Consider the following 72,089-nt stretch of genomic DNA (forward strand, 5'->3'; position numbering starts at 1 on the left):
AAGTTACGTTACACACCGCCGTGTTAGGATATGGATGTAGAATGTTAATAATGTTTATTTCGTTTAAAAAGCTTGAAGGGTTTTCACAAATAAAATTCGGGGCAGTGTGAAACAAGACGTATCGGACCAAATGACTTTATTGCACTGCTCATTTGTCCAGATTTCATGGCTTCGATACCACGTTTTTCAGTGTTGGTCATTTGTATCACTGATGAGTGGTTTTGGAATTCCAGCTCGCCATGACATTTCCTGATTCTGGAGCTCCCTTCGGGTTGTTTTGGTGCTGACGGGGTTCGAGAGAGCGACAAGCAGTTCTGTAGTGAAATTTGCAGGTGTCGTCATTTTATTTTTCGTGACAGTCCTCTCAAGTGAACAGCTGTCACGATGCCCTTAACAAACGCTTCCGTCTGAGTTCTGACTTAACGAATGATGTACTTCCTGTTTCCCTGTTGGTTGGCTGGTCTGGGGAGAGGGGACCAAACAGCGAGGTCATCGGTCCCATCGGATTAGGGAAGGAAGTCGGCCGTGCCCTTTCAAAGGAACCATCCCGGCATTTGCCTGGAGCGATTTAGGGAAATCACGGAAAACCTAAATCAGCATGGCCGGACGCGGGTTTGAACCGTCGTCTCCCGAATACGAATCCAGTGCGCTAGCCACTGCGCCACCTCGCTCGGTCCGGGTATAATGTTCGATGCGGTGCCTCTTGAAACACCGAGCACTTCAGCTCCCTTGGATACGGAACCTACCACCGTATGACCCCCAACATGTTGCTCACGTTCGGATTCATTTAACTCGACATAACTCACTCACAACTACACAGGACGCTGTTCTGATCACAACGGACGCTTGGATCGTGTCCAGGACACTGTACAGGTGCAGTTCGTATTCAGATGCAAAAAACGTATCATGCAGCCCTGGCCTGCATCTGATGTTTGCTGAAGCAGTGTTTTCATATTATTGTCCAGTCCTTGCACAAGACCTGCCAAGGATACGGGGACCTTTGTGAACGAGCAAATAGCTGTGGTGATAAAACTTGTTGCAGTAGTGAAATAGAGCCAGGAGTGTGACAAATGGTTAATGGGTCGATAGTAGTTTAATTCTGGCTGGTTTTCATCTTTTCAAAAATGTTTCAAATGGCTCTAACCACTATGGGACTTAACATCTGAGGTCGTCAGTCCCATCGACTTAGAACTACTTAAATCTAACTAACCTAAGTACATAACACGCATCCACGCCCGAGGCAGGACTGAACCTGCGACCGTACCAGCAGCGCGCTTTCGGATTGAAGCGCCTAGAACCGCTCGTCCACTGCGGCCGGCTCATCATTTCCTTTCTTCTTGCATTTTTTTCCCCTAAAAGCAGGTTGGTTTTATTCAGGATGCCAACGAACATCATTACATCCCACACTTCTGATTACGAAGCTCTATTTTTCAACGTAATCTCTGTCCAATTTGACCGCATTACTCCTCCTTGCTGGTACCACTTTTCTGGTTGACGTTGGAGCCAACGTCTTGCTTAATCAATATCCTCCCCATCATCCACATATTGCTTCCCGCGGAGCCCATCCTTCATGAGGACCGAGACAGGCAGCTGAGTGCTTACGAGGGTTGTTTTTTAAGTAAGGGCCGTTTTTATTTTTTAAAAAAGATACAAATACTTTTGTAAAAAAACTTTTATTTTCTGATTCTACACACTTTTACCCATTTTTTACATAGTTGCCTTGTTTATTTAAGCACTTGTCATACCGTAAACTAAGTTTATAATTCCCTCTTCAAAGAATTCGGCCGCCTGCTCCGACAGCCAAGAGTTCACGGCCGCTTCCACTTCATCGTCGTCATTGAAGCGCTGCCCGCCAAGATGGTGTTTCAGGTACCGGAAAAGGCGAAAATCGCTAGGAGCAAGGTCGGGGCTGTGTGGTGCATGGTCCAAAACTTCCCAGCCAAAAGAATCAATCAAATCCCGAGTCTTTTGAGAGGTGTGAGGCCTAGCGTTATCGTGCAGGAGCAAAACTCCATTTGTCAGCATGCCGCGCCTTTTGTTTTGAATCGCTCTCCGGAGCTTCATTAGAGTTGGACAGTAGGCATCTGATTTGATTGTCGTTCCTCGTGGCATAAAGTCCACTAGCAAAACACCGCGCCGGTCCCATAACACAGTTGCCATAATCTTGCGCTTTGACAGCGTCTGTTTGGCTTTGACCTTGACGGGCGAGGTTGTGTGTCGCCATTCCATCGATTGTCGCTTGCTTTCGGGAGTGATATGGGACACCCATGTTTCATCTCCAGTGACAATTTGACTCGTAACGAATCAAAAAGTCCAATGAAGTTGCAAATCTCTTCCCTCTGTGGTCCTCTGTGAGGAGTCTGGGTACCCACCGAGAACACAGTTTCTTAAAGTTTAGGTTTTCAGACACAATTTTGTACAAAACCGATCTTGAAACTTGTGGAAATTCCAAAGAAAGAGTGGAAATTGTGAATCTTCTGTCCTCACGAATCTTTGTTTCGACTGCAGCCACCAAATCATCAGGGATCACAGAGGGCCGGCCTGAGCGTTCTTCGTCATGGACGTTTTGACGGCCATTTTTAAACTCTCTAACCCATTGACGCACTTTACCTTCACTCATTGCATTCAAGCCATAAACTTCTGGTAACTGACGATGAATTTCTGCAGCTGATAGGCTTCTCGCGGTCAAAAAACGTATGACTGACCGTATCTCACACGCGGCGGGCGATTCAATAATCGTAAACATTATAAAGTAGCACAGCGATGCGTACACGTCAGCTTCAGAGCTGCAACTTGCATCAGTGTGAACGGGATGGATGCCGGCAAGTGGCGCGGTGGCTTGTTGCGGCGTCCGCGCGAACTACGGGACTATACGAGCGAACGGCCCTTACTTAAAAAACAACCCTGGTAGCATACTGGACTCACATTCGGGGAGACTGCGGTCCAAACCCGCGTCGAGCCATCCCCATTTACATTTTCCGTGATTTCCCTAAATCGCTTGAGGCGAATGCCGAGATAGCTCCTTTGAAAGGGGACGGCTGATTTCCTTCTTCATCCATCTCTAATCCGAGCTTGTGTCCCATCACTAATGACCACGTTGCCGACGAAACGTAAATGCACGACTCCTCCTACTCGTCCACCTCCTCCTCCTTCTCATTCATTGGGCCAAACAGATGGATGTTAGAAGGAACGAAATCCGGGAAGTAGGGTGGATAAGGAAGAACAGACCAATGACGTTTTGTGAGATCCTCTCGGGTATGCAGACTTATGTGAGGCTTTGGGTTGTCATGGAGAAGGACAAGTTCGTGTGCAGTTTTCTGGTGATGAACACGCTGAAGTCATTTCTTCAATTTCCTGAGGGTAGCGCAGTACACATTTGAGTTGATCGTTGTACTTTGACTGAAGACATCTAAACTGTCACCATCACTTTACTGTATTCTACAAACAAAGATGTGACCGGTATGTGCAGTTCTGATTGAGCTGTGTTTATATTCCAGTGTTTGTACCTCAGTGTATGTGCCTCAGCGTCTGTACCTCAATTATTGTAATCACAGTTATCGAACTTCAGTATATTCTGCCATATTTTTTATAACGTAATGACTCTACCTTAGTACTTGCACCTCAGCGTTTGCACTTCAGCATTTTCTGCGTCATTTTTTGTACCTCAGTGTATTATACTCGTACCTTGTTGTTTGCACTTAATTATTTTACGTCTCACTGTTTATATCTCGGAGTTTCATGAGTCTCTATTTATACCTCAGTGTTAATACCCCAGTATTTATACCCTGGTTTACCATAGCTGTTTGCTTATACCTCACTATTTATTCTTCAGGGTTTATACCTCAGACGTCATTGTCTCTACCTCGCTGATTCTAGTTGTCTACCACACCTCTGTGCTTATAGCTTAGTGTATTGTATCTCAGTGAATGTATTTCGCAGTATTATATCTCTTTGTTCATTCTTCAGTGTTATACGTCAGCGTCTGTCCCTTAGTCTTCTATAGCTGTGTGTTTATATCCCAGTATATTTATCCAGTACTGTTTGTACCTGAGCGTTTGTAACTATTTGTTTTACCTCATCTCAGTATACGGTACTGTGCTTCAGTTCTGAAAAGGTCGCATGTACAGTTATTGGATAAAAGTTGCTCCATTTTGCTATCTACTAATGCACTACGTGAAGCACGTTTCTTATTTTATTTCATTGACGTTTGATGTACAGGGCTTGTACCCAGCGCCATATTACTTAACTAATACAGGTAAAGACTAACACAGATTTTTCTTAAGTCTATAAAGTGGATGTACACTTAAGTCATTGCATAGAAATATGCACAAATATAGATGGCGGTAATATCGCGTACACAAGGTATGCATGGGCAGTGCAAAGGCGAAGCTGTCAGGATATTCATGTGAAGCGCTTTCCGACGTGATCATGGCTGCAAGACTGGAATTAACAGCCTACGAGTGTGGAATGGCAGTTGCAGCTAGACGACGGAATATTGCTTTCGTCATTAGTTACGTAATTAAATATTCCGAGATCCTGAGTGTCAAGAATGCGCTGAGAATGCCGCATTTCAGGCATTACCTCTCACCACGGACAACGAAGTGGCCGATGACCTTCACTTAACGACCGAGGGCAGCGGCATTTTGCGTAGAGTTGTCAGTGCTAACAGACAAGTAACACTGCTTGAAATAACTGCAGAAATAAATGTGCGAGTACGACGAACTTATCCGTTAGGGGAGTGTAGAGAAATTTGGCGTTAATAGGCTGTGAAAAATGAAGTGAGTGTTTCGCGTCATTGACCTGGAGGCCCCTTACGGGGCACGTCCGGCTGCTAGGGTGTAGGTCTTACTACATTCGACGCCACATTGGGCGACCTGCGCACCGGATGGGGATGAAATGATGATAAAGACAGCATGACACCTAGGCACTGAGCGGAGGAAGTCCCCAACCCAGACGGGAATCGAACCCGGGCCTATTAGGACGGCAGTCGGTCACGCTGACTATTCAACTGTCGGGGGGACGTTAATAGGCTGTGATAGCAGACGACCGACTCGAGTGCCTTTGCTAACAGCACGACATAGCCTGGAGCTCCTCTCCTGGGCTCGTGACCCTATCGGTTGGACGTCAGACGACTGGGAAACCGTGGCTGATGATAGGGTTCGAGATTTGGACAGACGCCATGGAGCCATGGACCCAAGTTGTCAACAAGACACTTTCCAAGCTGGTGGTGGGTCCACAATGATGTGGGCTGTGTTCATATGGATTGTGACTGGGTCCTATGCTTCAACTTAACGGGTCATTTTCCGGCTACTTGGAGTCCATTTACAGCCATTCGTGGACTTCATGTTCCCAAACAATGCTAGAATTTCTATGGATGACAATACGCCATGTAACCTAGCCATAGTTGTTCATGACTTGTTTGATGAACATCCTGCCCGACATTTATTGGACATAATCGAGAGATCAGTTCGTGTCCAAAATTCTGCACGTGCAATACTTCCGCAATTACGGACTGCTGTAGAGGCAGCATGACACAGTGTTTCTGCAGGGGGCTTCCAACGACTTGCTGAGTCCACTACCCCACGCAGTAGGAGGTCTGAGATGATATGAGAAGGTATCCCATGACTTGACACCTCAGTGTACTAGTAGATTTTTATTATATTTAATCGTATGGCTAGGGCCCCCCTTCGGGCAGACCGTTCGCCGTATGCCGGTCTTTCAATTGACGTCACTTCGGCGACCTGAAGTCGATGAGCATGATATGATGATGATGAGAACAGCACAACACCCAGTCCCTGGGTGGAGAAAATTCCCAGATCCAGCCGGGACTCGAACCCGGGCCCAGAGGATTGACAATCCGTCACGTGACCATTCAGCTGCCGGGGGCGGACTACTAGTAGATGATAGGTCGTAATACCTAAAAAAGAGGGAAAAAATACTGAGGAAATGTAAAGGTTAAAACGCACAAACGTACCAATCTCTTAAGGAATAATTTCTTCCTTCTGTAGCGTGGGTGGTAGCACGTATGTTCAACTTGGAACCAGCGTTTTCTTGCCAATACGTTTACTCCAAGCGACAATCGCCGCTTGCTGCTGCAGGTATGAGAAAGGCCGCAGCTGCTCCCTGGGTCCGTGTCAAGGAACGGAATAGCTGGGGGTCAGTTGCGGTGAGCGACGCAGCGGCGCTTACAGTAGCCCACGTCTGACAGAAATGTCAGAGGTCGAGCAATGCGCGAGCCCGGCGCGGCCATGTAAACGCGTCTGTGCGCTGTGTGATGAGGTTACCCGCAGCGGCCAGTCCCGACTCACACACACTCGCCAACACACTGACACGTATACGCCCACGCGCAACAGGTAGCTAGCCTCACCAGCTCCGCAATCGCTTCCTCCGTCTGTCAGCTTAACAGTCACTCACGTGCCTAGCCCCTCTCATTTCTTCTATAAATTCTTCTTAGGAGTGCTTTGATGCTGTTGTCTGACTTATACTACCTGATTCTAAATTTTCTCATCTGCCCGAAACTACTGCACTACCATTGATTTGCAACTCTTCCAATTTTGGTCCGCCGTTACCGTTTTTCTCCTCCCTGCGGAAAATTAGCGTACCTACCAATCTCAATTTCTTCTCATTTCTTATATCAATTCTTCATTTTCACTGTGATGTCAAGGTCTTACTACCTCGTGCCAAATCTCTTCATCGGAACGCAGCTACTTCACACACGATGCCCTGTGATTTTATTACTAATATTACAATTGTGGTCTGCGAATACTGCTTCTCTCCATCCTGCGACAAGTTGGGCCCTCCCGGACTCCAAGCAAATGGGCGCCTAAGTTATTAGCTAGGATTCATAAAACATGCAAGCCCGTTTACCTACGACAAGAATACAATGTGGAGCTAGAAGAAGTAATACTTCCAAGTGTACAGGATTCCAGAGACAATGAGAAGGAATGGCCGACAACAGAGAAAGTTTTACTTCCTTTCACTGGTTACTGACGATTCCGGGAAGGTTGTGGTCGAGCATTGGGTGGAAATGATATGCTCACCCTGAAAGTAGACGAATTCCTTAAATGAGTAAAGAATTTATGTAATTTCTTGGCAATTGCTGGTTTGTACCACATTCTGTACAATAGTGGCGAAGTATATACTGTGAGCAGAAAATCAAATACTGACACCCAGTGAGTCGAAAATGATAGGAACTGTAGTTCAACATGCTTTTCAAAAGAAAACCATGAAATAAACTTCAGTAACATCAGCTATTTGACCGAGACGGTGTGTGTTAGTGCATAGAGTCCACTAAAATTTATGAAGAGCGTCATTAAGTTGATAGGAAACAAGAGAAAGTGAAAATGAATAAAAAGAAGGTGCCAAATTTGTACCAAGGTATTAACGAACGATTATTTTCACTCGAGATCACCATCGCCTGCAAAAGATAATCACGCACTTGCTGTCATAGGATGTACGGTGCTTCCCTCTATACAACTTACAAACGTTCTGTAACTTCACTACACAGTGTTAATAAGCAGTTGCACATTTCCTGGCGTGGTCTACAGACGTCTATTAGTGGAGTGCCCCATTTGTTGTTCTTATAGTCGCCAGAATGAGCCCCAATTCGGCTCTGCTCTATTTATATATACTATGTGATCAAAGGTATACGGTCACCCGCCTGAAAATGACATACAAGTTCGTGGTGCCCTCCACCGGTAATGCTGGAATTCAATATGGGATTGGCCCACACTTGGCCTTGATGACACCTTCCACTGTCGCAGGCATACTTTCAATCAGGTGCTGGAAGATTTCTTGTGGAATGGCACGCCATTCTTCACGGACTGCTGCACTGAGGAGAGGCGTCGCTGTCGGTCGGTGAGCCCTGGCCCGAAGTCGGCGTTCCAAAACATCCCAAAGGTGTTCAGTATGATTCAGGTCAGGCCTCTGTGCAGGAGAGTCTATAACAGGGATTTTATCGTCGTGTAACCAGTCCGCCACAGGCTGTGCATTGTGAACAGATGCTCGATCGTGCTGAAAGATGCAATCGCCATCCGCGAATTGCTCTTCAACAGTGGGAAGCAAAAAGGTGCTTAAAACAACAGTGTAGGCCTGTTCTATGATACAACAAGGGGTGCAAGCCCCTTCCATTGAAAACACGACAACACCATAAGACTACCGCCTCCGAATTTCACTGTTGGCACTACGCACACTGGCAGATGTCATTCACCGGGCATTCACCATTCCTACACCCTGCATTCGGATCGCCGCATTGTGCACCGTGATTCGTCGCTCCACACAAAGTTTTGCCCCTGTTCAATCGTTCAATGTTTACGCTCCTTGCACCAAGCGAGGCTTCGTTTGGGATTTACCGGCGTGATGCGTGGCTTATGAGCACCCGTCCACCATGAAATCCAAGTTTTCTCACCTCCCGCCTAACTGTCATAGTACTTGCAGTGGATCCTGATGCAGTTTGAAAATCGTGTGTGATGGTCTGGAGAAATGTCTGCCTATTACGACTCTCTTTAACTGTCGTCTGTCTCTGTAAGTCAACGGACGAGGTCGGCCTGTACGCTTTTGTGCTGTCCCGTGTCCCTTCACGTTCCCTCTTCACTGTCACACCGGAAACTGTTTATCTAGGGATGTTTAGGAAATCTCGTGAACAGACGTATGAAGCAAGTGACGCCCCATCACCTGACCACATTCGAAGCCCGTGAGTTCCGCGGAGCGCCCCATACTGCTCTCTCACGATGTTTAACGACTGCTGAGGTCACTGATATGGAGTACCTGGCGGTAGGTGCAACAATGGCCGGTTATCAAGATTTAAGTGAGTTTCAACGTGGTGTAATAATCGCCGCACGAGCGATGGGAAACAGCATCTCCGAGGTCGGAAAAATGTCCTGCAAGAACGGGACCAACGACGGCTAAAGTAAATCGTTAAAGGTGACAGAACTGCAATCCTGTCGCAGATTGCTACAGATTTCAATACGAGACCATCAACAAGTATCAGCGTGCGAACCATTCACCGAAATATCATCGATATGGGCTTTCGGAGCCGAAGGTTCACTCGTGTAGCCTTGAATGCTGCCCGACTCAAAGCTTTACGCCTCGCCTGAGACCGTCAACACCGACATTGGACTGTTGATGACCGGAAACATGATGCGTTGTCGGACGAGTCTCGTTTCAAACTGTAACCAGCGGATGGAAGTGTACGGGTATGTAGTCAACCTCATGAATCCGTGGACCCTGCGTGTCAGTAGGAGAATGTTGAAGCTGTGCATTTGGAATGGTATGGGACCTCTGATACGTTTAGATACGAGTCTGATAGGTGACACGCACCTAAGCATTCCTGTCTGATCACCTGCATCCATTCATCTCCATTGTGCATTCCGACGGACTTGGGAAATTCCAGCAGACAATGTTACATCCCACACGTCCAGTATTACTATACGCCCTCGTATTCTTACGGCTTTGTGAACAGCCCTGCAGCATTCATGGTGTCCGTTCCCTCCAGCTCTACATCAGACATTTGTCGAGTACATGCCACGTCGTGTTGCGGCACTTCTGCGTGCGCGTGGGGGGGGGGGGGGGGGGCTACACAATATTAGGCAAGTGTAGCTGTTTCTTTGGGTCTTCAGTTTATTACGGCAGGAAGTAGTGGCTAAAGATGTGACATACTTACCACCGGCACGCGGTGTTCCGCTTACTGTAGGAGATGTCCGTTTCGTGATTGTCTTTGTGGTGTCTGGATCGAAGCAGAGACGCAAAAGGACAACCTTTCACATAGTGAATGTGGCGGTGCCCATGTCAGTTTTAACTGTGACGATTTTAATTGTGTCACTGAGACCAAGGGCCAGCACTCACACTTTGTCCCCTGGCTGGCGCTACAAGCGCTAGTCTAGCACTTTGCTCTGCACACGTTGTTGTTGTTTTTGTGGTCTTCCGTCCTGAGAATGGTTTGATACAGCTCTCCAAGCTACTCTATCCTGTGCAAGGTTCTTCATCTCCCAGTACTTACTGCAACCTACATCCTTCTGAATCTGCTTAGTGTATTCACCTCTTGGTCACCCTCTACGATTTTCATCCCCCACGCTGCCCTCCAATGCTAAATTGGTGATCCCTTGATCCCTCAGAAATGGGTCTGAGCACTATGGGACTTAACATCTGTGGTCATCAGTCCCCTAGAACTTAGAACTACTTAAACCTAACTAACCTAAAGACATCACACACATCCATGCCCGAGGCAGGATTCGAACCTGCGACCGTAGCGGTCACGCGGTTCCAGACTGAAGCGCCCAGAACCGCACGGCCACACCGGCCGATGCCTCAGAACATGTCCTACCAACCGGTCCCTTCTTCATGTCAAGTTGCGCCACAAACTCCTCTTCTCCCCAATTCTATTCAATACCTCCTCATTAGTTAGGTCATCTACCCATCTTATCTTCAGCATTCTTCTGTAGCACCACATTTCGAAAGCTTCTATTCTCTTCTTGTCCAAAAAATTTATCGTCCATGTTTCACTTCCATACATGGCTACACTCCATACAAATACTTTCAGAAATAACTTCCTGACAAATCTATACTCGATGTTAACAAATTTCTCTTCTTCAGAAACGCCTTCTTGCCATTGCCAGTCTACATTTTATATCCTCTCTACTTCGACCATCATCAGTTATTTTGCTCCCCTAATAGCAAAACTCCTTTACTACTTTAAGCCTCTCATTTCCTAATCTAAGTCCCTCATCATCACCCGACTTAATTCGACTACATTCCATTCTTCTCGTTTTGCTTTTGTTGCTGTTCATCTTATATCCTCATTTCAAGACACTGTCCATTCCGTTCAACTGCTCTTCCAGGTCCTTTGCTGTCTCTGACAGAATTACAATGTCATCGGCGAACCTCAATGTTTTTTTATTTCTTCTCCATGCATTTTAATACCTACTCCGAATTTTTCCTTTGTTTCCTTTACTGTTTGCTCAATATACGGATTGAATAACATCGGGGAGAGGCTAAAACCCTGTCTCACTCCCTTCCCAACCACTGCTTCCCTTTCATGCCCCTCGACTCTTATAACTGCCATCTGCTTTCTGTACAAATTGTAAATAGCCTTTCGCTCCCTGTATTTTATCCCTGCCAACGTCAGAATTTGAAAGAGAGTATAGTCAACATTGTCAAAAGCTGTCTCTAAGTCTAAAAACGCTACAAACGTAGGTTTGCCTCTCCTTACTGTCTCACGTGTTCCAACATTTCTACGGAATCCAAACTGATCTTCCCCGAGGTCGGCTTCTACCAGTTCTTCCACTTTCCTGTAAAGAATTCGCGTTAGTATTTTGCAGCTGTGACTTATTAAACCGATAGTTCGGTAATTTTCACATCTATCGACACCTGCGTTCTTTGGGATTGGAATTATTATATTCTTCTTGAAGTGTGAGGGTATTTCACCCGTCTCATACATCTTGCTCACCAGATGGTAGAGTTTTGTCAGGACTGGGTCTCCCAAGGCCGTCAGTAGTTCTAATGGAATGTTGTCTACTCCCGGGGCCTTGTTTCGACTCAGGTCTTTCAGTGCTCTGTCAAACTCTTCAGGCAGTATCGTATCTCCCATTTCATCTTCATCTACATCCTCTTCCATTTCCACAATATTGTCCTCTGCCCACATGGGAACTGAAACACGGCTGTCGCCACGTGTACACGTGCATCACGAACCATTTGGCTAGTCAGAGAAAATTTATGTGATTTGGGGGCTGCGTGTGAGAGGCCCTTAATGTCCCACACTTACGGGAGGACAACTGTTCCCGCGAGATTGAAGACGCGTGGCATCAATGTGTACGACGTTAAACAGCGTGCGGTTAACACAAAGGTGGTGGCTCCACGGTGTAAAGCCGGCTTCACTGCGGGCTTTGCTTCGGTATGTCCACCATCTCAGCAGAGTGGTAACGTGCTTTCCCCCATCCAAGCGGCCCCGGCTACGTTTCCCGGCCGACTTGGAGATTTTCCCTGCTCGTGGACTGGTTGTTGTGTTGTCCTAATCATCATTTAATTCTCATCACCGGCGCGCAAGTCGCCCAATGTGGCGTCGAATGAAATAAGACTTGCACTTAGCGGCCGAACTTCTCCGACTAGGGGCATCCCGGCGAACGATGCCATACTCTAATTTCATTTTTCCTTAGATATGGCCGCGAAAAGTCACAATGGAATCGGACGACCACCAGATTTTACTTCTCAGCTCTACGTGAGTTGGCAGTGCAGCCTCCATCCCCCACACGTCGGATAGTTCTTCACTGTATAATGGCTCAACTGATGCGGTTTACGACTATCAAGAGATGTGCGAGACTGCTCAACGGGTTGCCCTGTGAACGATTATCGTTGCACCACATCCTAAGGTGGCAGCGTAGTAGAGCACTGATTAGGGAGACTGAAATGGACGGAAGTGTACAGATCACCTCACAGTTGGACATTTTACGTGCTTTTACAGACCGTTCTCGAAGTTTCTAAATGCAGAGCCAGTTGGACAGTCCGGGAATGGCGGACGTACTCCGCGACATCCTGATCACCGACTTCCCCACTGAAGCGGACGACCTCTTCGCGGAAATGACGTACGATTTGGAGGCTGTGCTGACGTGAGGGGCTTCAAACAATACACCCAGACGAGACGGACTCCCTATTCTACCTAGACTTTAGTTCTCTGATGAAACAGAGGTGGGTACGGATATATAATGAACTCTTGAAACTTACATTCTACACTGAAGAGCCAAAGAAACTGGTACATCTGCCTAATATCGTCTAGGACCCCGGAGAGCACGAAGAAGTGCCGCAACACGACATCGCAACGTGTTTATCACTGGCGTCGTACGATCTACAAAACAGTTGTTGATGTTGAGACTGATTATAATATGAATGTTGATCCTACTAATACAATCGATGTTCTACATATCGTCTAGGACCCCGGAGAGCACGAAGAAGTGCCGCAACACGACATCGCAACGTGTTTATCACTGGCGTCGTACGATCTACAAAACAGTAGTTGATGTTGAGACTGATTATAATATGAATGTTGATCCTACTAATACAATCGATGTTCTACATATCGTCTAGGACCCCGGAGAGCACGAAGAAGTGCCGCAACACGACATCGCAACGTGTTTATCACTGGCGTCGTACGATCTACATAACAGTTGTTGATGTTGAGACTGATTATAATATGAATGTTGATCCGACTAATACAATCGATGTTCTACAAAGACAATCAGTTTTCCGTAGTGGACGTGTCGATTTTGCCGTGACTACCGTCACTGTCGAAGTCGGTTAAAGACTGATGACCACAGCAGTTAAGTCTCATAGTGCTCAGAGCCATTTGAAGTCGGTTATGAGTGACTTACCGTTGTTATTCTCCGCATCGACTCTCGCAGCTATTTCGGAGAACTTTCCACGCATTGACGTAATCACTAATGTCTGAACTAGTGCTGGAGGGAATTGAAACCATGAATCCTACAAGGCTGTACATAAATGAGTGAGAATACGAAGGGGTGAAGTTCTGAACAGCACGTTGCAAGGCATCCCAAATTCGCTCAAGGATGTTAGTATCTGGGGAGTTTGGTGGCCAGCGGAAGCGTTTAAACTGAGAAGAGTGTTCCTGGAGCCCCTATGTAGCGACTCTGGACCGGTGGGTATCGCATTGTCTTGCTGGAATTGCCCAAGACCGTCAGAACGCACAAAGGAGATGAATGGATGCAGGTGGTCAGACAGGATGGTTACGTACGTGTCACCTTGCAGAGTCGTATCTAGACGTATCAGGGGTCCCATATCATTCCAATTGCATACGCCCCACACGATTACAGAGCGTCCAACAGCTTGAACAGCCCCCTACTGACATGCAGAGTCCATAGTTTCGTGAGATTGTCTTTATACCCGTACGCATCCATCCGCTCGATTCAATTTTAAACGAGACTCGTCCGAACCCGAAACATGTTTCCAGTCATCAACAGTCCAGCTGTTGACGGGCCCAGGCGAGGAGTAAAGCTTTGTGTCATGCAGTCATCAAGAGTACACGAGTGGGCCTTCGGCTCCGAAGGCCCATATCAAATGTTTTGTTGGATCGCTCGCACTTGTTGATGGCCCAGCACTTAATTCTGGCAGCAGTTTGCGTAAGGGTTGCACTTCCGTCACGTTGAAGGATTCTCTACAGTCGTCGTAGGTCCCGCTCTTCCGGCTGCAACGATGTCGGAGATTTGATGTTTTACCAGATTCATGATATTGACGATACTCTTCTGAAATGGTCGTACGGGAAAATCCCCACTTCACCGCTACCTCGGAGAAGCCGTGTCCAATCGCTAGTGCGCCGACTATAACACCACGTTCAAACACATCCAACAATTGCGCTAGACACTTGTTGTTTTATGTAGGCGTTACCGACCGCAGTGCCGTATTCTGCCTGTTCACGTGTCTCTGAATTTGAATACGCATACCTATAATGCCTATTCCAGCTTCTTTGGCGCGTCAGTGTAAATCCCCTTCGAGTCCACGGAGGGCTTTAGTACCCCATTTACAAGGCATGTGTCGGACGCGGACCACAACGCTATCGGCCTACGACTCTGTCCAAAGCCGATTGCAAGATATTGAAATGCATACTTGAGGTCGCTTCCACTCGGTGATATCGGACAAGACACACACACGGCGCTGGGAGTGTATAGAGTAGAGACGTCGTAGCGCTGAAGTCAGCTTGCAGACTGCGAGGAAACTTGTTGGCAACAGATTCCGACCACGTCTTTGGCTGGGTGGACCACGTTTTCCTTGGTGCCATCATGAAACTGATGGGAATCTCCCCCCCTCCCCCTCCATTTCATTGATGTGACCTTGAAAGTGATTCATGGCGCAATCCTTGAGTCTTTGCGAATGCTACTAGCTTTTAAAAGTTCCAAATTTGGCATTCTGGGTTGTCCTCTGCCAGTTATTTTGTTTACAATCGCTCTCGAGCCAGCGCTATATGGACTTCGATGACGCTCCGACGACTCCAGTTACCATCGTGTCGTTTCGGTGCTGTGCATTTCAGCAGTATGGAGTGGTGGCTGGAAGCGTTAGTAACCCGTGAAACACGCGTCAGGAAGTGGGTGGAGGGGTACCACCATGGACGCCAGTAACTTTCACCAAGCCGACACATCCAAAATCTTTGGGAGTAGCGCTTCACAGCATGTAGCATACAGTGGCAGACAATTACCGACGGTTGCTCCGACCGGTTCGTGCTTCAGTGTGGTAATTTGTCCTGCGTGCCTCGGATACACTGCAGGGAGTACGTTACGTCAGTTTCTATTTGTCTAAAAAAAGTAGGTCACCCCGCACACTTAGTGCCCCAGTCCACTACGATCACCCGAGGTTACAACTAGCCTCCGAAAATTTTGTGTGTACCATTCGATACATTGACGCTGCCGCCATGGGAATGAGGCATCGGAGTTGTCCAGGTAAGGGGCAGAGCAAGCTCAATGTATCGATTTTGGAGGCGCGGTTGCGTCACTTTAATGGGCACAGTGTTAGACGAAGACGCCCCCTATCGATTCGCCCACCAGTTAACGTCGTCGCTCGCTCGCGTCCGGCCGTTCCCTGTCGATTATAGTTACCTTCGAGGAGCGGCATCTGTGAAGGATTATGAGGAATTTTTCTTTCTTTTCCCTCTCTCCTTTTTTCTGCTGCAATTACTCTGATGGCTTATAATATTTGTTGTTTTCGCCTACAGTATGAAATACAACTATTTCTTTTTAATTAAAATTAAACTATATATAAATGCGACACTGTTGTGTGAACTGCGAAAGCTATATCAAAAATGGTTCAAATGGCTCTGAGCACTATGGGACTTAACATCGGAGGTCATTAGTCCCCTAAAATTAGATCTACTTAAACCAAACTAACCTAAGGACCGTAGCGTCGCGCGGTTCCAGACTGGAGCGCCTAGAACCGCTCGGCCACAACGGCCGGCGCGCAAGCTATATCAATAGCTGGCAGCAGACGATTACAGTGGATTCTACATATCCATGGCGTACGAGCGCGTGTTTTGTGTAATCGTGATAGACACGAAAATCTGCGACCTAGTTCTTATTTATCGGTCACAGTATAAACTAAATTCCGACAAAATGTCAGACTGTGGTCAGTGTTAAGTTTCACCGAGTACGGTAAACAGTAGCGACAATCCTAACGCAAATAGACTGTGAGCGTCATGTTTATAACCGAACTGTTTTACGAGTAACTGAGCTGCATGAACTAATGAAACTGTAAGTGATTATCTTGTGTCAAACTTAATGAGCTGTAGTGTATTTCGACAGAACTCCGATTGCACTGTCGTGATTGCCAGGAAAGCAGACGGACTTCGCGATGGGCGAGTAAGGGTGTATCGTATTTACTTATTTATTTATTTTTGGTCATCAGTCTACTGACTGGTTTAATGCGGCCCGCCACGAATTCCTTTCCTGTGCTAACCTCTTTATCTCAGAGTAGCACTTGCAACCTTCGTCCTCAATTATTTGCTTGACGTATTCCCATCTCTGTCTCCCTCTACAGTTTTTGCCCTCTACAGCTCCCTCTAGTACCATGGAAGTCATTCCCTCATGTCTTAGCAGATGTCCTATCATCCTGTCCCTTCTCCTTATCAGTGTTTTCCACATATTCCTTTCCTCTCCGATTCTGCGTAGAACCTCCTCATTCCTTACCTTATCAGTCCACCTAATTTTCAACATTCGTCTATAGCACCACATCTCAAATGCTTCGATTCTCTTCTGTTCCGGTTTTCCCACCGTCCATGTTTCACTACCATACAATGCTGTACTCCAGACGTACATCCTCAGAAATTTCTTCCTCAAATTAAGGCCGGTATTTGATATTAGTAGACTTCTCTTGGCCAGAAATGCCTTTTTTGCCATAGCGAGTCTGCTTTTGATGTTCTCCTTGCTCCGTCCGTCATTGGTTATTTTACTGCCTAGGTAGCAGAATTCCTTAACTTCATTGACTTTGTGACCATCAATCCTGATGTTGAGTTTTTCGCTGTTCTCATTTCTACTACTTCTCATTACCTTCGTCTTTCTCCGATTTACTCTCAAACCATACTATGTACTCAATAGACTGTTCATTCCGTTCAGCAGATCATTTAATTCTTCTTCACTTTCACTGAGGATAGCAATGTCATCAGCGAATCGTATCATTGATATCCTTTCACCTTGTTTTTTAATTCCACTCCTGAACCTTTCTTTTATTTCCATCATTGCTTCCTCGATGTGCAGATTGAAGAGTGGGGGACTCTTCTTAATACGAGCACATCGTTCTTGATCGTCCACTCTTATTATTCCCTCCTGATTGTTGTACATATTGTATATGACCCGTCTCTCCCTATAGCTTACCCCAACTTTTTTCAGAATCTCGAACAGCTTGCACCATTTTATATTGTCGAACGCTTTTTCCAGGTCGACAAATCCTATGAAAGTGTCTTGATTTTTCTTTAGCCTTGCTTCCATTATTAGCCGTAACGTCAGAATTGCCTCTCTCGTCCCTTTATTTTTCCTAAAGCCAAACTAATAGTCACCTAGCGCATTCTCAATTTTCTTTTCCATTCTTCTGTATATTATTCTTGTAAGCAGCTTCGTTGCATGAGCTGTTAAACTGACTGCGCGATAATTCTCGCACTTGTCACCTCTTGGCGTGTTCGGAATTGTGTGGATGATGCTTTTCCGAAAGTCAGATGGTATGTCGCCAGACTCATATATTCTACACACCAACGTGAATAGTCGTTTTGTTGCCACTTTCCCCAATGATTTTAGAAATTCTAATGGAATGTTATCTATCCCTTCTGCCTTATTTGACTGTAAGTCCTCCAAAGCTCTTTAATATTCCGATTCTAACACTGGATCCCCTAGCTCTTCTAAATCGACCCCTGTTTCTTCTTCTATCACATCAGACAAATCTTCACCCTCATAGAGGCTTTCAATGTATTCTTTCCACCTATCTGCTCTTTCCTCTGCATTTAACAGTGGAATTCCGTTGCGCTCTTAATGTTACCACCGTTGCTTTTAATGTCACCAACGGTTGTTTAGACTTTCCTGTATGCTGAGTCTGTCCTTCCGACAGTCATATCTTTCTCGATGTTTTCACATTTTTCCTGCAGCCATTTCGTCTTAGCTTCCCTGCACTTCCTATTTATTTCATTCCTCAGCGACTTGTATTTCTGTATTCCTGATTTTCCCGGAACATGTTTGTACTTCCTCCTTTCATCAATCAACTGAAGTATTTCTTCTGTTACCCATGGTTTCTTCGCAGCTACCTTCTTTGTACCTATGTTTTCCTTCCCAACTTCTGTGATGGCCCTTTTTAGAGATGTCCATTGCTCTTCAACTGTACTGCCTACTGCGCTATTCCTTATTGCTGTATCTATAGCGTTAGAGAACTTCAAACGTATCTCGTCATTCCTTAGTACTTCCGTATCCCACTTCTTTGCGTATTGATTCTTCCTGACTAATGTCTTGAACTTCAGCCTACTCTTCATCACTACTATATTGTGATCTGAGTCTATATCTGCTCCTGGGTACGCATTACAATCCAGTATATGATTTCGGAATCTCTGTCTGACCATGATGTAATCTAATCGAAATCTTTCCGTATCTCCCGGCCTTTTCCAAGTATACCTCCTCCTCTTGTGATTCTTGAACAGGGTATTCGCTATTACTATCTAAAGCTTATACAGAACTCAGTCTTTCTCCTCTTTCATTCCTCGTCCCTAGCCCATATTCTCCTGTAACCTTTTCTTCTACTCCTTCCCCTACAACTGCATTCCAGTCGCCCATGACTGCATTACCCTTTCAATATCCTCATACACTTTCTGTATCTGTTTTGAAACTGTATCCGGGACGCTGTTACTGAAGACGCGCGCGCGCGCGCGCGCGCGCGCGCGCGCGCGCGCGTGTGTGTGTGTGTGTGTGTGTGTGTGTGTGTGTGTGTGTGTTTCTGATGCAGTAATCGCACATATATGTTACTGGATCTACGCTAAAACGATTACGTCCAACCAGCCAGGGGCTAAAGGAAGTCAACGGAAGATAAAAATACCTCCAGGAGAATAATTTATTAAGCAAGGGAATGTGTCAGTTGCTCTTTCATGACTGGTGGAGATACTTTAATTACGCCGCCAGTACCGACGAGCCACCAATGACGTCACAACGCACAGACCACCCTGAGAGAAGCTGTAATAGCAAACTCCATCCCCTGCTTCCACCCTCCCACCCTGTAAAAATTTGAAGCACCTCATGAAGTTTCAATGTTAATTTCCCTCTCTTTTGGAACAAGCTTTTCTCAGTATTTGCTATTCTTTATGTAAATGGTTTTCGCAATCCGTATTGACATTTTTGAGTCCACCCTTAATAATAGTTATTACTTTCTCTCTCTTATTCATATGTGTTGATGTAGTTGTTATTGGGTATGTTTTACATATTGTTCGTCTACATCTACATTACACTCCGCAAGCCACCTAATGGTCTGTGACGGAGGGTACTTTCGGTATCACTATCTGATCCCTCCAATCCTGTTCCACTTGCGTGGGAAGAATGATTGTCGGCGAGCCTCTGTATTAGCTCCAATTCCTAGAATTTTCTCTTCGTGGTCAATACGCGAGATGTATGTGGCGGGGGGGGGGGGGGGGGGGGAAGTAATATGTTGTCCGACTCCTCCTGAAAAGAGCTGTACTCTCTGCGGGATGCACAACGCCTGTCTTTAACGTCTGCCAGTGGAGTTTGTTTAGCACCTCCGTAACGCTCTCTCACCGGCTAAATGAGCCAGTGACGAAACGTGCCGCTCTTCTTTGGATCTTCTCTGTCTCCTCTATCAGTCCCACCTATAGGGATCCCAGATGGATGAACAATACTCAAGAATCGGGCAAACAAGCGCCTTATAAGCCGCTTCTTTCGTGGATGAGTTAGAATCTTAAGGACTCTTCTGATGAGTCTGAGTCTGGTATCTGATTTATCCACGAGATTCTTCATGTATGCCACATGCAGCGGAAGCCAATCTACACTGAGCTGACAGAAGTCATGGGATAGTGACATACACACACACACATGGCAGTAGAAGGTATAAAAGGGCAGTTCATTGGCAGAGCTGTAATGTGTAGGCAGGTGTCCCAAGAGGTTGTGACCGCACGACGGGAGTTAACTGACTTTGAACGCTGATTGCTAGTTGGAGGTAGACGCACAGTATCTTCCATTTCGGAAATAGTTAAGGAATTCAGTATTCCGAGATACACGCTGCCAAGAGTGTGCCAAGAATAACGCATTTCAGGCATTGCGTCTCACCACAGAGAACGCAGTGACCAACGGCGTTAACGACAGAGAGCAGCGGCATTTGCATAGAGTTGTCAGTGCTAACAGACAAGCAACGATGCGTGAAATAACCGCAGAAATCAATGTGGCACGTTCGACGATCGTATCCGTTAGGACAGTACAGCGAAATTCGGCATTAATGGGCTATGGCTGCAGACGACTGGTTCGAGTGCCTTTGCTGACGGCACGACATCACCTGGTGCTCTTCTCCTAGGCTCGTGAGCATATGGTTGTGCCCTAGAGGATTGCAAAACCGTGGGCGGGCCAGATGACTCCCGATTTCCATTCGATAGAGCTCATGGTAGGGATCCAGTGTAGTGCAGACCCCAAGAACCCATGGACCCGTCAAAAAGCCACAGTGCAAGCTGGTGGTGGCTCCATAATGGTGTGGGCTGTGTTTTCATTGAATGGACTGGGTCCTCTGATCCATCTGAAGAGATCAAGTGTTTTATGTGGTCATTCCACTTATGGTCGCTCTGGATAGTTACGCCTAGATATTCTACGGCGGGCGCTGTCTCCAGCTGTTTGCCATCAATAGTACAGCTACACAGTAGTGGATTTCTTTTGTTATACAAGCGCAATATGTTACATTTATTTACGTTCAGGGTCAACTGCCAAGTCCTGCACCATTCATCAATTCTCTGGAGGTCGTTCTACAAATTCTTACTATCTTCTGGCAATGCTACTTTGGTATAGACAACTTCATCATCTGAGAATAGCCTTAAAGAGCATCCAACGCTTTCTACTATATCACTTACATAGATTGTAAACAGCAAACCATACTTCCCTGTGGTACTCCGGATATTACCTTTACATCTGTCGTTTTTTTTTCGTTAAGAGCAACATGTTGAGTTCTATCTGCAAGTAGGTATTGAGTCTAATCGCAAGTCTGCTCCGATAGTCCATAAGCTCGTATTTTTTCTGTTGTGTACACAGCTTTCCCACTAGAGCGCGCCCTGCTAAGCACAACAGTGCAGGCGCAGCGCTCGTCCTTCTCCACACTACGAGATGGCGCTGCCTTAGAGACGGACCAAATTCTGCTTCCGCCGATCCGCGTATTAATATGTAACGCGGCCAATGAGGTTGCTGCTAACGTAGAACCTTTTCTCCTCACGGATCACACTCGCGCAGTCATACCTGAACGACCGAGGTATTAGAACTAGTGTACAGACCTCCGATTAGTCAGTCTGCATTTGTCTGCATTAGTCTGTATGAGTCTGCATTAGTCGGTCCCAGTCTATAGTCAAGTTTATTCCTGTACCTAGCCATGAAGAGAAATATATAGACACTTTGTAAAGTATCAGAGATATGTGAGAATAAGATTAATGTAACAAGACCAAAGGAACTTCAGATTGTCAATTGTAAATAGCATCCAGAATCAAGTTACGTAAGGCTTATGCATGTTACTATTTTAATACATGTATGTGAAAATTAATCAAGTTCTGTTTAAAGTTGGTCACCGTCAATCTGGTACTCTAAGCGTGCAAGTGGCATTCCTATCGTCTGAGCTAACGGCAGAAGATAAACACGCCACGCTAAGACCACGAGACATATAGCTGACATTCGCCTACTTCGTTAGAGCGACAAGTCAAACAATCTGATGGTGTGTGTACCGAAGGTCTTGCAGTACGCACACCACATTTTCATTAAACGTTAATGCGGTATGGTGTCAAATGGCTTATGGAAATCAATGAACAAGACATCAGCCCGAGCGCCGTAGTCCATTGCGCTGCGTGTTTTCACGCATGTGTGTGGTGTTTTTAACGGCACCATTGCAAATGTGTGTTAAGTCTCAAAGGACCAAACTGCTGAGGTCATCGGTCCCTAGGCCTACACGCTACTTAACCCAACTTAAACTAACTTCCGATAAGGACAACACACACACACACCCATGCCCGAGGGAGGACTCGAACCTCCCACAGGGACAGCTGCCCGCACCGTCGCATGACGCCTAAGGCCGCGCGGCTACCCAGCGTGACAACGGCAGCATCTACGTGTTTTGCCGCGGTATGTGGTATAACGCGTAAGTTGCGGCGTCCGCCATTACGTTCTGAGAGTCGACCAATCACGGTTAGGTGGCTCGGCCGCTATTACTGCTAGACACGCTGTAGGTGATCATTTTCAACCTGACAGTTGTCATCTACGTAAACTATGTTTACGTACAGGTTACGCTCAATTCAGAAGGCTGTTGCATGCTCCGACTGTTATATTGGCTTGTAATTAGTAGATTTCTGCTATCAGCCGTCCGTTTGAAATTCTTTTGGCAGACGTTTATGTTGATCAAGACGTCGTATTACGACATACTCATGACCAAGTCTACTTTATTTGACTCTTACAGTTACAATTGAACAGCATTATAGCCATTAATTATTCATGAATTGATTGACATGAGTTTATGTGATTTTTGTTATTTTCGTGTTTATTGTCAAACACTGAGGTGATAACTCTCGTTAAGTCAGGAAATAAAACAGTTTCTTCTGAGTTTAATTAATCGAAATTTAGTATACAAATTGGCCAAAGTAGATTTCTGACAGACGTTTTCTTCACACAGTCCAGAGCGGAGGACGTTCATCGTTTCTTTCTACGACAACGCCCACGCAGTGTGACTGCGGAGATATCCGGTGATACGGTGTAGGAACGTCTGGCGTGCTATTCAACACTCCTCTCTTCCTACGGCGTTGCGGGCTCTGTGGTGTACCGTGAAGAACGGAAAATTCCCAAACCGCCAACTACTGCAGATCGTTCACTTGGTAGACACGCCATTCTGCCCCACTGTGCGGTCACCGACTCTGACAACATCGTTTGTTTCTGAGCCCTAGCGAATGACAGTTGCCTTTAAAGACGAAAATGTTAGCTCTGTTGTTGCGTACCACGCATAGAGCAATTACTGCCACTGCCCTATTTTTTCCACAAGAGATCTATTACCCCATACCAAGACAAACCCTGTGAACTGGATAAACGGTATGGTGACACATTACCTTTATCGAGACGATGGTAAAGATACCTTAGAATTTTGCTATATACTACACTACAAGGGGGACATACGATTGTACAGCGACACGAAAAATACACAAGTTTCGCCAATTACTTATTCGCAGATCCTCTGGCTAATCGGAGTGTTTCACAGTATGATGATACTGCTCTGTCAGAAAGCTACCTTCGCGCTTGAGGTACTCAGAGGACTACTTATTAGAAAGACAATTTGGTTTCATACACTGGCTCGTTGCAGGACCCTGTGTTTCGTGTGTTTCCTACATAAGGCGCAGAAGGACGCCTTGTTTCGCCCCTATCTACCATTTTCGTTTAGATTAATTGACGGAATGTTTGAAACCATGTAATTATGCACAATAAAGTGATGCAATGAATCTGAAAAACATAAATATTACAGAAGTTGCAGTCGAAATGTTTTTTTGCTTCATATACGTATCTATTTCTTCAAGTAAGAGATACAAAGGTGCAAGAGCGGCGAACATTTTTGGTTATTTTGTTTCTTCCTTGAGAATTCTTACATTTTTCTAAAAGGCTGTTATTAAATCTAGAAGGTATAAGGAATCTAGACTCAAAACCGGCCCACCCACAAAATTTACGGAAAAAATGGTAAACTGCATGCTAGGAAACAGAGAAGACGCGGGATTGAATATCAGTCAGATTACAGACTTCTCACCCCACGTCTTAACCTAGACATCGCCTCTCATCGATGTGAGGAGTCGACAAAAACAATAGGTCGTTCGAATTCCACGTTGAACTATAGGTCCCTTTTCTACGGTTGGATAACTGGAATAGGCATGGGGCACATAAATCTTCGGCCGGCCGAAGTGGCCGTGCGGTTCTAGGCGCTGCAGTTTGGAACTGCGAGACCGCTACGGTCGCAGGTTCGAATCCTGCCTCGGGCATTGATGTGTGTGATGTCCTTAGTTAGGTTTAACTAGTTCTAAGTTCTAGGGGACTAATGACCTCAGAAGTTGAGTCCCATAGTGCTCAGAGCCATTTGAACCATAAATCGTCGAAGCGGCGTCCAATAGAAACACTTGCACTAGGCCACTGAATTATCATTACCACGTGCATACATACTTAAGTTCAGACGTTAAACCTAACCGATATGGCCACGAACGCAGGGCAGGCGCTGCAACAACGTCGTGCTGTTAGCAAAGGCACTCGCATCGGTCGACTGTGCCATAATCCATTATCGACAAATTTCGCCGCACTGTCCTAATGGATACGGTCGTCGTACTTCCCACAGCGATTTCTGCGGCTGTATCACGCATTGTTGCTTTCCTGTTAACACTGAGAGCTCTATGCAACAGCCACTGACCCAGCTCGTTAAGTAAAGGCCGTTGGCCACTGCGTTGTCGGCGGTGAGAGGCTGCAAATGGTTCCAATGGCTCTGAGCACTATGGGACTTAACACCTGAGGTCATCAGTCCCCTAGACGTAGAACTATTTCAACCTAACTAACCTAAGGACAGCACACACATCCATGCCGGAGGCAGGATTCGAACCTGCGACCGTAGCAGCAGCCCGGTTCCGGAACGAAGCGCCAAGAGCCGCTCGGCCACGGCGGCCGACGGTGAGAGGTAATTGAAATTTGGTATTCTCACCACACTCTTGAGACTGTGGATCCTAGAAAATTCACTAACGATTTCCGAAATTTTCTATGTCATGCTCTACCGTACGGGTTTCAAAGTCCGTTAATTACCGTCATTTGGCCATAATCACTTCGGAATAATTTTCACATGAACAGCTAGGTACAAATGCAAACTCTGACAATGTACTGCCCTTTATACCGTGAGTACGCTAAACTAGCACCATATCTACACTATTGGCCATTAAAATCCCTACACCAAGAAGAAATGCAGATGATAAACGGGTCTTAATTGGACAAATATGCTATACTAGAACTGACATGTGACTACATTTTCACGCAATTTGGGTATATAGATCCTGAGAAATCAGTACCCATTACAAACACCTCTGGCCGTAATAACGGCCTTGATACGCCTCAGGATTGACTCAAACAGAGCTTGGATGGCGTGAGCAGCTACAGCTGCCCATGCAGCTTCTAGACGTTAACACAGTTCATCAGGAGTAGTGACTGGCGTATTGTGACGAGCTAGTTGCTCGACCACCATTGACCAGACGTTTTCATTTGGTGAGAGATCTGGAGAATGTGCTGACGAGGGCAGCAGTCGAACATTTTCTGTATCCAGAAAGGCCCGTACAGGACCTGCAGCATGTGGTCGTGCATTACCCTGCTGAAATGTAGGGTTTCGCAGGGATCGAATGAAGGGTAGAGCCACGGGTCGTAACACATCTGAAATGTAACGTCCACTGTTCAAAGTGCCGTCAATGCGAACAAGAGGTGACCGACACGTGTAACCAATGGCAGCCCATACCATCACGCCGGGTGATACTCCAGTATGGCGATGACAAATTCATGTTTCCAATGTGCGTTCACCGCGATGTCGCCAAACACGGATGCGACCATCATGATGCTGTAAACAGAACCTGGATTAATGCAAAGAAATGACGTTTTGCCATTCGTGCACCCAGGTTCGTCGTTAAGTAAACCGTCGCAGGCGCTCCTGTCTGTGATGCAGCGTCAAGGTTAACCGCAGCCATGGTCTCCGAGCTGATAGTCCATGCTGCTGCAAACGTCGTCGAACTGTTCGGACAGATGGTTGTTGTCTTGCAAACGTCCCCATCTTTTGACTCAGGGATCTAGACGTGGCTGCACGATCCGTTACAGCCATGCGGATAAGGACTCTGTAATCTCGACCCGTAGTGATACGAGGCCATTGGGATCCAACACGGCGTTCCTTATTACCCTCCTGAACCCACCGATTCCATATTCTGCTAACAGTCATTGGATCTCGACAAACGCGAGCAGCAATGTCGCGATACGATAAACCGACCTTTATCAAAGTCGGGAACGTGATGGTACGCATTTCTCTTCCTTACGCGAGGCATCACAACAACGTTTCACCAGGCAACGCCGGTGAATTGCTGTTTGTGTATGAGAAATCATTTGGAAACTTTCCTCATGTCAGCACGTTGTAGGTGTCGCCACCGGCGCCAAACTTGTGTGAATGCTCTGAAAAGCTAATCATTTGCATATCACAGCATCTTCTTCCTGTCGGTTTAATTTCGCGTCTGTAGCTCGTCATCTTCGTGGTGTAGCAGTTTTAATGGCCCGTAGTGTACATGTGCTTATCGGCATCCCGTGAGTTTTGTGTAAATCGAAATGTAAATGTCCGCTGATATTGCTGCGGGTCATTCTATAATTCACCATCAGTTATCGTCACCAATACTTCGAGACATGATTCAGTATGCCTGGTTTGCCTCAAAATTATCAGAAACTCAAAACATTTTCGTAAATGTCAATGGGGCATATTTTTGTACGGTTCCCCATATCGGTGTAAACCAGACTTTACTCTTACGCCATAATATCCGTAAACGACTTTCCACTCACAAGAAGACAGCACGACCGTGGGATCCGGGATTTGTCCGAAATTTTGTGTGTTGAAAGAGGACCCCTAACACCTCACTTGCTTAAAATATTAGGACGCACTACTCAGAAAAATCCCGAGAAAAATCGATCCAAAGTTTATTAGGTGGCTTATGAGTATAAAATGTTTTTCAATTGCCGTGTCGCCGTCTGGCCTACATGGTTGGTTAGCGCTCGGACCCTTACGCTAGACGTCTCGTGTGCAATTCCTCCTCTGGCAGTTTTTTTTTCTTCTGTTGCTTGCAAAACTGCAGTGCATTAGTACAGGTGAATCGTGAAATTAATTCGTGGGAAGACTGTATAAAAATTCACTCTATGATTCACCATCAGTTATCGTCACCAATACTTCGAGACATGATTCAATATGCCTGGTTTGCCTCAAAATTATCAGAAACTCAAAACATTTTCGTAAATGTCAATGGGGCATATTTTTGTACAGATTAATTGCAAATGCCCTGTGATTGTAAAGAATCCGCTTTTATATGCTGCGCAAGATGTCGCAAAAGTTATTGCTTTGTTTGTTTTTATGATAATTACCACTGCGGTTCTTGTTTATAATTATTATATATATAAAAATTGAATGTTTCCCAATTGAATTTGTTATTCTGATTAAAAACCCAATGATTCTCCTTATATACTTTACAATGAAAAATGGAAAACCCACCGCCATGAATTGTGTTGTTGGACAAAAAGAAAATAATTTTTATTCGATAACGTAACTAATTTGTTAAAGATAATGTAGGTTTAGGTAACTTTCGGAATAATTGTTGGAATAACAAAAGAAAATGAAACAGAAGAAAAAAAAGTGCCAGGGTGAGGAATAGAACCCGAGACCGCTGGCGTAAGAGTCCCAGCCCTAAACATCTAGGCCAGACGGCGGCTCGCCAATGGACTAACATTTTATACTCATAAGGCACCTAAGAAACTTTAGATCGATTTTTTTCCGTGATTTTCAGGGTAGTGCGTCCTAATATTTTAACCACGTGAGGTGTTACGGGTCCTCTTTCACCACACAGAATTTCGGACAAATCCCGGATCCCACGCTCGTGCCGTCTCCTTGTCATTGTATGTTGCGACAGATTTGAGTTCTGCGATGTGAGCACTCGCTGTATAGACATGCACGCCCCTATAGCTACTCCAGTGAGAGCGGGCGCAGAGCGCAAAGGAAATGATTTAGAACGGCGTGGTTGCCCGTATGCGCGCACACACCCGGCGAGCGGCCATCAATATTCATATGGTCAGCCGGCTAGAGCAGCGTTTGTTAATGAAATGGCCGGACACGACGCCCGCCGGCCATCCAGCCCGGCGCCGCACAATCCCCGGCACACACAGTAAAGGCTACGCGCAAACCGCCCCACCCCTGCATACTCATCTCACGCGGCCGGCTTAAGTGGCCGTAAAAAATAAACAAAGGCCCGGGATGGGGGAGCAGGGACGGGGCGTTAATGGCTGGCTGACCGTCTCGCAGCCGATGCTTTATGTCCGCAGTAAACGGCCGGCAAAGACCCCACATCAGTCCGCTGCCCTCACACCTCGTTACGCACTCAAGCACAACAGGGGAGAAAACTGTACCGGGAGACATGAAGCTAATACCGTGTAGTATCACCCGTAGACTTGATAATAGCCTCATATCGGGGTGGAAGGGAGTGCACGAGATTCTTCATGTGTGGCACATCCAACTGAAGCCAATCTACACTGAGCTGACAGAAGTCACTGGATGCACAAATGGTTCAAATGGATCTGAGCCTACGGACTTTGCTGCTGAGGTCATCAGTCCCCTAGAACTTATAACTACTTAAACTTAACAAACCCAAGGACATCACACACATCCATGCCCGATGCAGGATTCCAACCTGCGACGTAGCGGTCGCGCGGTTCCAGACTGTAGCGCCTAGAACCGCTCGGCCAACCCGGCCAGTGTGGCCGTGCGTTTCTAGGCGCTTCAGTTTAGAACCGCATGACCGCTACGGTCGCAGGTTCGACACCTGCCTTGGGCATGGATGTGTATGATGTCCTTAGGTTAGTTAGGTTTAAGAAGTTCTAACCTCAGATGTTGAGTACCATAGCGCTCAGAGCCATTTGAACCATACACACACACACATGGTGGTAGACGGTATAAAAGGGCAATTCTACATCTACATCTACATGGTTACTCTACAATTCACACTTAAGTGCCTGGCAGAGGGTTCATTGAACGATTTTGATACTACTACTCCACCATTCCACTCTCGAATGGGGCGTGGGATAAAGGAACACCTGAATCTTTTTGTACGAGCTCTGATTTTTCTTATTTTAGTATGGTGATCATTTCTCACTACGTAAGTGCGTGTCAACAAAATATTTTCGTATTCCGAAGAGAAAGTTGGAGATTGAGATGTCGTAAATAGATCTCGCCGCAAAGATAACCGCCTTTGTTTCAATGACTGCCACCCCAATTCGCGTATCATATCAGTGACACCCTCACCCCTATTGCGCGATAACAGGAAACGACAGGCCGAGGTTCGAGTCCTCCCTCAGGCCGGCTGGTGTGACCGAGCGGTTCTACGCACTTCAGTTTGGAACCACGAGACCACTATGGTCGCAGGTTCGAATCCTGCCTCGTGCATCTATGTGTGTGACGTCCTTAGTTAGGTTTAAGTAGTTCTACGTTTTAGGGGACTTATGGCCTCAGATGTAAGGTCCCATAGTGCTCAGAGCCATTTGGACCAGTTGAACCTTTACTCGGACATGGGTGTGTGTGTTTGTCCTTAGGATAATTCAGGTTGTGTGGAAGCTTAGGGACTGATGACCTTAGCAGTTACGCCCATAAGATTTCACACATTTGAACAACAACACGAGACGAGCCGCTCTTCTTTGCACTTTTTCGATGTACTCCGTCAATCGCACCTGGTAAGGATTCCACACCCCGCAGCAATATTCGAGCAGAGGACGGACAAGAGTAATGTAAGCTGTCTCTTTAGTGGGTTTGTCGCATCTTCTTAAGTGTTCTGCCAACAAACCGCAGTCTTGGTTTCGCCTTCCCCATAGTGTTATCTGTGTGTTTCCAATTTAAGTTGCTTGTCATTGTAATTCCTAGGTATTTAGTCGAATTGACAGCCCTCAGATTTGTGCGATTTATCGTATACCCAAAATGTATCGGATTTCTTTTAGTACCCATGTGGATGACCTCGCACTTTTCTTTGTTTAGTGCCAATTGCCACTTTTCGCACCATATAGAAATTATCTCTAGATCATTTTGTAATTAGAATTGATCGTCTGATAATTTTACTAGACGATAAATTACAGCGTCATCTGCAACTAATCTAAGGGAAGTGCTCAGTTTATCACCTGCATCATTTATGTAAATCAGGAACAGCAGAGAGCGTATGACACTACCTTGCTGAACGCCCGATTTCACTACGAACTGTGACCTCTCTGAGAGGACATCGCCGGCCGGGGTCGCCGAGTAGTTCTAGGCGCTACAGTATGGAACCGCACGCCGCTACGGTCGCAGGTTCGAATGCTGCCTCTGGCATGGACGTGTGTGATGTCCTTAAAGTTAATTAGGTTTAAGTAGTTCTAAGTTCTAGGGGACTGATGACCTCAGAAGTTAAGTCCCATAGTGCTCAGAGCGATTCGAACCATTTGAGAGGAACTCGCGAATCCAGTCACACAACTGAGACGATACTCCATAAGACACAATTTGATTAATAGTCGCTTGTCAGGAATGGTATCAAAAGCCTTCTGGAAATCTAGGAATATGGAATCGATCCGAGATCGCTTGGCGACAGCACTCATTACTTCATGGGAATTGGCGGAGCTGTAATGTGTACGCAGGTGATTGATGTGTCCCAAGCGGTTGAGGCCGCACAATGGGAATTAACTGACTTTGAACACGGATTGCCAGTTGAAGCTAGACGCATGGTATCCTCAGTTTCGGAAATAGTTATGGAATTCAGTATTCCGGGATCCACAGTGCCAAGAGTTGCCGAGAATACCGCATTTCAGGCAATACATATCACCACACACAACGCAGTGGCCGACGGCATCCACTTAACGACCGAGAGCAGCAGCGTCTGCATACGGTTGTCAGTGCTAACAGACAAGCAAAAATGCGGTGCAATAACCGCATAAATCAATATATGATGTACGACGATCGTATCCGTTAGGACAGCACAGCGAAATTCGGCGTTAATGGGCTGTGGCAACAGACAACCGACTCGAGTGTCTTTGCTAACTGCACAACATCGGCTGGAGCTCCTCTCCTGGGATCATGACCATAACGGTTGGGCCCTAGACGGTTGCAAAACCGTGGGCTGGCCAGATGACTCCCGATTTCAGTTGCATAGAGCTCATGGTAGGTATCGAACGTGGCGCAGACCTCAAGAAGCCATGGAACCAAGTTGTCAACAAGCCACTGTGCCACCTGTTGGTGGGTCGACAATGGTGTGGGCTGTGTTTACATGGAATGGTCTGGTTCCTCTGATCCAACTGAACAGATCAAGTGTTACATTTGGATACTTGGAGAAGATTTGCACCCCTGTATGCACTTCATGTTCCGAATCAACAAAAGAATTCTTATGTTACTGCACCACAATTGTTATCGTCAGCTCATGCACAAAATCCAGCACAGGTAACACTTTCATAATTATGGACTCCTGTACAGTCCAATATCTAAGTATTTATCCAGGGGACTTCGAACGACAAGTTCAGTCCATTCCAATCCAGCTGTTGCACTACGCCTGGTAAAAGGAGGTCCGACATGATATTAAATGATATCGCACGAATTTGTCGCGTCATTATACATCTACATGAACAGTTCATACTATAGTACTTGGCAGAGGGTTCATTGAAACGCGTTTAGACTATCGCTACCACCTCACTTGCCAATATTCAGAGTTCAGCGCTCTGGTCGTAGACGATGTGATAGGATCCGCCATTTGTAACTAGAGGTATCAAGCAATAGCTCATTGGAGAGCAGTGTCGAAGCCCGACTTTTTTCTGATGAAAGCTGGTCTTGAATCGGTGTCAGTGAGGGAAGTGTGTTGGTTAGAAGGAGGCCAGTTCAGGATCTGCAACCAGCCTGTCTGTGTGCCAAACACCTGGAGCTACACCTGGAGTTACGGTATGGGGTACGATTTCACATTACAGCAGGACTCCCGTCGTTATCACACGCATCCTTACTGCAAAATTATACGTCACTCTGGTGTTTCGACCATTCGTGCTTCCACTCATGAGCAGTATTCCAGGGGATGCATTCCAACAGGATAATGCCCGCCCAATGCTGCTATTGTAACCCAACATGCCTTACAGAGTGTAGACATATTGCCTTGGCCAACTCGATCACCAAATCCAATCAAGGACATAACAGACATCATCGGACGATAACTCCAACGCCATCCACAACCAGCATTGACTGCCCCTGTGTTGACGGACCAAGTGCCTCAGGCATAGAGTTCCTTCCCACAAACTGACATCCGGCACCTGTGCGACGCAATGATAAACATTTGCATGCTTGCATTCAACACTCTCCATCTACATCTACGTGATTACTCTGCTATTCACAATTAAGTGCCCGGCAGAGGGTTGAATAAACCACCTTCAAGCTGTCTCTCTACCGTTCCTCTCTCGAAAGCGCACGGGAAGAACGAACACTTAAGTTTATCTGTCCGAGCCCTGATTTATTTTATCGTGATGATAATTTCTCGCTGTGTAGGTGGGTGCCAACAGAATGTTTATGCAATCGCATGAGAAAACTGGTGATTGAAATTTCATGAGAAGATCCCGTCGCAACTTAAAACACCTTTACAATTGAAAGAAAACAGCCCTCGGTCACTATTTTTAACGAATTAGCTGGGTTTCAACACTGCTAGGAGTGTCTTCCTTAGAATTTAAATCAAACAGTGGTCTATAACATGGTCATAGAATTATGAATAAAAACGTATGATATCTACATCTACATCTACATACATACTCCTCAAAGCACCATACGGTGCGTGGCGGAGGGTACCTCGTACCACAACTAGCATCTTCTCTCCCTATTCCACTCGCAAACAGAACGATGGGAAAATGACTGCCTATATGCCTCTGTACGAGCCCTAATCTCTCTTATCTTTGTGGTCTTTCCGCGAATGTAAGTTGGCGGCAGTAAAATTGCACTGCAGTCAGCCTCAAATGCTGGTTCTCTAAATTTCCTCAGTAGCGATTCACGAAAAGAACGCCTCCTTTCCTCTATAGACTCCCACCCGAGTTCCTGAAGCATTTCCGTAGCACTCGCGTGATGATCAAACCTACCAGTAACAAATCTAGCAGCCCGCCTCTGAAATGCTTCTATGTCCTCCCTCAATCTGACCTAATAGGGATCCCAAATGCTCGAGCAGTACTCAAGAATAGGTCGTATTAGTGTTTCATAAGCGGTCTTCTTTACAGATGAACCAAATCTTCCCAAAATTCTACCAATGAACCGAAGACTACTATCCGCCTTCCCAACAACTGCCATTACATGCTTGCCCCACTTCATATCGCTCTGCAATGCTATGCCCAAATATTTAATCGACGTGACTGTGTCAAGCGCTACACTACTTGTTGTGGACTGACAAGACAGCCAATCCACTAGGAGGAAGCCGAAAGGCGCGTGTTTAAACTCACGCTGGCTGGCGTGAGGTCTGGAACAGGTAAAGTAATTGAGACTAGCAAGTAAAGTACGTAGCTTCTTGAATACTTAATTTTAATCCATAATTGGTGAACATCGGTCTGACGGTACATGCTCACAAGATAAATAGCAAATGATAATGGCGCCTTGCTAGGTCGTAGCAAATGACGTAGCTGAAGGCTATGCTAACTACCGTCTCGGCAAATGAGAGCGTAATTTGTCAGTGAACCATCGCTAGCAAAGTCGGCTGTACAACTGGGCGAGTGCTAGGAAGTCTCTCTAGACCTGCCGTATGGCGGCGCTCGGTCTGCAATCACTGACAGTGGCGACACGCGGGTCCGACGTATACTAACGGACCGCGGCCGATTTTCCTCAATGGTCATTTAACAAAAATGTTCACATTACAGATTTAAAGGCTACCACCTAGCAAGTGGGTGTCTGGCGGTGACACCACACTACTAATGAAGTATTCAAACGTTACGGTATTCTTTTTCCTATTCATCTGCATTAATTTAGATTTATTTATATTTAGAGTTACCTGCCATTATTTACGCCAATCACAAATCCTGTCCAAGTCATCTTGTATCATTCTACAGCCACTCAACGACGACACCTTCCCGTACACCACAGCATCATCAGCAAACAGCCGCACATTGCCCTCCACCCTATCCAAAAGATCATTTATGTAGATAGAAAACAACAGCGGACCTACCACAGTTACATGGGGCACTCCAGATGATACACTCACCTCCGATGAACACTCGCATTGAAATATAGGCCTATCGCGAAGGCCCGCCAAGTATGGCTCCATTAGGTTGGCGAACCATCCGCTCCACCACCTTTTTAACGAAGAACGATAAGGCGAGGTGTCCGGTGGATCACTTGTTCCTGGGTCGTTGCGCTGAACAGACATGGAGACGCGACTCTCGTTTTGGTAATGTTAACAGAGATATTAGATTGTTTGAAATCTGCTCAGTATTGAGGTCCAGATGTTGAAATCAGGTGCGAGATCACCACTAAACCCCATAAGGGAATTAATTTTCATAATTTATTCTAATTTCAGTAGAACTTCACGTTTGTGCCTTGGTCAGGCCACGCACCATGGGCCTTAAGCTCCAGGTCATATTATTGCTCTGTGGTTAACGGAAATTCACTCATTCAATGTATTTTAATCTGCCCTTTCACGTACAGTAATATTTTGGGGGATTTTTATTTATTTCTTTGTGAACTTGGTTTCGCGCCATGTGGTTGGTTGGAGCAACCGCCACATTGCTAAATTGGAGTTTCGGTCTGAAAATGTATTGTACACGATGAATAATCTTACGATAGTGGAAGAGTGTAATGTGGTGTCACCGCCAGACACCACACTTACTAGATGGTAGCCTTTAAATCGGCCGCGGTCCGTTAGTATACGTCGGACCAGCGTGTCGCCACTGTCAGTGATTGCAGACCGAGCGCAGCCACACGGCAGGTCTAGAGAGACTTCCTAGCACTCGCCCCAGTTGTACAGCCGACTTTGCTAGCGATGGTTCACTGACAAATTGCGTTCTCATTTGCCGAGACGATAGTTAGCATAGCCTTCAGCTACGTCATTTGCTACGACCTACCAAGGCGCCATTATCATTTGCTATGTATCTTGTGATGCATGTACCGTCAGACCGATGTTCACCTATTATGGATTAAAGTTAAGTATTCCAGAAGCTACGTACGTTATTGGCTATATAATTACCTTGTCCTGTTCCAGACCTCACGCCAGGCTGCGTCAGCTTAAACGCGTGCCTTTCGGCTACCTCGTAGTGGCTTGGCTGTCTCGCCAAGTCACAACATGTAATATAGGGAAGGAATAATCTTGTGTGTCCGTGTTTTTCTGTATTTCTGTTGGCTGCCGAAACTTGGCCAAGTGTGTTGAATATCATTGAAGTGATGGTGTTTTTTGTGCTCCCCCATAACTATTTGATTTGTTGCCGATGTTGTGTGTTAAGAACAATACATGGTTTAAACTCGTGCCACTAGGACAAGTATCAGATTTTAGTGCCCATTGATGTGATAAAGACGTGAAATACTGTTCCACCCTGACCTAGTTTTGCTTGTAGTGCCTTTGCTGAACTTGTTCTGAGTCATCTATAGCCACTGAATGCAATAAGCATTGGTTTAGGAATAATTCCGTGTTTGTATAAAATTACATTGAAGCCAGATCTGCGCTCCGCTGTCCCATTCCACAATTACGTGGCGAAACTATACCATGTTGACTAGAGAGACTAGTTGTGATCATGTATATTGCAAGAGAAACAAGGCTAGTTATTGAAATGCCATCGGTACTGAATAAATATCATTTAATGCATCCCTTCGACATTACTTGCTCCCTCCATGATAAAGAATAGGTGAAAGTCACTACCTCAGTCGAATAATTGGTCATAAAACAAAAAAAAAACCTATATACTGCCTATTAAGCCATGTATAGGTGCTTTGTGTAGTGGTTCAAAAATATTGCGTTATCGTATGCGTTCAAATTTTTACCGGTTGGTTAAAACCTTCCACAAGAAATTATTAATACCCGGCAATAACTCGCAGGGGCCAGTAATTTCGTGAACCACACGAATTTAAGAAACCATTTGCTACAGGCGGTAGCTTGTAGTAGCGGTAAGACATGACAAAGGACTGCAATCTTCTTACTTACAAGGGAACCTCCCCATCGCACCCCCATCAGATTTAGTTATAAGTTGGCACAGTGGATAAGCCTTGAAAAACTGAACACAGATCTATCGAGAAAACAGGAAGAAGTTGCGTGGAACTATGAAAAAAATAAGCAAAATATACAAACTGAGTATTCCATGTGCAAGATAGGCAACATCAAGGAGAACGCGAGGTCAGGAACGCCGTGGTCCAGTGGTTAGCGTGAGCAGCTGTGGAACGAGAAGTCCTGGGTTCAAGTCTTCCGTAGAGTGTAGACTTTAATTTTTTATTTTCAGACAATTATTATCTGACACCAGTGTCGTATAGAATAAATGAGACGAGTTTTCCTGTGAAAGAATCGATTGACCTATGCCCTTGATATCAGTTTTCGGTTCCCATTGGAGAGTCACGCCCTTTCATCTACTAATCGCACCGTTTTGCGGTGCGGTCGCAAAACACAGACACTAAACTTATTACAGTGAACAGAGACGTCAATGAACGAACGGACAGATCATAACTTTGCGAAAATAAAGAAAATAAATTTTCCACTCCAGGGAAAATTTGAAACAAGGACCTGTCGTTTTGCAGCTGCTCACGCTAACCACTGGACCACGGCGTTCCTGACCTCGTATCGTCCTTGATGTTGCCTATGTTGCACATGGACAACTCACTTTGTATATTTTGCTTATTTTTTTCATAGTTCCACACAACTTCTTCCTGTTTTCTCGATTTATCTGTGTTCACTTTTTCAAGGCCTATCCACTGTGCCAACTTATTACTAAATCTGAGGGGTGTGCGATGGGGAGGTTCCCTTGTTAGTAGAGTTATACTACCACCAGTAGCGGAAGATTACGTTGCAACATGACAGCATGATACCAGTTCTACACGATCTGTCGCCTCCGAAGCAGTCAGGAAGCTTTTGTAATGAGCTGACTAATAATCTGTCTGTAGAGCTTATTTTTGTGCGCATTCGTCAAGCCTTCTAGGCATTATACCCTTCTGCGACCTTTATTAAGTGCATGTCTGCTAAATCCTGCAACGAGCAGCTGCAAAGAAGACGACGACGTGTTCGTTTCTTTGACGTGATCTGTATCACACAAGCTGATGAAATTTCACGAACGCTTCGTCGCCCATTAACTTGGTTTCCGGAGAGACTTAAATGCCCTCCGCGACAAACCTGAAACCGCTGGAAGAGACGTCAGCAGGGAGACGTGAGCCCCGGGCAGGTAACCCGACACGCCGACTTCGGCGCGGCTGTCAGGAACAACAGCGTCGCGGCCAGTAATTGGACGAGAGCTCAGGCGGACGGAGACGTCACAGGCGGACGCGGCTGATCCCCGGCCTGTGATTGGCCAGGTGGATCTGAGCAGTCGCTTACTGCCTCCAGTCCGAGGTGCCTCTCTGCTGAGCCGGCTGACCTGCCGCCACTGGGAAAATTGCGTTTTAATTTAATTCCATTCTTCATCACGGCGTGAAGAGCTCATCTCAGAAGGAAGAAACTAGGGTGAGTTCCCGAGCAGAGCCAGCTTCGAGACTTGCAAGGTTTTATTTACTTGGTTCCCACTTCTTCACCTTTTATCGGTTATGTGCTCCAATTACATTTATATCTCTTTGGAAAAATCTCAGCTAATGTTGTCTGTCACTGTCACTTCTGTTAGATCCACGCCCCGAAACTTCATTTATTATAATAAATCGTGATAAAACTATAAAAGCAATAGTAAACAGGCATTGGCCTAGCGGTTAGCGTCGCTGCCTATAGATCACAGTGTCTCGGTTTTGATTTCCGAACTGGTCAGAAATTTTCTTCCTTCGTTGAGCGGATGTTTCTTTCGTTCTAATTGGGTATCTCAGCTTCATCGACTCACAAGTAACCAAAGTGGCGTCAGTTACGAAGGGCGTTACATACTGATTTGCACTTTCATTCTGTCAATCATTTTGCACCGACGCAACATTACAGTTGCAAGTACGTAGTACCTTGGTCTTGCCGTAAGTGGCAGGACAATTACTACAAGTGTAATCTCTGAATAGTACAGCACAGTTTCGTTGTCATTACTGGTCGGCCAACATGGACTGCAGTCATTAGGGTTAGCGCTGGACGACTTGGCTTCAGTGGCAGGAGGCTGTAAACACTGTGGATGTTCACAGTGGCTGATGAGTGTTCACCATTACGAAAAGCGCAATTTCAACACGACAACGCTAGTCTCCATCCGAATCGGAAGGTGACAGCTGTCACTGTTGCGAGGTGAATGGCGGATGACAATCAAACACCTCGCTGCTCAACTGGACGTTGCATCCGAACAGCAACAATTATAATGATTGATATTAATAATAACTAATTGTTTTAATGTCTTAAGACGAAACAAGCAAGTGCTATTTTAAAATTTCTGTCTCGGTCGAAAATGTAGGAAAACAGCATATACAGCGTGGGCATAGTAAAACTGTTCTGCAAAATATTTCATGCACCTTAAGACAGACAACCCAGCTTACTTCCTCTCTCCCCGAATGAGGATGATGCATGTCTGGTTGTCTGTCTGAACCTCTGGACCACGTAAGTGTACCACAAAAGATCATCAGAGAACCGATGGGAATTCATTGCATGTTATTACCGTATAATAATGTGCCACTGGTAAAGGGAAGCCTGTTAATGGTTTGCAGAATTCTTATAACCGCAAATAGCACCTGTTGGTTGTCCTATCTCAGGTTTCAATGTTAGACCTCGTCTCCGTATCGTAGCATCGATTTAGTTCACACCAGGAGATGGGCAACCCAATACTCAGATTTTCAGAGTGGGCTGCCATCGCACCCTCAGGAACACATCGTGTCAACGAGTTGCACGTGCATATTAACGTTGAAAGATATACACATCATGAGAAACGTTTGTTGTTGTTGTTGTTGTTGTGGTCTTCAGTCCTGAGACTGGTTTGATGCAGCTCTCCATGCTACTCTATCCTGTGCAAGCTTCTTCATCTCCCAGTACCTACTGCAACCTACATCCTTCTGAATCTGCTTAGTGTATTGATCTCTTGGTCCCCCTCTACGATTTTTACCCTCCACGCTGCCCTCCAATGCTAAATTTGTGATCCCTTGATGCCTCAAAACATGTCCTACCAACCGATCCCTTCTTCTATTCAAGTTGTGCCACAAACTTCTCTTCTCCCCAGTCCTATTCAATACCTCCTCATTAGTTACGTGATCTACCCACCTTATCTTCAGCATTCTTCTGTAGCACCACATTTCGAAAGCTTCTATTGTCTTCTTGTCCAAACTGGTTATCGTCCATGTTTCACTTCCATACATGGCTACACTCCATACAAGTACTTTCAGAAACGACTTCCTGACACTTAAATCTATACTCGATGTTAACAAATGTCTCCTCTTCAGAAACGATTTCCGTGCCATTGCCAGTCTACATTTTGTATCCTCTCTACTTCGACCATCATCAGTAATTCTACTCCCCAAATAGCAAAACTCCTTTACTGCTTCAAGTGTCTCATTTCCTAATCTAATCCCCTCAGCATCACCCGATTTAATTTGACTACATTCCATTATCCTCGTTTTCCTTTTGTTGATGTTCATCCTATATCCTCCTTTCAAGACACTGTCCATTCCGTTCATCTGCTCTTCCAAGTCCTTTGCTGTGTCTGACAGAATTACAATGTCATCGGCGAACCTCAAAGTTTTTATTTCCTCTCCATGGATTTTAATACCTACTCCGAATTTTTCTTTTGTTTCCTTTACTGCTTGCTCAATATACAGATTGAATAACATCGGGGAGAGGCTACAACCCTGTCTCACTCCTTTCCCAACCACTGCTTCCCTTTCATGCCCCTCGACTCTTATAACTGCCATCCGGTTTCTCTAAAAATTGTAAATAGCTTTTCGCTCCCTGTATTTTACGCCTGCCACCTTTAGAATTTGAAAGAGAGTATTCCAGTCAACATTGTCAAAAGCTTTCTGTAAGTCTACAAATGCTAGAAACGTAGGTTTGCCTTTTCTTAATCTTTCTTCTAAACTAAGCCGTAGGGTCAGTATTGCCTCACGTGTTCCAACATTTCTACGGAATCCAAACTGATCTTCCCCGAGGTCCGCTTCTACCAGTTTTTCCATTCGTCTGTAAAGAATTCGTGTTAGTATTTTGCAGCTGTGACTTATTAAGCTGATAGTTCGGTAATTTTCACATCTGTCAACACCTGCTTTCTTTGGGACTGGAATTATTGTATTCTTCTTGAAGTCTGTGGGTATTTCACCTGTCTCATACATCTTGCCCACCAGATGGTAGAGTTTTGTCATGACTGGCTCTCCTAAAGCCGTCAGTAGTTCTAATGGAATGTTGTCTACTCCCGGGGCCTTGTTTCGACTCAGATCTTTCAGTGCTCTGTCAAACTCTTCACGCAGTATCTTATCCCCCATTTCATCTTCATCTACATCCTCTTCCATTTCCATAATATTGTCCTCAAGTACATCGCCCTTGTATAAACCCTCTATATACTCCTTCCACCTTTCTGCCTTCCCTTCTTTGCTTAGAACTGGGTTGCCATCTGAGCTCTTGATATTCATACAAGTGGTTCTCTTCTCTCCAAAGGTCTCTTTAATTTTCCTGTAGGCAGTATCTATCTTACCCCTAGTGAGACAAGCCTCTACATCCTGCGTTTGTAAGAGAATTTAATTTTCGTGAGAAATATCAGATTGTTTGGAACGCTCGCCACTACGAACATCTTTGCATTCCTGAACACAAAGGTGATATATTCTTTGATTACCAGAAACTGTATCACTGGGTAGAGTTGTGACAAGTGAAGGAAGTGATAGTTGAGTTACAACTGACAGCGGTAGGAGCCGAATTTAGAGCCAGGGAGCTATCTCATGGTTCAGGAAGGAGCTTGATATACTGGGTGATTTACGAAGATATGCAAATATTTTAATACGTAATTCTACAACTAAAGAAAAAGATCATTATTCATACGTCCGCAAATACTTAGTTACGGAGTTATGGCTAATAAAAGATTTTGCCTGAAATTTACCAGCTCCGATAATATGAACTCATCGCAATGCTATATGGGGTTAAAGTAATGCACGATTTCCATTTATTTTGTTGTTATTGATCTGGTGAATCTAATGAAACATGTCCCAGACGTGTATCTGCAGTAGTTTTCCAGAACATCCAGAGAAGCAAACACTATTATACAAATAAATTTGATTACTTTCCATTAAGAGTATAGGAACGTTTATGTCATTGTTGGCAACCATTAGTGAGTTGTCTCAGTTGTTTCCTAATCTAAAATCGGGTTAGTTTTCTGTATTGTGAAATTATATGTACACTGTACAACGTCCTTAACATTGAGCTTTTTTCCGGTTCAACATGAATTCATGTCTGCTGCCGTAATTATAAAAGCGATTTATCTGACACATTCACACAGTTTCGGTTAACGTTATTACCATGATTTTTCCAAGATTAAATTGTGTACAACTTCTGTTGAAAACGTTGTGCAATTTTCTGGAATTTAAGAAACAAATTGGGCCAAGTATTTAATAAATTAAAAATTTTACGAAATTACTTCTTTCCTTTCCCTAGATATTTTGGGAAACTACTGGAGATACAACCTTGGGACACGTTTTATTAGATTCACCAGGTCAATAACAACAAAATAAATGGAAATCGTGCTTTACTTCAACCTCGTACAGCTTTGCGATGGTTTCATATTAGGGAAGTTGCTAAATTTCAGGCAAAATCTTTTATTAACCGGAACTCCCTAACCAAACATTAGCGGACCTATGACTAATTTTTCTGTAGCTTTACTTCCAGAATTACATATTAAAATATTGGCATATATTTGTGAATCACAGTTTATATTTACTTGAAGCATGTCCCCATTGGTAGATGAAATGTAATTTGGAAAAACGTGCAGTGTCATGCGTGGCCTTATTGCTTGGACAGTGAATACTATTTTCAGAAAAACAACAAAATTTTAATTTATGTAAACAGTATAAAACAAAATACGAGAAGAAGGCAGACTGCCACACTGTGATTCTTTTCAGATTCACCTGTTTGCAGTGCAGACAGGGCAGAGCGAAGTCATCCGTTGCAAATGTAAGAAACAATTGTAGCTCCTAAATTATCATTTTGAGTGACACTTAAGATCATTTTTCATTTACAAAATTCCATATAAATTCAGCAGAGGCGTTTTCTAGCGGGCCACGGTTATCCTTACATAATAATTAGTCACTGTGTGTCATTTTTTCATGATAAAGTCGTTTAGGGTATTGTTGTGACCATTCCTTGATACACAAAGAAATTTACATACAGTCACATGCGTTTCAGATCAATCAAAATCGCATACAAAAAAAGTAATTTGCACAGTTCCGTTTGTGTTGAAAGGTAGAGTAGCAAAGGTGATTCTAGGTGAGACATTGTAATCGGAATTTGAAGGCACTTGCTTTCACATTGCTAGCGAGAGGGTAGTTAACATTTTGACTCTCACTAAGTAAACTTTCAACGTTTATAATATCACAAACGAAGTCCATAATGTGCACTTCTGATAATAACTTGGAGACATGCTGCATCTACTGACATACAGGGTGTTCAAAAATTCCCGTTGCAAACTTCTAGAACATGCAGAGGATAGTGAGTAGATAATATTTTGAATTGAAACCCACGTCCGGTAACATTTGAAAACATGTTGGTAATGCGGCCACTTTTACAAGTAATTGATTAGGTGTGACCCAGTACATCACTAGTACAGATCCACTCATTAATATCAAAAGAAATGGCATCACTGTAGAGAAACCGATTTCTATGGAGCACAGACTCCTGGTGAAAGTTAGCCCACGCGTGCTAGTAACAAGGATCCCACACTAAATGCGCCAAGAAAATCAAATACTCTTTTGGCATTGATGGGGCCTGAGCATAGCGTTAATGTGCCACCGAAAATAGCCGTGTGATAGAATAAAGACATTCTCAAATGGTTCAAATGGCTCTGAGCAGTATGGGACTTAACATCTGAGGTCGTCAGTCCCCTAGAACGTAGATCTACTTAATCCTAACTAACCTAAGGACATTACACACATCCATGCCCGAGGCAGGATTCGAACCTACGAACGCAGCAAAGACATTTTCAATATACAGCTGTGGCGGTACTTTTTGTCGTGTATATAATCAGCTGAAATTCCTCGTCTTCCAGTAAGATCGACACTCATAAATTGGACAGTCAATTGCTTTCCTGACAAAGACAAGTTATAACGGTACTTTGCGGGCAGGCGTGTCAATTAGCTTCATATTAATTAAAATGGGGGAGAAATAGACTTTATTTTGGAAGAATTAAAAAGGGGAAAGTAATACGAAACTTTAATAACAGCACAGTATTACGAAGAAGCAATATAATGAAAAGCAGTAAAAAACAAAGTAGCAAAGACCAAGCGGAACAGAAAAATATAGGGGCGCGTTTGTTTTTTAATACATATAAAAGAACATGTAACACATTATTGAGCTCTCTACCTTCAGTTATCGCGATCGAACTAGTCGATGAAAAAGTGGTACACGACTGCGAAATTCGTTAGGGAGGTTATTTAAAGACCCAAGCATGTTTAAAATACATTACGTGTGACGAAGTGATCAGAAATGTTTATTGTCGGGTGAAGTGAAAATGATTCCGACAGCATAATTCGAACTGTGTTAGCTGGGAAAAATACTCTTGGGAAACTATTATGGTTGGGGAACCCACGAAAGTTGTACGCAACGGAAAACTATAGTTTACGTAATTCTGCATTTCATGAAATTGTGAAACACGTGTGCGCGGAACATTTAGAGAATCTTATCCTTGGACGGTTGCGGGGGTAATTGATACAAACAACGAGCAAGCATAAAAATAGGTCGCTTATTAACTACCAGATATTAATTAACGGGATCCCAAAATACTAAAAACAGTGCATACACCGTTAAATTGAACCCTGGGTGTGAAAGACAATCACATCGAACATTTCGAGAGCAAAGAATAGACATTTAAGTGCCGATTTGAGAGCCTGGGTCGTGTCGATATATGGAAATTATATGACACGCGTTATTCAGAACACGATATCGACCATTCCAATACTAAAAAGAAGGGTAGGATCATCACCTCCAATCCCGATTCATATTTCATATTTAGTTAGTGAAAAGAAAAGTGTTAGTAAACAAACTACATTTCAATTTTATCCACGATTTTTGCTTCATTGCGTAGTATTGACTACATGATAAACAATATCTGTGGAAGTCGTATACAACGTATCGTCATAATATTTACCCAACCAATATTGTGGGACACCAAAAATGTAAATGCATGAAATGATTCTTACAGCGGATGTATAATGTGTGAGTGCAACGAACTATATTGAGAAACTGAACATCCATTACTTACTTGCATGTTTATCTGCGAAAATGGTTCAAATGGTTCAAATGGCTCTGAGCACTATGGGACTTAACATCTGAGGTCATCAGTTGCCTAGAACGTAGAACTACTTAAACCTAACTAACCTAATGACATCACACACATCCATGCCACAGGCAGGATTCGAACCTGCGACCGTAGCGGTCACGCAGTTCCAGACTGAAGCGCCTAGAACGGCACGGCCACACCGGATGGCTCGAAAATGGTCCTTGTCGGTACATCAGCACAGAGTTCGAATAGAATCGCTGGAACATTGCAAACCATTCAGATTAATCGAACATCTAAATATGCATAATGCTGGTATCACCAGGATGTGTTCTTTCTCCTCACCCCCGTGGCAGTAATTGAATTAAGAGTCAGCCGGGAATAACATTTAAATCAATTGACGACCATTGAGCTAGGGTCACGAATTTTCAAACGTCCACTGCCATGTATGAAGGCGAGTAACACCACGAGTGCTAACGTCGATCGAGGGGTGTCGTCGTGGTCGTATTGAATGACACGGAGCGGTCACAGTGTGTAAATGAACAACACCTCGATTTTCGTGGATTGTTAACAACAGATCATACAACGAATCCACCGAGAAAGGCTTTCCGTCTACAGAGTGTTTGGTGGTTAGAGCGTGGTGCAGGGCCTGCAGCACCTGTTAATGTCCGGACTAGCTGCCATTACCCAGACCTAGGATCGGCCGCCGGCAGTGCAGCGAGCTGGCCGCTAACAGATATTAATGGCACCAGGCTGCAGTATTTATAGCGGCGGCAGCCGCGCCTGCCCTTCATAGCCCTTCCTGGCCCTTGCTGGACCTGGGCGGACTCATTTCCTGCGAATTAATTCGGCCGCCCAAGTTGGCGGTGCGCGCGCTACGGCGAGGCTAATTATATTACCACCAGTATCCGGCTTCCCGTGTCCAACTTCCGCGTCGCTCCTGCTCTCTGGAATGCTAACCACACTGCGGCGAAAAGTGCTTCCCGTCTCAGCACCCAACAGTCTGCTGCTGCTGCTGATCTAAGCAGAGAAATCGCTCTGCTCCTAAATAAATTCGTGCAATGAATAGATCTGAAATACACAGTGCAGCCAAAGATCTCAGGAAAAGTCACTGGGGTTTAACTCACGTGGGGATTTCTCATGATTCACTGCCACGCCACTTGGACCGCTGCAAGTTGTAGCGTTGCTCTTGGGGGGGGCAAAAAGAAAAAGAATTGTTATATATATTTGTAAAATGTCGAAAAAGTGAATATTTTGGTGGGCCACTTGGCAACAAAATCAGGGATCGAGTACACTATTATAATAATATACGTTGAGCATTAAATACCTGAATAAGAGCAGCATATTGATATATTTGAGATCGTTCGGAAGAAACATTATCATTTCGGTGCATTTTATAGTCGCGATGTAGCCATACCCGGGACAACACTAAGGCACCAGAAGATTTATAGACTTTAAAAGAAATGCAACACTACACAATTAAAAATAAGAGTTGATTCAGAAATAATAGGGAAACTATAATGTTCCTTCTGCCTCATGCTGCGTTCGGCCCATCAGCGTGATCGCAATTTGTAACACAAAAAAATGGCTCTGAGCACTATGCGACTTAACATCTGAGGTCATCAGTCTCCTAGAACTTAGAACTAATGAAACCTAACTAACCTAAGGACATCACACACATCCATGCCCGAGGCAGGATTCGAACTTGCGACCGCAGCGGTTGCTCGGTTGCCTAGAACCACGCGGCCACTCCGGCCGGCTGAACTAACACAAAATAATTATCATTCAAGTAAATAGGAAGGTGGAAATCATCAACGTTAATTTACTAAAATCAGCACACTTACTTTTAACACACTTTTTTTAATGCTACGTACCTTTTCATATTAAATTACAATAGATGACCATTGTGGTTAAATACTTTATACATTACAGTCAAAATGTCTTCTTGATGCAGTTTGCTCGTAATCAGTTACAAGAAACTACATGTTTTCTGATTGGAAAAAATATCAATTGCCATATTCACTAAATATTTTCACATGAAATATAAAATACCGTTGCGGAACGCAGCAAGTCCGCGTCCGCCTTTCATGGAACACCAACACTAAAAGGTGAGGCGCCGAATGCCTCATTTGTCTTGAAACAACAGAGTTGTTTTTTATATCATTAATCGATACATGTACATAGAGATTTACAGGCACCGTGCAAGAACGGCAAAGGTAAAGAATAATAGATTCTGTCGCTGCTATGCGATGGGTCATTCCTTTTACTTTACAATTGTTCGATAACTTTAGGCCATCAGGCGTTTACTATTGAGCGTATATTAATGTTCGTTAGGCGAAAATTACTAATATTACAAAGTCTATCAGTACATCATCTAGCTTTCTTATTGACTTATTTTTAGTCTTCCAAGGCTTTTGCGTCGTAGTTAATGAAAGCTGATTTTGACTTATCGTGTGTATTCCACTCATCGAATGCCTTGCAAATATGTTACTAGCATTCTGATTGCGTTTCTCTCGCATCCGTAATATTGGATGCAGTAAACGATTTCCATAATTGTTTTTGTTTCATATAAAATACAAGCTGCTTTCGTTGCATGACGTTCTGCAGACTTACGAGTGTCTGTTTTTGCGGACGAATCTGAGCGTGGACTTCTCGATTTAAATGCAGTGTAAATACACTTTTCGTATTCTACACTGTTTTCGTTTGCATTCCTTTTCAGTTCTTCCTCGCATTTAATGAGATGTGGACTACTTGGTGACTACAGCATTCTTTCTTGCAAACCCTAAACAGCGACAGTAGTTACGCAAATGTTTTCACACGTTATTAAATGGTTGAAATGCCTCTGAGCACTATGGGACTTAACTTCTAAGATCATCAGTCCCCTAGAACTTAGAACTACTTAAACCTGACTAACCTAAGGACATCACACACATCCATGCCCGAGGCAGGATTCGAACCTGCGACCGTAGCGGTCACGCGGTTCCGGCCTGTAGCGCCTTGAACCGCACGGCCATCCCCGGCCGGCCACACGTTATTAACAGGTACTACAGACAGTACATTTTAACAGAAACCTATGAAAATTTCGGTGGCCTTCATTAAATGCGTGTGTATGAAAAACAGATAGTAATAAAAGTGACGTGAAAATGAGCAATATGCTTACAGAGCATTTAAATAGAGCAGTTAACACACGAATTAGTAAGCAGTTACAAACAGACATGTGTCCAAAGAATACAATATGACAAAACCAGTTTCTATTTCACATGAAACAAAAACAAATATATAATTATAAACCCCAACTAATATTACTGATGAGAGCAAAAACTGAGGAGAGTACGTGTGACATATTTACGTTGCAATTTAAAGAGCTCAACAGCGACAAGATGCTCGTAATTAGGAACATGACAACAGGAACGCGGTCGAAATTGCAATATTGGGTTTTACAAAGAAATACTCTTCTTCATGAGATTACCAGACCGACCCACCAAGTACAAAAAGGAAAATAGTATCGTCTGCTATTAGTACGTAGATGAAAAAAGAAATGAATTTCCGCGCCATATCCCTCGTATTCAAAGTTCTCTGCTCAGCCACTTGGAGCTCTGCTGTCGTCCTCGGTTTCAATGTTGTAATACGGGCCTTGCACTTCCGATATTTTGGTGTTTCGTGGAAAAACACTCTGCTGTGCGGTTCTAAACCGTGAAATATGTAAATAAAAACTTCATTCTTTTTTAAATTTCTCTGTTATTCTTGACATTGACATCTGGCAAGCGTGGTAACGCAACGATCTTCGTCAGTGTGGACGTAATTGTTGAGAATTACTGATACAACATCCATGATGGATTTCGGAACAGACATTCCATCTGACATGCATTTATTTGTACGCTGTAAACAGTAATAAGCAAACACAAAAACATAATATTTGTTCTGTAAACATAAAGTTATAAAAAAATGTTTAAATGTGTGTGAAACCTTATGGGACTTAATTGCTAAGATCGTCAGTTCCTAACCTTACACACTACTTAACCTAAATTATCCTCAGGACAAATACACACACCCATGCCCGAGGGAGGACTCGAACCTCCACCGGGACCAGCCACACAGTCCATGAGTACAGCGCCTGAGACCGCTCGGCTAATCCCGCGCGGCTGAAGTTATAACACGAAGAACATGACGCAATGACGACATGAGACCCATCGTTACCATTTATGCTGTTGTAATTGTAGTTCTTGTCGTGGTCTTCAGTCCGAGAATTAATCTGATATAGCTATCCACGCACCCCAACCATGATCCATTTCAATCTGCTTTCTTCTAAAAATTTTACCACGCGTGCTTCCCTCAACTACCGAACTGTCGATTCCTTGAAGTCTCAGATACGCCCTATCAAACTCTTTCTGCTTTTAGTCAAGTTGTACTATAACTTATTCTCCCCTCCCCCCTCCCACCAGTTACTTCATCGTAAGTTAATCGATCTACCTATCTACTTTCCAGCATTCTTCTGCAGCACAACACTTGAAAGGATTCCTCTTCTTGTTTGAAGTGCCTATCATCTGTGTCACACTTTCGCGCAAGGCTACTCTCAGAAAAGACGTCCTGACTCTTATGTTCATATTCGATGATAGCAAATTTCTCTTCTGTAGAAATGTTGTTCTTGCTGTTTCCGGTCTGCGTTTCATAACATACCTGTTCGACCCTCATCAGTTATTTATCTTCCCAATAACTAGGCTCATCGGCTAGTTTCAATGTCTCATTTCCTAATCTAATTCCAACATCGCTTCGGTTAATTCGGCTAGATACCATTACCCTCATTTTATTTTTATTTACGTTCGCTTAATGCTTTCTTTACAAGACACTATAGTGTTCTATTAGTTTAAGTGGGCAGCAGTGCTTACTGATTTGCATCACTCGGTACTCGTGAGAACTGATGTTCCGTTCAAGTGTTCCAGTGCCATTGGCAAGCCAGAATTTTTTTTATATACGTTCTCTCTGAAATTTAATTTTCTTTTCAAATTGAAACGTCCCCTTGGAAAAATTATACATGACTGTGCTTAAACTGACACACAGTATTTTTTTAGCGCAACTCAATCTGACTTTCAGTAATCCCTACAAGAGAATGGCCCTGACTAAATTAACCTATAGTTTCACAAATCACTTACCTCACAAAAATCTTCGTTACTCGAACTACTGCAATACAGCGAGCGCCACTACTGCCAGCTAAATAAAAGATTCAAACTACGGAAGGCACTAACTACTGATAGGCATAGTTAGCAAATGAAAGATTTTGATAGAGAACAAACAATGTATTTACCTTAATAGTCATAATATATATAGCAGTTCATGACATCCATTCTCACAAATGTACTGTCTCTGATGGACACACCTCCAGATTATCCATTCTCAAAAATCCGCCACCTCACTTCCCCACATCCACCACTGCTGGCGGCTCGCCTCCAACTGTGCAACGCTACGCGCTCTCAACATCCAGCTGCCCAACACTACAATGGCGAGTATTATAACAATGCCAACCAGCCTCAGACTGCACACAGCACAGCCAGTGATTTTCATACAGAGCGCTGCGTGGCGTTACCATTAAGAAAACCTAAACGGGAAGCTCATTGTACAACTTGAATAACGGCGGGGTAGGCTACCACCCCGTTTCACTTTATTCCAAACTAAATGTCCTTCAACTGGAATAACTCCAGTTTCCTTCTGCACAAGTTGCACAGAAATTTAGGCTTCTTGAATTCTATATCTGCTAACTCGTAAATTTCAAAAAGTAAAGATTGTCAAAATGTACCGCTAAATCTAGAATTGCTGTCTTACGCTGTACTTCAGTTATAAATTGCATCATCACACCAAGTGCGAAAGGTCGGCCGGAGTGGCCGAGCCGTTCTAGGCGCTTCAGTCTGGAACCGCGCGACCGCTACGGTCGCAGGTTCGAATCCTGCCTCGAGCATAGACGTGTGTGATGTCCTTAGGTTAGTTAGGTTTAATTAGTTCTAGGGGACTGAAGACCTCAGATGTTAAGTCCCATAGTGCTCAGAGCCATTTGAACCATTTTCGAAAGTATTTTTTTGCTGTTTATTCGAGTGACACTATGTTCAGAAATTTTATCACTGCATCGAAATATTAATTTATGTTAGTGTAAATATTACGTGCGGTGTATAAGCTTAATGATATCTATACTTAGTTGCTTTAGCAATACATTTTTTGCGATAATCGAAGCGGAAGGAGGAACACAACACATTCACTCCACAATTTAGTTGAGGCGAAAACTCTTCAGGTTCTCGAATAATACTGCGGTTAAGAATCTAGATAGTTTTTGTTCAAGCATACTTACGTCATGACACATGTCATGTCATTCAGTGTTTAGTAACGCCGCGCCCGCGGTGACTCCATCGATCTCTGGAGCAACGCAGACGGTAGCGCTGAGTTCTGGGGACGGGTGCGGACGGCGTGGTTGAGGTGGGGGGGGGGGGGGAGGGGGAAGTGTGAGAGAGGACTACTTCACAGCATTCAGTGTGTGACCACGGTGTAGAATGTAGTTCTATTCGACCCATGCCATATATTTTAGTATTTTTGTGTTAGCACAAGAGCCAACACCGTGTCACGAGTGGAGACCGAAGAATACATTCTTGAAGATAGTAGTTATAGTAACTGAATGCGGCGCCTTGCTAGGTCGTAGCAAATGACGTGGCTATGCTAAACTGTCGTCTCCGCAAATGACAGCGTATGCAGAAAGTGAACCATCGCTAGCAAAGTCGGCTGTACAACTGGGGCGAGTGCTAGGGAGTTTCTCTAGACTAGACCTGTCGTGTGGCGGCGTTCGGTCTGCAATCACTGATAGTGGCGACACGGGGGTCCGACGTATACTAACGGACTGCGGCCGACTTAAAGGCTACCACCTAGCAAGTTTGGTGTCTGGCGGTGACACCACAAGTATGTTGACGACTCCCGGGGGTTGCGGATTTTTTATTTCTTTGTTTCTCTGGCGGATTTTGACGATCATAGTCTTCTTCCCTTCTATATTCTACCGACACCGTTAGCTGTGTTTTAATTTTCACGACGTTCATTCTGCAATGTCTGTGCTCACAGATTTTATCCTATCATACGAGGATTGTCATGTGCGGTCCGTGCTCGTCTTTTGACTGTTTTGGAAATGTGTTGGTGATCATGCATTGTTCGGACCGGATGTGCATCTGTCGTTTCATCCAAGATTTCACCGACAACTGACATGTTTTTACGCGCACTTGTAACTAGTGGCACATGAAATATTAATTTTTGTGAGTACATCGCTTTACTGTCTACTTTGTTCGGTAGGTTATGTTCACAACTAGTGCTTTTACTTATGTTGTTTCATTCTGTATGCAGATATGACCTTGACCTGAAGATAAACCTCCATGGTATGAAACTAACCGTCATATAGAAAAACACAATAAACAGTTATTGCGGGTTTGGACTTTCACTCCTAATAAGATTATTTTGCCATCTCTGATTTTTAACTGTTAGATTGTCCTTCACATTACGTACAGTTTTAGTTTTCATGTTGGGTTGTACACTGAAAACGACGATGCGCCAGTCCAAGCTTATACTGAACGCTGAACATAACTGAAGTTACAGAAAATTAATGATGTATTTTACGAAACTTAGCCGATTCAACTCTACACTTGACATACGTTACAGAAGTTCTATATCGCTGTGTTTTGTAAAGTGGTGTTAGAGGAGTTGATGTAAGATATACGCTCAGCTTCAAGACTGCTTGTGCCGCAGTTATACGTTATTCGACACTTTCTTGAGTTGTCAAGGCTGTACCCCTGGTTGGTTAGGAAGGAGTTGAACTTTGTGATGTCTGAAGATGGGTGTAATCCAGAAAAGCGTAACATGTTCTAAGAAAAGAGTCAATTGAACATATCGTGACTTTATTGCGATTGTACAGCATTTGCTGCCAATTATTGAGTTGATGTTACTTGGGAGTGATTATTTGAGTTTTATTTGAACGGTTTATTCAGTTTTGAGTGTTGATAATTACGTGGCTCTGGCAGTGCTATTTAATCTCTGTCTGGATTTAGCTTTTATCAACTGTGAATAGTTACGATCTTTAACGTAAGGCCCAAGCCGTTAGATGAACACCGCTAATAGAGCTGTACTACCTATTAATCCTTATGGTTCAAATGGCTCTGAGCACTATGGGACTTAACTTCTGAGGTCATCAGTCCCCTAGAACTTAGAACTACTTAAACCTAACTAACGTAAGAACATTACACACATCCATGCCCGAAGCAGGATTCGAACCTGTGACCGTAGCGGTCTCGCGGTTCCAGACTGTAGCGCCTAGAACCGCTCGGCCACCCCGGCCGGCTATCCTTATGCCTTAGGCTCCTTCAGTTCACGTTACACTCCGTCTAGGTCTTACAGTCATAACAGGTCCAGGTTCGGGAAGGTGGGCAATGAACTGGCTACTAACACCGATTATAGTGTTCATTCTGCCGACAGGCTATATCGGTTGATTTGATTAAAGTTACTAAAATTTGTGTCCCGTTGTTAATTAAACGAAGAAAACCAACTGCGAATATGCTTGTAATGTCTCTTGCAGCGGTCTCTCCGCGATATTTTCAGAAATTTTATAAATTATATAACTCAGTACATATCTCGAAATATCTCTTCTTATCTTACCGATTCCTAAACTGTAATATACGATGATTATCATTGCAAAGTAGTTTCAAGCCCCATTATTCCTTGGAGCGTCCATTTACTCCATGGAATAGCTTCTCTGCTATCTGTTTTCTCTTATGAAAAGAATGAAGGAATGCTTGCCCATTAGCCGTGAAAGAAGGAGGATGTAAATGTATGTATTGTTGAGCTAGTCGCCATCTTGATGAGATTCTGTCTGAGAAGGAATTAAATACATGAACTAAACTAAAGTAAGTGTGTTCGCGTATTATTTAACTGATTATTATTGACAGTGTCTGCTTACTACGCTGTGCTGCACGCGATCTGTGGGGAACGTCTGATTTACACTGCCGTTTTGTATGCTCAAGGTATCCAGTTACTTCAAATAAATAGGCTAACACGGTCTTACCAGCAGATCTCCGGTCTTCCCCATGTGATCACCGAAAGTTAATAATTATCACAAATGCTTTCAGGAGATCGACTGACAATTTTCGTCGCACCGAGACTTCGAAATTGCTTCACTGGCTTATGGAATTTAAGCTCAATTTAATCAGGATAGAACAGTATTGAACTGTGTGAATGTGATAAGCCTGCTTTGTGAATGTAAATTCCCTTAACATACGCATGTTTTTACTATCCTGATCAGTGAAGCTAAATCAGGCCGGTGTGTGAGGTTTTTAAATTTTTTGAATACCACAAAAAAAAAATATTAAATGCTGTACCTAGTGACGTAACGCCTGAAGGTGACCACCCTTGGTATGTCTCACGCTGTTTCAGTGGCTATTGGAGCCTTGGAGCAGCTGCGAGCTCTTTGCCACTGTGGCAGAGAACACGGCAGCCACTTGTGCGCATGCGCGAGCCAGCGGCTCATATCCGGCCGCATATTGGCTTGGCCTCCCTCGCTGCCTGTCGCAACCTCACTGCGTGGGCGGAGGCAGGCGACCTGAGCCCACACACGCTGAATGAAGAAAAAAAAAAAAACGCTCATTGCAGCCGGCCAGCTAGCGTCTGGCATTAAAGGGGACAGCACCGCTTGCCTGTTTAATATTTACCTCCCAATCAGCGTAAAGAGTTCATAGGTGCCCGGAAGGAGGGGGAGGGAGGGGGGAGGGGGAAGGGGAAGGTAGGGGTAGGCTGCTCGAATCAGAGTTACACTCATTATACTTAGAATTTACGCACTCACAATAATAAATGCGTCTAGAAAGAGAAGTTGTATTACATTCGTTCGATTGTCCGCCACGAGATAATACCACCGGCATTACCAACAACAATCTAAGACGGCAGTGTAACGGGTAAAGGTCACTTGAGGATTGCAGTACTGCGCATCTCGTTGCTTCGTATACATATCGCTTTACACACAGCAACGAGTTCTCATTATTGAGCAGTATTTTGCCAGTCCTCTATATAATAGTGTCGTAAATGCGTTTTGTGGGAAACATCAACTTGCCGCAGTGCCGATCAGTTAAAGAAAACTACATTCCAGAATGAAATTCTCGCTCTGTAGATGATTGTGCGCTGATATGAAACTTCCTAGCAGATTAAAACTGGTACAGCACTCGCCCACAAAAGGCAAATGTCCCAAGTTCGAGTCACGGATCTGCACGCAGTTTTAATCTGCCAGGACGTTACAAAAACTAGATTGATGGTCCGTTTCAGGAAATGCGGTTCAGTTGCACACGAGAACAGGACCATGAGAGCGGTCATCTTGACAGACACCAAACTGGCTGATGTGTGGGATGGGATGCCGGCCACATTCGCTTTGAAAAGGTTTGTGGAGACCAGGTGCCCAGTCTCATATTTAATGCGGTAGTAGTTATAAAGTAATGACGAAGCTGAAATTTAATGCACATCATATTCGTAGTGTGCAGAAATTTGAGGTGCTTGATAAAGAGAAGCGTCTAGCGTGGTCTACACAGTTTCGGTCATTTGTCCATGGAATCGCAGGAATGTGACGTTTTTTCTTCACGCATGAGGAGTGGTTTCTTCTTATTCGACAAGTTATCTGTGAAAACACAAGAATTTATGCAAGATAAAATCTACCTGTGAGTCGTGCGTGGCTCGTGTTCCCGCCATCATCTATTTTACACCCTGTTTTTAACGTACTTCCACCTCACTTTGTTAATTTAAATTACTACTGTCACTGAGTTGCTGCTTTGCCTGACCGACGTTAGCAAATGGTTCAAATGGCTCTGAGCACTGTGGGACTTAACATCTGTGGTCATCAGTCCCCTAGAACTTAGAACTACTTAAACGTAACTAACCTAAGGACATCACACACATCCATGCCCGAGGCAGGATTCGAACCTGCGACCGCCGCGGTCGCGCGGTGCCAGACTGAAGCGCCTAGAACCGCTCGGACACTTCGGCCGGCCGGCGTTAGCAGAGCGTATCGATATATCCCCCCTCGTAGTATCTTTGCTTGACTGCTATTACTTTGCCGTCGTTGTCGTAATGGAGTTCGAATAAGTTCGTTGGTCAGATCGTATCGAGAGTTCGCGTTGCGAGTTCGGGTCTGCCAGTCAGTTGGAACGCGTCTGGAGCGCAGTCCGGACCTGCCACTCGGGGAGTTGCAATGCGGCACTAGTGCAGTCGGGTTGGGCAGCAGTGAGGTCTGCGCGGCACTAGTGCAGTCGGGTTGGGCAGCAGTGAGGTCTGCTTCGACATGGCTCACCCGACCATTGTCGCCACGCATCACTTGAGCCGGGCCACGCTCTTGGTGGATCGTCGGTCGGTCGTCCAACCGGACGAAGCGTTTTGGTTCGCCGATCGTTCATGAGTCGGTGGTGTCTGTGTGCATCGAATCCCGATTTGTCTTTGTGGGTGCTTAGTTACTGTTGGGTATCGTTCTGGTCTTCGTGTAGTGTTTGGCAGGTTGTGTGTTGTGGTGTGCGTACTGTAAGGCCTTCAGTACACACACCATCAGATTATTTCACTTGTCGCTCTAACGAAGTAGGCGAGTGTCAGCAATATGTCTCGTGGTCTTATCGTGGCGTGTTTATCTTCTGCCGTTAGGTCAGACGATAGAAATGCCTCTTGCACGCTTCGAGTAGCAGATTCAGGGTGACAAACTTCAAACAGAACTTGATTCATTTTCACACACATTTATTAAAATAACAACAAGCATAAAAATTACTTAACTTGGTTCTGGATGCTATTTACAACTGAGAATCTGAAGTTCCTTTGGTATTGGTGCGTTAATCTTATTCTCACATATATCTCTTATACTGGACAAAAGTGTCTATACATTTATCTTCATAGCTATGTGCAGGAATATGGTAATCTTATTGCGGGCAGACTGAAAGTTGACTATAGAGTGACACAGACAAACGTAGAACTCGTACAGACTGGTACAGACTAATGCAGATGGGTACAGACTGATGCAGACAAATGCAGACTCACTAATCGGAGGTCTGTACACTCGTTATAATACCTCGCGCGTTCTTGTATCATTGCGCGAGTGTGATCAGCGAGGAGAAAAGGTTCGACGTTAGCAGCAATCTCATTGGCTGCGTTGCACATTAATACGCAGATCGGCGGAAGCAGAATTTGGTCCGTCTCTATGGCAGCGCCATCTCGTACTGCGGAGACGGACGAGCGCTGCACCTGTGCTGTTGTGCTTAACGGGGCGCGCTCTAGTGGGAAAGTTGTGTACACGCTGACTACGAGGAACTATGTACACAACATGTGTGTAGTCTGTGATTTGGATTGACAAATTATTTTAAATGTCGTCGGCGTATTGGCTCTGAGAGGTTGGTCGTTTCATCTGGCGACGTGTGACTGGTTCTCTGAGCGCTTCTGGGACCTTTAAATTACCATCTTTCGGGACATGGGTCCCACCCTCACCTACCTTGGCCTCACCATTGACCGTCACCTCACATGGATCCCTCATCTCCGCTCCATCCAATCCAAAGCTCACAACTGCCTCAGACTCCTCAAACTCCTCTCCGGCCGGACATGGTGGTTGCACCCCTCTACCATCGTCCACACATAGAAATCCTTAATCCGTCCCATCCTATGTTATGCCAGTCCTGCCTGGATATCTGCCCCCCCCAAATTCTATAAGTCCCTCCAGATCCTTGAGCGTCATGCACTCCGCCTCGCCTTCCGTACACACCTCCCGTCCCCCACGCGGATCCTCTATGATCTCATTCCTTTCCCCCATCTGCTCCTATTCCTCGAACATATCCGCATCATCTACACCTCCCGCCGTCTTGAACCCCCTCACCCCCTGGTTGCTCCTCTCCTCTCCGATCCCCGCCCCCTGCCACGTCTTCACCGTTGTGTCCCCCCTACCCTCTATCTCTACACCCTACATCTCCCTTCCCAAGGTGGCTTCCATCAACTCCCCCTCCCGGATGATGCCCTGTCTCCCTCCATTTACCACTCCTATCAACTCTGATCCTCACTCGCCCTCCTTCCCTCTGTCCTTTTCCCGGGCTCCCTCCCCCCCTTCCATCTTCTCTCTTCCCCACCTCCCCTCTCTCCCTCTCTTTGCCCCCTTCTCTCCCGCGCATCCTGTTCCATTTCCCTCCTCTGCCTCCTCTCATTCCCTCTCACGTCTGCTCTTCTCCCCCTTTATTAGTCCTCTCCCTCCTTGGTTCCCCCCCTTTTCGTTTTTTCCTCTCCTCCCTCCTTGTTTTTCCCCCTCCTGCAGGCCCCCCCCCCCCCCCCATCTGCCTTTGGCTCGGGAGTGTCGTCTTTGTGCTGCCACTTTCGTGCAGTGTTCTACAGTGAGTGTTCTACAGTGTGTGTTTTACAGTGAGTGTTCCGTGTTGTGTTTTTTTGGGACTTGTTGCGAACGGCCATCATACTGTCGCTGGGTGTGCCTTTTATCTCTTGCAAACAGAAACCAGACTGTCGCCATGTTTTTTAATTGTGTGTCTACTATGTTACTTGTCTGATTCCTGTGTCTTTTATCTACATTGCCAACCCCCTTTTGCTTTCTGTTTTAACTTTCCGCAATTTTACGCCATTTTACACTTTAAATCACCATTTTATCGCCTGTTTTTCCTTGTTTCTTTCTTCTTCCTTTATTTCAAAAAGGTCTGTAGGCTGTACAGCAGCGTAGTAAGCTGCTGCCAGCCCGCCCCCTTTGGGGGGAATTGAAAATCAATAAAGAAAAAAAAAAAGACTTGGGTCAGTCCTTTCCTGGTGCAGGGATGTCGGTTAGTCAGTGGGCGTGTTTCCTCTGCATGATGGGGTCTGAGCCAGTACTTCCGCCTCGTGTGTCTGGAAGTGAGTGGGAGACGCACCGCCGGCCGCGGTGGTCTAGCGGTTCTAGGCGCGCAGTCCGGAACCGCGCGACTGCCACGGTCGCAGGTTCGAATCCTGCCTCGGGCATGGATGTGTGTGATGTCCTTAGGTTAGTTAGGTTTAAGTAGTTCTAAGTTCTAGGGGACTGATGACCACAGTAGTTAAGTCCCATAGTGCTCAGAGCCATTTTTTTTGGAGACGCACCAGCAGTGCAGTCGCGACAGAGCAGCAGTGGCAACGGACCAGCAAGAGTGGGTCGGTAGTGGCCGACGACGGAAGTTATCTCCGCACGGTGCAGTCGGCACGGTCCGCTGCCGGTCCGTGCGCAGTGTCGGAGTGTGTGTGGAGCTGTCCGATCGCTACGAGCTTCGTGGTTCGCCGACTCAGGACATCAGATTTGAGTAGTGGTTTCACGTATCCAAGCAACGTGCATTCATGTTGTGTGGTTCGTTACGGTGGTTCGCTGTTGGCGAGATTTTCTGTTTGAATTCTCGTGTACCGACTGGTGGCAATCCAGTCGTTTGTCGGTCGGTTCGTGGCTGTCCCCTGATTAGGTTCCAACGGATCAAGTACAGTTGGGCTTACCCCCGTCTCGCCTAAGTGAACGAGGGCAGACCGACCTTCCTGGAGGCTTTCTGAGTGCCACCGGTGTTTAATCATCTGTTGTCAGCTACTTTGAATTTTAGGCCTACGGTTATTTGTTTTGTTTTCTGAAAATTTGGCAAAATTAATTTTTAATTTTATCTTTCAAGCTTAAACATTGCGACCTTCTGTCTTTAAAAGATTATGGTAATATATTTTAAAATTTTGATCTTAAATTGTAGCCCTCAGCCATTGGTGCTGCACTCGGCATATGTTGCTTTTTTGGTTATTTAATTATTTTATTTCTGTCGTAATTGGATTTTTATTTTGTTGATTTATAAGATTTATTGTTGGCCTTCAGGCGTGAAAGAGTTGCATTCGGTGAAGATCCGGCTATGTGCCGTTTTTTGTAAAAATTATTAAATTACAATAAATGACAATTAGAAGGAGGAACTGACCTCAACCTCTGGTCCCTTTCCACAATCCTGTTCTACCCAGCCGATTTAGAGGGCGTATCAACCTGTCTTCCATGACAAAATCTTGCACAGTCAGGAAACGTGAGTATGGTGTGCCGTCTGGAACGATGGGCCCTATTTCCATCGAAAATACAGTGAACAGCTTTTTGTGCCATGACTCCAGTACACAGCTCATTTCGGTTTTTGAGGTAGTTTAAGGTTGTTGGTGTTTCTAGAAATACAGTGCCACTTGTCAAACATCTAGCTCAACAATTCACTCCTTAAACGAATTTTTGGTGAGTGGATAATCTCTAAAAGATTATGGCCTCCACGTTTGCCGATTTCGTTGACCTCGGCTTTCTCTTGTCGGTCTCCTTTAAAGGGTTCATAAAAGAACCTTAGTTCCGACAGTGTGTGCTGCATATTGACATGACAACGGAGAGTAACAACGTCAGTGTCAAAGTACTCCGAATGTATGCTTAATCAATGTAAAACGATATGAAACTTTCTGGAAGATTAAAACTGCTTGCTGGACTGGAGCACAAATCCCGGACCGTTGTCTTTCGTAGGCAAATGCTCTACCAACCTAGCTAGCCGAATACGACTCACCACACATCTTGACACCTTTCCTTCAGCCATTACCGCATCTCACGCTGTGGCTAAAACAGGCTTCGCAACCGCTATTCTTCCAGGGTCCGGTCTCGCATATTTTGTAGAAGAAATTCTGTCAAGATAGGAAGATGGCTGATTATGTACTGCTGGAAGTGAAGATGTGATGATGGGTGGTCAGGAGTGCTCCGGTACATCAGTAGGTACAGAAATTGCCTCCGAAAAGCAAAAGTCTAGTGTTCGAGTCCCGGTCCACCACACAGTTTTAATGTGCCACGAGGGTTTTCATAACAGAGCACACTCGTATGCGAAGTGAAAATTCGTCCTGTACGTTAGGATACTGTGGCGAAATTTGGCTTTAATGGACAATGGCAGCAGACGACCGAAGTAAGCGCCTTTGCTAACGGCATGGCATCGCCTGCAGCGCCTCTCCTGGGCTCCTGACCATATCAGTTGGATCCTACACGTCTGGATAACCATAGCCTGATTACGTGAGTGCAGATTTCAGTTGGCAATAATTTATGGTAGGGTTCGAGTGTGGCGCACACCAACGAAGCCATGAACCCAAGTTGTCAACAAGCCACTCTGCAAGTTGGTGGCGCCTCTACAATGGCATGGGATGTCTTTACATATATTTACTGGATCCTCTGGTCCTACTACATATATTTTTGATTGGAAATGGCTATGTTCCGCTTCTTGGAGAGCATTTGCAGTCATTCACGGACCTCGTGTCCCCAAACAACGATGTCATGTGACCGCGCGACAACTGTTCGCAATTAGTTTGAAGAACGTTGTAGACAATTCGTATGAATGAGTTGGCCACCAAGGTCTCCAGATATGAATCTTTCCGATGGTTATAGAACGTAATGGAGAGGTCAGATTTTGCGCAACATCCTGCACCGGCAACACTTTCGCAGTTGTGGATGGCCACAGAGGCGGCATGACTGAAAATTTTTGCAGTGGACTTCCTATGGTTTGTGGAGCCCATGCGATATCGATTTGCTGCACTTTTTTTTTCTGTCATCAGTTTTCGGCCCACCACGAACTCCTGTCCTGTGCCAACCTCTTAGAGTACCACTTACAATTATTTGCTGGACGTATACCAATATCTTCCTTCCTCAACAGTTTCTGCCCTCTACAGCTCCTTCTAGTACCATAGAAGTCCTTAACAGATATCGTCTCATCTTGTTCCATCTTATCAGTGTTTTTCACGTAATCCTTCCTTTCCGATTCTGCGCAGAACCTCCTCATTCACTGCTTTATCTCAAATGCTTTGATTCTCTTCTGTTCCGGTTTTCCCACAGTCCATATTTCACTACCATACACTGCTGTACTCCAGACGTGCGTGCTCAGAAAATTCTTACTTCAAATTAAGGACTATGTTTGATACTAGTAGACTTCTCTGGGCTGGGAATCCCCTTTTTTGCCAGCTTTTGATGTCTTCCTTGCACCGTACGGCACAGGCTATTTTACTGCCTAGATAGCAGAATTCCTTATCTTCATCTACCTCGTGACCCTCAATACTGATGTTCAGCCTCTCACCGTTCTCATTTCTGCTACTTCTCATTATTTTCGTCTTTATTCGATGTAATCTCAATCCATATTCTGCGCTCATTAGACGGTTCATTCCAATCAGCAGATCATGTAATTCTTCTTCACTTTCACTCAGGATAGCAATGTCATCAGCGAATCGTATCACTGATACCCTTTCACCTTGAATTTTAATTCCACTCCTGCAATTTGCTTTTCTTTCCATTATTGCTTCTTCAATGTGCAGATTGAACAGAAGGGCCGAAAGACTACATTCCTGTCTTACACACTTTTTAATTCGAGCATTTCGTTCTTGGTCGTCCACTCTTATTATTCCCTCTTCGTTCTTGTATATTACCCGTCTCTCCATACAGCTTACCCCTGTTTTTCTCATAATTTCGAACATCTTCCACCATTTTAAATTGTCGAACGCTTTTCCAAGCTCAACAGATCTTATGGACGTGTCTTGATATTTCTTTAGTCTTGCTTCCATTATCAACCGCAACGTCTGAATTGCCTCTCTGGTGTCTTGGCCTGTTCTAAAGCCAAACTGATCCTCATCAAGCACATCCTAAATTTTCTTTTCCGTTCTTCTGTATATTATTCTTGTCAGTAACTTGGAAGCATGAGCCGTTAAATTGATTGTGCGATAGCCGGCCGGAGTGGCCGTGCGGTTCTAGGCGCTACATTCTGGAGCCGAGCGACCGCTACGGTCACCGGTTCGAATCCTGCCTCGGGCATGGATGTGTGTGATGTCCTTCGGTTAGTTAGGTTTAATTAGTTCTAAGTTCTAGGCGACTGATGACCTCAGAAATTAAGTCGCATAGTGCTCAAAGCCATTTGAACCATTTGATTGTGCGATAATTTTCGCACCTGTCAGGTCTTGCAGTCTTCGGAATTGTGTAGATGATATTTTTCCGAAAGTCAGATGGTATAACGCCAGACTCATACATTCTCCTCACCAACGTTAGTAGTCGTTTCGCTGCACTATGACGGGAAAAAGAGGTCCGACACTATTTTAGGAGGTATCCCACGACTTTTGTCACTTCTGTATAAAATAAACAGCAGTCTGGCCATGAATCTCTCTGTTCGAAACCAATAATAGTGAGTTTAAAGAAATTGCTTTATTTATAGTCACTGGTTGCTGTTTTTAGTTTATGCAACAGTTAATGTGCATATGTGAATGAATGAGTAAGAACAGAATGGAATTTCCTGTAAATCGAAACTGTTACAGGGAGGGAAGTAGATCTTGTTGTTAGCAACGTTAAGTGGCAGGAAAACTTTGTCTGTGCTCGTGGGTTATCGGGTGTACCGCAGGGCTCTATTGTGTGTCCCGCGCTGCAGTAACTCGGCCGACACGTGTCAGAAAGGCGTGTCCCTGGGGACAAACTCTGTCGGCCGGCAGACCACACGTTCAGAGGGCGTGACAGTTGTCCGCCACGGCGAAACCCCTACGCGACCTGGCGGGTGACGGAATCAAAGCCTTTCATGTCGCAGGCGTACGGAGTTGGTCGGCCGCAGCCATTGAGGGCAGGCAGTGGGTGCGGCCAGCGGAATGGCACTTGCGGCTGCTGGAACGGCGGACTTGGATTGTCAACTACTGCCGAGCTTTGATAACCGAATCAGTGCGCCGAGTTGCTGGACTGTGTATAGTTCAGCGCGTTATAGGCTGCATCCGTACGACCAGTGCTGCGCCATATATTCGGAAATGTGTTACTCGGTCAATATATTGAGCAGGCACCCAATTAAATTTCGGGAGGAGAAATGTAAAATTTGAAGTTCGACGAACAAATTTTAAATTTGTAGGGGACGGAACAGCACTTGTAAGATCAACTGGCCTTTTTGCGTAATATCTTCGAAAGTGGTTGTAAGATGAATATTAGCAAAATTAAAAAATGATTAACTGAATTCAGGCAAATGAAACGAGGGAACTCTTAGTGAACTCAGCTGCAAAGTAAAAGAATAAAGGGAACAAATCGGTTTTCCTATTTGGCCGGTAAAACAACTTATGATGTTGAAATTAGAGCGAAAATACTATGTAAAGTGCCAACAGCAAGGAAAAAAAAGTTTCTGAAAAGAGTAATTTGTTAACATGGAACACAAATTTAAATCTTAGCAAGTCGTTTCTCGATACTGTCTAGAGTGCACTATAGTGCCGAAGTCAAACATTAACGGTACACACTTTAGAAAAAATATTTTTGTATATGGCGCTACAGAGGAATGCTGGAGGTAAGATATGTGGGTAGGATTAATAATGACGAGGCACTGAAACAAGTCGGTGGGGCGACGGAGGAGGGAGGGGAAGAAATTGATGGCATAACTTGAGTAAAAGAAACAACCTGTTGATGGGATATCAAGCGTTCATCAGTTTGGTAATGAGTGCAAGTCGTCAGTTCATATGGTTCAAATTGCTCTGACCACTATGGGACTTAACTTCTGAGGTCCTCAGTCCCTTAGAACTACTTAAATCTACCTAACCTAAGGACATCACACCATGCCCGAGGCAGGATTCGAACCTGCGACCGTAGCTGTCACGCGGTTCCAGACTGTAGCACCTAGAACAGCTCGGCCACCCCGTCCGGCTGCAAGTCGTGGGATCAAAACTGTACAGCGAGGAGTAGATTTAACTACAGTGAGCAGTTTCAGGTGGATGTAGGCTGCAATAGTCATGCAGAGATAAGGAGGCTGACGTAGCCGGTTGGTTGATTTGGTTGGTTGGTTGGTTTGCGGGATGGGACCAAACAGTGAGGTTTTCGGTCCCATCGGATTGGTCAAGGACGGGGAAGGAAGTCGGCCATCCGATTTCAAAGGAACAATCCCGGCATTTGCCCGAAGAGATTTAGGGAAATTATTGAAAATCTAACGCTGGATGGTCGGAAGCGAGTTTGAACCGTCGTGCTCCCGAATGCTTGCGTAGTACAGATTAGCTTAGAGAACTTCAGCGAACGAGTCTATGAACTGAAATCCATGTAAACCTATTACCGACATAACCTATGTTTGTCTTACTTAAATTCTTAATCTGTTTTTACTTAATGGGACTTCTGTATAACCATGCTCCTTGATGTACGTAACACCTATGTAAATTACTTTTGAATACATTACGGGAATGACAGTGATCAATGTGTTACAAATACTTACTATTAAAAATAGTCTTCATCACAATTTATTTATTAAAGTGACCGGTTTCGACCACTACTGTGGTCGTCTTCAGACCATTGAATAGGAACCTCTTTCTGCTGGAGAATTCTCCAGCAGAAAGAGGTTCCTATTCAAAGGTCTTAAGATGACCACAGCAGTGGTCGAAACCGGTCACCTTAGTAAACAAATCGTGATCAAGACTGTTTTTAATAGCAAACCTATCTAAATATTTTATTCAATATTTATGACCATTCATGTAATTGTAGTTAATCTACGGATGTAATTTCAAAAATAATGTGCTGTGAAAGAATGGAAATGTTAAAACTTTACTTGCAATACTGGTTCACGCATAGGGTGTTTGCAATCATGTAAATCTTGGGGGTAAGTCCCTCAGCAACAAAAGTGGTTTGGTGGGAACAGGAAAGGTGGATCTGGCTGTCGAATGTCAAGTATCTTCTGTGGCTAGCCACTGATGGGAGAAAAGCCGTGGTCTAGGGGTAGCGTCTTCGGTCCCGGGTTCAATCCCCGCCACTGCCTAAATTTTGATAAATAATCAGCATTGGCGGCCGAAGACATCCGGCATAAGAAGTCAGCCTCATTCTGCCAACGGCCTTGTCAAACAGGGCGGAGGAGCGGATAGAGGTTCAGGGCACTCTCTTGTCCTAGGGGTGGGCAATTGCCCCTAAGGGCGGAAGAATCAGCAATGATCAACGACATGAGGATGCAGAAGACAATGGAAACCACTGCATTAAAGACACGTAACGTGTATCCACAGGACATGTGGCCTGTAATTTAAGAAGTTTCATGATGATCTCTCCATTGGCAAAAGATTCCGGAATAGTCCCCCATTCGAATCTCCTGGAGGGGACTGCCAAGGGGGAGGTTACCATGAGAAAAAGATTGAATAATTTACGAAAGGATAACGTTCTACGAGTCGGGGCGTGGAATGTCAGAAGCTTGAACGTGGTAGGGAAACTAGAAAATCTGAAAAGGGAAATGCAAAGGCTCAATCTAGATATAGTAGGGGTCAGTGAAGTGAAGTGGAAGAAAGACAAGGATTTCTGGTCAGATGAGTATCGGGTAATATCAACAGCAGCAGAAAATGGTATAACAGGTGTAGGATTCGCTATGAATAGAAAGGTAGAGGGTGTGTTACTGTGAACAGTTCAGTGACCGGGTTGTTCTAATCAGAATCGGCAGCAGACCAACACCGACAACGATAGTTCAGGTATACATGCCGACGTCGCAAGCTGAAGATGAACAGATAGCGAAAGTGTATGAGGATATTGACAGGGTAATGCAGTATGTAAAGGGGGAGAAAATCTAATAGTCATGGGCGACTGGAATGCAGTTGTAGGTGAAGGAGTAGAAGAAAAGGTTACAGGAGAATCTGGGCTTGGGACAAGGAATAAAAGAGGAGGAAGACTAATTGAGTTCTGTAACAAGTTTCAGCAAGTAATAGCGAATACGCTGTTCAAGAATCACAAGAGGAGGAGGTATACTTGGAAAAGGCCGGGAGATACGGGAAGATTTCAGTTAGATTACATCATGGTCAGACAGAGATTCCGAAATCAGATAGTGGATTGTAAGGCGTACTCAGGAGCATATATAGAGTCAGATCACAATATAGTAGTGATGAAGAGTAGGCTGAAGTTCAAGACATTAGTCAGGAAGAATGAATACGCAAAGAAGTGGGATACGGAAGTACTAAGGAGTGACGAGATACGTTTGAAGTTCTCTAACGCTATAGATACAGCAATAAGGAATAGCGCAGTAGGCAGTACAGTTGAAGAGCAATGGACATCTCTAAAAAGGGCCATCACAGAAGTTGGAAAGGAAAACATAGGTACAAAGAAGGTAGCTGCGAAGAAACCATGGGTAATAGAAGAAATACTTCAGTTGATTGATGAAAGGAGGAAGTACAAACATGTTCCGGGAAAATCAGGAATACAGAAATACAAGTCGCTGAGGAATGAAATAAATAGGAAGTGCAGGGAAGCAAAGACGAAATGGCTGCAGGAAAAATGTGAAGACATCGGAAAAGATATGATTGTCGGAAGGACAGACTCAACATACAGGAAAGTCAAAACAACCTTTGGTGACATTAAAAGCAACGGTGGTAACATTTAGAGTGCAACGGGAATTCCACTGTTAAATGCAGAGGAAAGAGCAGATAGGTGGAAAGAATACATTGAAAGCCTCTGTGAGGGTGAAGATTTTTTTCTGATGTGATAGAAGAAGAAACAGGAGTAGTGGATTTAGAAGAGATGGGGCATCCAGTATTAGAATCGGAATTTAAAAGATCTTTGGAGGACTTACAGTCAAATAAGGCAGAAGGGATAGATAACATTCCATCAGAATTTCTAAAATCATTGGGGGAAGTGGCAACAAAACGACTATTCACGTTGGTGTGTGGAGTATATGAGTCTGGCGATATACCATCTGACTTTCGGCAAAGCATCATCCATTCAATTCCGTAGACGGCAAGAGCTGACAAGTGCGAGAATTATCGCACAATCAGCTTAACAGCTCATGCATCGAAACTGCTTACAAGAATAATATACATAAGAATGGAAAAGAGAATTGAGAATGCGCTGGGTGACGATCAGTTTGGCTTTAGGAAAAGTAAAGGGACGAGAGTGGCAATGCTGACGTTACGGCTAATAATGGAAGCAAGTCTAAAGAAAAATCAAGGCACTTTCATTGGATTTGTCGACCTGGAAAAAGCGTTCGACAATATAAAATGGTGCAAGCTGTTCGAGATTCTGAAAAAAGTAGGGGTAAGCTATAGGGAGAGACGAGTCATATACAATATGTACAACAACCAAGAGGGAATAATAAGAGTGGACGATCAAGAACGAAGTGCTCGTATTACTCTCAATCTGTACATCGAGGAAGCAATGATGGAAATAAAAGAAAGGTTCAGGAGTGGAATTAAAATACAAGGTGAAAGGATATCAATGATACGATTCGCTGATGACATTGCTATCCTGAGTGAAAGTGAAGAAGAATTAAATGATATGCTGAACAGGATGAACAGTCTATTGAGTACACAGTATGGTTTGAGAGTAAATCGGAGAAAGACAAAGGTAATGAGAAATAGTAGAAATGAAAACAGCGAGGAACTTAACATCAGGATTGATGGTCACGAAGTCAATGAAGTTAAGGAATTCTGCTACCTAGGCAGTAAAATAACCAATGACGGACGGTGCAAGGAGGACATCAAAAGCAGACTCGCTATGGCAAAAAAGGCATTTCTGGCCAAGAGAAGTCTACTAATATCAAATACCGACCTTAATTTGAGGTAGAAATTTCTGAGGATGTACGTCTGGAGGGCAGCATTGTATGATAGTGAAACATGGACTGTGGGAAACCGGAACAGAAGAGAATCGAAGCATTTGAGATGTGGTGCTATAGACGAAGAAAATTAGGTGGACTGATAAGATAAGGAATGAGGAGCTTCTACGCAGAATCGGAGAGGAAAGGAATATGTGGAAAACACTGATAAGGAGAAGGGACAGGATGATAGGACATCTGCTAAGACATGAGGGAATGACTTCCATGGTACTAGAGGGAGCTGTAGAGGACAAAAACTGTAGAGGAAGACAGAGATTGGAATACGTCAAGCAAATAATTGAGGACGTAGGTTGCAAGTGCTACTCTGAGATGAAGAGGTTAGCACAGGAAAGGAATTCGTGGCGGGCCGCATCAAACCAGTCAGTAGACTGATGAAAGAAAAAAAAAATAGCGATATGCACAATACAGATGGCGCTAGTTACGCGCAAACGAGGTGTGAAAGGGCAGTTCAACGGCGGACCTGTAATTTCTACACAGCCGCGCAATGTAGCCGCATGGGTTGAGGCTGCTTGGCACGGTTCGGGAGCCCCCTGCCCCCCCACCCCCACCCCCACCCCCCAGGCACCGTATGAGATACGAGTCCGCCCTCGGGCATGGTTGAGTGTGTTGTCTTTAGCGTTAGTCTAAGTTAGATTAAGTAGTGTGTAAGCCTAGGGACCGATGACCTCTGCAGTTTGTTCCCATACCAACTTACCACATATTTCCAATTTCAACTAATGTCACTCATGTGAAATGGATTTAGACATGGCTATGGCTGCAAAACGCAAATTAACAGACTTTGAAGACGAAATGGTAAACCCATAAGACATTCGATTTCGAAATTCGTTAGGGTAATCAGTATCCCGGCATGCACAGTGTCAAGATCGTGTCGAGGGTACCAAATGACCAAGAGTAATGGAGTTCGCTTAGAGTACTCAGTGCTAACAGATAAGCAACACTGTGGGAAATAGTCGCAGAAATCTGTGTGCGACATACGACGAACGTATCTGCCAAGACAGTGTGGCGAATTTCGGTGTCAGTGGACTGTAGCCAAAGGCGACCGACACGAGTGCCTTTGCTAACAGCTCATTGCCCACAGCGTCTCTCCTGAGCTTGTTACCATATCGGTTGGACCCTAGACGACTGGCAAACTGTGCCCTTGTCAGATGAGTCTCGATTTCAGTCGGTAAGAGCTGATGGTACGATTTGAGTGTAGCGCCCATAATCGAAGCCATGGACCCAAGTTATTTACACGGCGCTATGCAAGCTGGTGGTGGCTCTATAATGTTCTGAGCTGTGTTTATATAGTGTATACTTCGTCCTCTTACTGGCAACAGGTATGCTCGGCTGCACTGATACCGTTTGTAACCATTCACGATGTTCTCAAAGAACGATGGTTTTTTTACAGATGACAATGCGCCATGGCACTGGGCCACAATTGTTCGTGATTGGTTTGAAGGACATTGTGGAGAATTCGAGCGAACGATGTGGCCACCCATATCGTCCAATATGAATGTGTCATCGAAAATTTATGCAACATAATCAAGAGATCTGTTCGTGCACAAAATCCTGCGCCGGCAACACTTTCGCAAATATGTACGTCTATAGTGGTATCACGGGTGAATATTTCTGCAGGGGACTTATAACGACTTCATCAGTCCACGGCCTGTCGAGTTTCTGGTCTACGTCAGTTAAAAGTAGGTCCAACACGATATTATGAGATACCCCATGACCTTTGTATCCAGATTTTTGAATTTCCCTCGACTACCTACGAAATCTGATGCGGTTGCTGTTACAATCATCGAAAATTATCACGCATCAGCACATTCTGCTTTCCTAAATTTCGAAAAGGCGTGCGATACTGTATCTTACCGTTGTCTGCTAATCAATGTGCGAACGTAGGGAGTATTGTCGTAAATACGTGATAGACTAAGTATTTCTTAGTTGTACAATACAGTATATTTTATCGACGGCAGCTGATCCACAAAAACGAAAGTAATATCGGATATTCCCGAGCTTCCCGCGCCCGTGTTCCCGGGTTCGATTCCCGGCGGGATCAGGGATTTTCTCTGCCTCGTGATGACTGGGTGTTGTGTGCTGTCCTTAGGTTAGTTAAGTTTAAGTAGTTCTAAGTTCTAGGGGACTGATGTCCATAGATGTTAAATCCCATTGTGCTCAGAGCCATTTTGATATTCCCGAAGGATACCTAACAGAAACTGTAATATTCTCAAAATTCATACACGACTTTCCAGACAGTGACAGCGTAAATATAAAATTGTTCGGCTACTACGCTGTTGCCTACGAGAAATTATCGTCGTGTCACGGTGGTAAGTAAATGCATATAGATTTGGTATATTGAGTGCCACCTCTATTTAAACTGGGATAAATGGAGATTTATGCACATAACAACGAAAAAGAATCCAATAGTTTTCAGTTACATGATCAATGTCGAACATCTTTAGCCTGTCACATTACGTAAATAGCCAAGTAAAAACGGTAATACAGGGCATTAAATGCAACGATCACATGAAATCAGTATCAGAGAAGACAAATGGAAGGCTTAGATTTCTGAGAAGGGGACGGCATTCAAGATGCTATTGTGGCCAACTCGGGACTACGTACGAGTGATAGCATACAACAACGCAGCATTTTTCTGACTTAATATTTCATAGGAATGAAGTTGTGGCGCACTGCATATACCGACATTCGTGATTCATTCTTAACATCTGAGTACAGGATCTAGTTCTTAGCATTTTAATAAAATGATTTCTGAGAGACTGACGGACTACTGGTGTTGAACGTAAACTTATGTCTTGTATTGCCTTTTCGCGTATGTGGCCTGTATTGTATGTTCGCGCCAAGCCATATTTGCTTAGCCGGAATCACAACAAAATAATAGCGATTCACGTCAGCTTGGGAATCACGTCTCAGTATTGTATGGGGAACAGAGATATGCATCGCAAGTAGTTTACAGCAGTTTTGGACATGTGACAGATGGACTGACTTTACTGAATGGATTACTTATTGCCCTGGCTTTATTTGAAGTTTAATACTTATCACTTGCATTCGCTTAGTGTGAGAAAATATTTACCTGAAAGTAACAGTTTTCTCTTCAAAAGAACTGACTGTGGATGCTAAGAATTTAGTATTCGTGATATTTTCGATCAACACCAACAGCGAGAACGAAGTCAGATAATTGGGAAAAATATCGAGTGATAAGTCGACTGAGACAGCTGACAAATTACTAGGGGATTTATATTTTTAGACCGCTTTCCGTAGCGTCTGCTTCGATCGATGATTCTAACTACATGCATCCAACTTGCGAGGGGCATTCAATAAGCAATGTAACACATTCTCTAACTCAATTTCGATTGGAAAACGTAGATTTTGTTGTAGGAGATGGTGGATTGTTCTTCCTTCAGCCCCTATACTCTCATGGATTTCTGATAGTTGCCGGAGTTTCACGTAGCGCCGGCCGCTGTGGCCGAGCGGTTCTAGGCGCTTCAGTCTGGAACCGCGCGACCGCTGCGGCCGCAGGTTCGAATCTTGCCTCGAGTATAGATGTGTGTGATGTCTTTAGGTTAGTTAGATTTAAGTAGTTCTAAGTTCTAGGGGACTGATGACCTCAGATGTTAAATCCCATAGTGCTCAGAGCTATTTGAACTATTTGAGCTACACGTAGCCTTGAAAATAGCATCTGTAACGGAGGTGTATTTCAAACAGGGAGCTGTCGTTGAGTTTCTCTTGGCGGAAAACCAGATCTTCATAGATATTCGTAGGCGCTTGCGGAATCCCTACGGAGATCTGGAAGTGAACAAAAGCAAGGCGAGTCGTAGGGCGAGGTGTCTGTCAGCATGGCAAGAAGGTCGTGCGGAACTGTCCGCTCTCCCGCGGGCCAGCCGTAAAGAAACAACTTCAGCGTGATCGTCGCCACAAAAATGCAAACGATCTTTTCTCTGTCCACGACAACAGAAAGCGTCACACAAGTGTGTGC

The sequence above is a fragment of the Schistocerca piceifrons genome, chromosome 9 (assembly GCF_021461385.2).
Source record: "Schistocerca piceifrons isolate TAMUIC-IGC-003096 chromosome 9, iqSchPice1.1, whole genome shotgun sequence".
NCBI lineage: Eukaryota > Metazoa > Arthropoda > Insecta > Orthoptera > Acrididae > Schistocerca > Schistocerca piceifrons.